At 46.3% G+C, this 72,089-nt stretch overlaps 1 long non-coding RNA gene and 1 pseudogene across 1 annotated transcript in view; one reads left to right on the top strand and one right to left on the bottom strand.

The window, feature by feature from the left end:
- The window catches only part of LOC123411825, a 4,047-nt gene extending 1,235 nt beyond the window's left edge, over nt 1-2,812 (bottom strand). The window contains exons 1-2 of the long non-coding RNA XR_006613335.1: nt 2,584-2,812; nt 2,308-2,410 (exon numbers count right to left, since the gene is read on the bottom strand). This is a non-coding gene — a long non-coding RNA (uncharacterized LOC123411825). The remainder of the gene's footprint in view (nt 1-2,307; nt 2,411-2,583) is intronic.
- A 56,224-nt stretch (nt 2,813-59,036) lies between these two features.
- LOC123409507 lies at nt 59,037-61,685 on the top strand (annotated as a pseudogene).
- The last annotated feature ends 10,404 nt before the right edge of the window (nt 61,686-72,089 follow it).

Genomic DNA, 72,089 nt, shown 5'->3' with positions numbered 1-72,089 from the left:
CAGCCGAAATGATTTGTTCTGGTCAATGGACGGCGGACGACAGCCCGCTCCAGCTCGCGTGTCAATGCATAACAAATTCAAGGAAGGGATATCTGCCATGCTCCAAATTATTGCACAAAGGTTCTTACATCCTAGCAGAAATAATTGCTTCAGCATTGGGACTTCTAGCACCATAGTGCTGAAATCAAGTGTCTTAATTGCAGTTCCAGAGAGGTCAAGTTCGACGAGGTTGGGCAACCCACGCACAAACATATTTTCCAATTGTGTGCAGCCTTTGAGGGAAATACTAGACACACTAGCACCCTCCTTAGTAGTTGGGGTCGACGGGCGTTCTTGTTTGGCAGGCAGCTCAACAGTTGACGCCCGGTGGAAAGCTGGCCCATATCCGTCAAAGCTAAAGGACTTCAGCGAGTGAGGTAGCCCATCAGGGACAAGGACATTTTTAAGATCATTGCAATCATCCAGAATGAGCACCTGGAGACTACTTGCTTTAGATATGCCGTTTGGTAGAATTTTCGTCTCACTGTTGCCAGACAGGTCAAGTATTTCTAGCTTTTCCTTGTGCATGAATGAGTTGCCTAGGTATGCTGAAATATCTGGTCTACAAGCAGGCTTGATAACCCGAAACCATCTTAGGTTTGGTAGCTGCCCTTGTAAGCGAGTTGTGTATTGCCAACACCAGACTCCCTCTATGCTTAGCTCCATGAGGTTATCCATGAGGCCCATCTTTTCTGGTGATAAGATTTCATTCCAAGCAGTGTAGCGTAGGTCTAACACCCACAAGCTATCCAAGCAATCCCACTCAGTATGATCCTCTCCTTCACCGGTTCTGTCATCTGTACAGTGGTCCAGTCCAAGGAATCTTATGCTATGACATTTTAGAAAAGGGGGTGATGCAAAATTGAAGGCACAACAACAGAGAATTAGCACACCAAGGTTTCTGGAATGTTGAAATAAACTATTTGGCAATGCTGTTGGTTGACCAGATATTTGAAACTCCAAGAAGAATGATGATGTCTCTGCTGGTAAATTATTCATACCCAGTATTTCCCTATCCCTCAATGTGATTGAAATCCAACGGGATGAATCTTCTTCATATACACCATCTTCTTGAACTACAAGGAAAGGAAGCTTGAGATGTTTCTTGAACTTTGTGAGCACATCATCGTCCCACTCCCACCTTATCTCTCTATGCAATGCATCATTTATCTCCAATGTTACATCCTTTTGCAATATCCCATCACATATCCAATAACTGGACACAAGATCACCCCATGCAGAATTGGTCTTGTCAAAACTACATTGCAAGAATAGTTTGTACAAACAACAATCGACAACCATCATTGGATTGACTCCCTGGATCGGGATGCATGGATTGCCAGCAATTATGATAGCAGCCTCCTTACACAGTAGTGCATACCAGCCTCCAGTAAGTAAATTCTCTATCATACCATGAAGCAAAAGATGTGTGTACCTCAGTCCTTTCACTAGTTCATGTTTTCTGTAATTTTGTATGGTCAATATTCTCCTTCTATAGCACCATATCATCAGATTGTCACCAAAACTTGTAATTGGAGGAACACCAAAGTTGGTTAGGTCAACAAATTCGTTTTCACTGCCATTATGAAAAATCAATGCAAATTTGTTGTATTTCAGGATTTCATAGATTTCTCTTGACACAATTGTTATCTCATTCCTAGATCTTTCATCAACTCGTTCAAAATCATCCTCTTCATCCTCCTCATCCAGAATAGCCATTATTGAGCTTTGAAGCTCCAATTCCTCTGCGATTGCCCTCTGCAACCCTCTTCTATTTTTCCAATATGAGCAATCTATATGAATTATTTTATCAAAGCATAGTTTGGGAGTGGTTGTCCTATATGGGAGCACTTCCGCTATGGATCTAAGCACATCAGACGCCCCAAGTCGGTCCCAACCATGATAATAGATAACCCTATAATTTCTGAGAGACTAGCATGTTTCTTTCCCTTGTGTATTTACCGACCCGTACTTATAGAGCATTCTAGCTAACCACATAAATAGTTGCTTTTTCACATTTATAACTATGTCCGTCCCAGACGCCTGGTCCGTCCTCGGGTCACTGACATTGAAGTATGTATACATCGCATGCATGACTACAGGTTGGGTTGATGTATAAACACGCATGGGACATGAAAATCTAAACATAATTAGATGAAAGAAAACGATTAATTAGTAAGTTCATAAACATAATTTGCACAAGAGCATTACCCATGCTATGAATAGATGATACGCATACTCATGCATATTCGAGAAAAAGAGCATTACCCATGAAGTAACCATGATGAAGTTCTCTATCAAGACCAACAAACAAAAGCAGCAGCAGATGAATCAATCTAACCCATCTCTGGTGAAGGTGCGTCACCACTGCCTACATGCACAGCAACGACAACATGTTACATTTGAGCCTCAGCACACCAATATTAATTATCCAGTAACACGCCGGGCAATTTTATCTAGAATACGTTACAAGGACAAGGTTGAAGTCTCAAACCGAGCTAACAGAATGTCACTATTTTAGTATTTTCAGAAGTATGTGTGTACCTTGATAGTAGACAGGAGGAGCACAGCCTGAGAAACAGAGACTCGGACCAAGGCTCCGCGATTTTTAACTACAGCTCCGCCTGCTCCGGGCGCGGAGTTGTGGAGCGGAGGACCTCAATTTCAAGTATTTGACTTGAGAACAGAGCAAGGTTTGGCCTATGGAATATGGAAATCAGCCCTTCCTTCTGTAAACTAAGAAAGGCACAATTCCTTGCGTGTTATCCCTATACTGGAAGTGTCCCTTTTTCTTTTCTCCAGAGCATGCAATGATGATGGTGCCTGGTAGTGTACACTAGAATTCTCTACAATCTGGTACTGCTAGTGATGTAAAGCAGCAGCAGCAAAGTAACACACGTCTTTTTTTTTAAGTACAGTAACACACGCCTTTGCTCAAAGCAGACTCATAAACAGGCTCGGCGGACAATCTGGGGCACTTGGTGGAATGATACAATAAAATCAAAATGCACGTAAATACTTGCCACTGGGACTCAAAGTGCAGATGAATAGTTTCGGATATGAGGCCCTGAATAGTGTCGGCCACATAACGATGCTATGCATTATAAATTTCAGTTATGATATGCGACTCACAGATCCATGAAAAACACTTTGGGATAAGGCCGCTCTGGTGAGAGATGTGTGAGTGCTCTCGCAGCTCGCCTGATGACGCGCTCGGCGACTCCGCCGCGCCGCCGGGCCCCGCCGGGGCATCTGATGCCGCTGCATATTCTCTCCCCGCTGTTATCGACCACCCCCCCTCCCCCCCACCGTCGATGTGGATGCCTGCTCCCCTTTGAGGTAACCCTTGTTTGTTTTCTTATGGTAGTGCGATCTGTGCTCATTCACGTGACGTTGTTCCGCGTCCAGGCTCGGCCTTTCGCGAGAGTGTGCTACCGTCCTTTCTCTCCTCCGTGTCCCATGATCCTGAGTCCTTCCCTGACCTGGGCACGCCCGGCGTGCTCTACCTCGCCGCGTCATTCCCGGCGGCATGTTTCTCATGGTAGTGCGACCCGTGCTCGTTCACGTGACGTTGTTCCGTGTCCAGGCTCGGCCTTTCGCGAGCGTGTGCTGGTGTCCTTTCTCTCCTCCGTGTCCCATGATCATGGGTCCTTCCCTGACATGGGCGTGCTCTAGCTCATCGCGCCCTTCCCGACGGTGTGTTTCTCATGGTAGTGCAACCCATGCTCGTTCACGTGACGTTGTTCCGCGTCGAGGCTCGGCCTTTCGCGAGCATGTGCTGGCATCCTTTCTCTCCTCCGTGTCCCATGATCCTGGGTTCTTCCCTGACCTGGGCACGCCCGGCGTGGTCTAGCTCGTCGCGCCCTCCTCGGCGGCATGTTTCTCGATCGAAGGGGTCGCTGGACTCCTTTCCTACTTCTTCTGTGCCTCGGACGAGTGTCTCAAGGTCGTCCGTGTCGGTGAGCTCTTCTTCTCTGTCGAGGTCGCTAGTCCGGCGATTGTCGTGTTCCTCGTCGCCGTTGGCCCTGGCATCATGCCTGCCATTAACCTCTCCCTCTTTCCATTGCGTGGCGGCGCTCACGTGGCAGTGACCAGGGCACTGGCCCGAGCGAGGCGAATTGCTGCCCGTTGCCACCCACCGGGTGTTACTGCGTCCTCTAGCCGCGCTCGCCTCAGTAGCCTTTTAGGCATTTGGTGACCTGTCCCCTCCGAAGTTAATAGCCTCGGTTTGCTTTCCCTGCCTTCGGACACCGTTTCGGCTGCTGATTCGCCCAAAACCCACTGCGAATTCATTGCCCATCCTGCTCCCGATCTCCCTACGGGATTGTTCGTGCCTCCCAGCGACAACGCGGGCGTCGCTAGCGGTTGTCCGTTGCGCATTGACTGCCTGGAGGTTGACAGCTTCGCGGCGGTGGACCCGGTAGCATTTACATCCCCGTCTCCCGCATGGAAAAGGTCATACAAGGCTGCGACTGCTCTGTCAGCCACGCGTCAACCTACCCCCCCCCCCCCCCCCCCGCGCAGGCGCTTCCCCCCTCCTCTATCCTGGGCTGGTTGTTTTCACCGCCACTCCTCCCACCATCTCGTCCGCGACTGCCGCGAGCCCATTCGCTGTCGCCGCTGGTGGGTGTCTTGGCACCACGCAGGCTCGCCTCGCTGTGCCATGGCCTCCCTCTGCTGGCTTTCATCCCCCGCCGCGGCCTCCTCCTCCCTCGTGCAGCCAGCATGCACCTCCTCCTCTGCCTCCCCCCGCTCGGCGTCCGCCCAGTCCATTCCCGATGGTGCGCGCCCGCTACTCCAAACACCTTGCAAGCCTGGCCCTGCTTTGGTGGTTCAAGTTGGGAGAGGCCACCTCCCCTGCCCCTGACGTGGAGCCGATGGACGAGGCGCCGGTGGAGCGGAGTTTCCATGACATATCCACATCGGAAGTTGTCTCCTCGCCTCCTCCCTCCCCGATCCCTTCGTCATCGGTGTCCAAACACTCGGAGACGGTCGCGTCGGTGCTACGCGCCCCAGACCACGGTGAGGCTGCGGTCTTCCCTGCTTGGGCTTGGTGGGGGTGCCGCTGGCTCGGGCGACGCCCTATCCTCTCCCGTGGGCTCGCCTGCCACATCGGAGTAGTCCAGGTCCTCTGAGCGATCCATTGATGTGGAGTCAATGTGCCCGAACTCGGTTGAGGATTTCATGCCTCAGGATGACTACACCGCGACCATGAGGCTGGCGGTTGTCACCATCGAGCCGCCGAACGAGTTCCATAACGACACGGCGGCGGTTCAAGTGGGTGTTCTTCGCTCCATCAGCCACCTCCTCCTGGAGACGATTCCGTCGTCGATCGGCACCATGTACCTCTGGTTTGCCTCGGTGGAGGATCGCAAGGAGGCCATGGGCCACCAGCCATTCATGCATGAAGGGGTCCGCATCGAACTCCACCGCGAGGAAGTGTATGGGCGGGTTGTAACGCCCAAGATGCGATCTTATCCTTATTTTGGCAGGAGGGCCTCGACAGGGATAGAAGCACATCTCATCGTTTTGTAAGAATGGATATCGTTATAAGTACATGTACATAATAGATGAGTATATGGAATTAGCTTACACTCGCCACAAGCTACATAAATGATCACATCAATACATCAACATATTGAAACACCAGGTAGAAGAGCAGGGTGCGACTATGGACAAAAACAAACGATAAAAGAACTACGTCCATCCTTGCTATCCCAGGATGTCGCCCTGGAACCCATCCTAGATCGATGATCAAGAAGAAGAAGTAACTGCAAATAGAACAATCATCGCGCTCACGTCAACATATCACTTTACCTATACCTGCAATCGTTGTTGTAGCAATCTGTAAGCCACAGGGACTCAACAATCTCATTTCCAAAGGTATCAAGACTATCAAACATTAATGGATGAGTTATGGTCATTGTAGTTTAACATTATGAAGGTGTTATGTCGCAAAAAAATGAAGGTGTTTATTTTACGGAACTCCTAACTGCCGCTCGCACAGGGCGTGACTCAGCTCGGCCGGCCCATTTCGCGAAGTGGCAAAACGCCAAAAATTAAAACTCTAGCTAAAGATGGGATGTGCACCAAAAATATCCAACGTAACACCTAGGAATTTGTAACTCAACTAGCAGCCTGGTCCATAAGAACTATATTCAAGTTTTTGAAATTTATGAACAATTTTCCAAAATTTCTAACATTATTTTAAACAGAACCATTTTTGAAAAACAGGAATTTTTTTTAAAACGTGAATATTTTATGAAATTTCTCAAAGATTTTTTCAATCTGTGATTTTTTATGAAACAAGAATATTTTTCAAATTTGAACAAATTTTGAAATATGGAAAATTAAAAATTCATTAAAACAATTATAAACTTGTCATATTTTCCTGTTGTGAACATATTTTGAAACCGCGATTTTTTTTCGAATTGTGAGCAATTTTCAAATTCGTGAAGAAATTTTAAAATCATATATTTTAAATTAATAACAAATTTGAAAACCATGAACATTATTAGAATTGTGAAAAGACCTTACATAATTAAACAAAATCAACCAATTTTGAAACTATGAACATTTGTTAAAAAATAAACTTGACGAAAAGTAAAGATATAAAACTAAAAAGAAAAAAACAAAGAAAAAAGAATATCAAACAGGAGAGAAACAGTACGATGGAAATCAACAATTTGCTTGACTAGGAGGGAACACCAGACGAATTTGGATTGGAGTGACAATATAACGAAGTATTGACACTATGATCGAAGAGCTGACGTTGAGGGGCTCAAAGTAGCCACTCCAACCGATAAACTTTTGGTGAAAGTATACAACCTGGCTTTAAAATAAACCAACAAAAACGATAAAATCTGTATGTTCACAAAGATCCCCAAAAAAATCCACCGTATCACCTAGGAATTTGTAACTCAACTGGCAGCCTGGTCCATAAGAACTATATTCGAGTTTTTGGAATTTATGAACAATTATCCAAATTTTCTAACATTATTTTAAATGGATTCATTTTCGAAAAACAGGAAAAAAATAAATATTTTATGAAATTCCTCAAAGATTTTTTCAATCTGCAATTTCTTTTGAAACACGAATATTATTCAAATTTGAACAAATTTCGAAACATGGAAAATTACAAATTCGTTAAAACAATTATTAAATTATGATTTTATTGAATTTTTAACATATTTTGAAACCACAAACATTTTTCCAGTTGTGAAATATTTTTGAAAATAAATTTCAAATTTGTGAACAAAATTATAAAATAATGAATGTTTTTGATTTGTGAACAAATTTAGAAACTATAAATTTCAAATTCATGAACAAAATTAAAAAATTGTGAACATGGAAAATTTTCAAATTCTTGAAAAAATATTTTTATTTTACAAAGAACAAATTTTGAACCTTGAACATTTTCCGAATTGTGAACAAATTTTAAAATCATATTTTTTATATTCATTAAAAAGTTGAAAACCATTGACATTTTTGAAAATTGTGAAAAAAACCTTAAATATTTAAACAAAACCAACAAATTTAGAAACTATGAACATTTGTTAAAAAAATAAACTTGACAAAATAAAATATATAAAAAGAAAAAGAAAAAACAAAGAAAAAAATAATATAAAACAGGAGAGAAAAAGGAAGGAAAATAAACAGAAAACAACAAAAGAAAACCGATTCAGGAAACCTTCTAGAAGTTTTCGAAAACCAGAAAAAACCAACTAGAAACCACTAGGAGGTTCTCAAAACCGGAGGCGTTGGAACGATTAAACCGGCCGGCCGGTTGCGTCCCTGCTCGGTAGCTCGCCTGTGCAAAGCGCCGGTAGTTTGATGCAGCGAGCGGTAAATAGAGTATTCCTTTATTTTACACTTGAATCTTACTGGTTGTTTAGTAATTTTGGGCCGGAGAGAAATCGATGAGCTGAGACGTGTATTTCTTGAGGTGTATTTATAAGAGCACGATAATCCAAACTTGACCTTAGTAATTTATAGCGTCTTTAAATCTTAGGTATCCGAAAACTTTTTTGGTAAGGCTAATTCTTTGTTAGAAATAATGCATTGAGACTTGTAATATGTATATTTTAGGGTATATTTAACAAGGATCCCTAAAATGGACACCGGATCTGTCCACGGACCATCCAGAATAATGATACGAGAACTGACCATTCAAAGATAGGCTATTTTAACCTAATAATTTGTGCGTAAAACCTAATAATTTTCATATAAACTGGAAAACGTATGTTACATTTTTTACATATTTTAACTAAACTATTACAGAATAGGCTATTCTAACCTAGTCTAAAAGATCGTCGGCAGCAATAACGTTCATTTCCCACGACATGTCTTTTCCATGTCTAACAACAAGCCCATTGAATGGCCGTGAGCCTCAAAAAATGAAACTTCAACAAAAAAGGGAAGAGTAGCATGTGCCTTCACGAAGCGGGCAATCTCATCAACCGGTGATGAGCCCACCAAATTTAGTTTTAACAGGAGGGGATGCATAATGGCCTTCACCTCCGTGAAGCGGAAGCGGGCAAGCTCACTGGTTGTGAGGTCCGACAAGACGTTGGCGGTGGCTTTCTTGAGACCGGTGGCAGCTTCCCATATCTCTTCCTCATTATCGGTTGCGACCACCTTCCTAAGAGGGCAATGCGCCTAGCGTATGAGCGCGCCCGTGTTGTGCCACTGCCGCCACCAGCACTGCCCGTGCCGGCACATCCCGTCCCCGTGCCGGCGCAGCCCGACCTCACCGCCGACGACGAGGACGTCTAGGCTTTTTTCAATTATAATGTAATGGGGACGCGTGGACTCTCGTCGGCCTCCGTGGACGGCTTTTAATGTTTAATTAATGCTTGCTTATTATTTTTGAAAATGTATTTTTTTGATGCGCCGACAAAAAATGGGTCGGACCAGTGTTGGGCGCATGTGTCGACCCAAACGCCGAAACGGACCTTGGTGTCCGCCGGGCCAACACAAATGAATGAAAAGTGAACAAAATCGCCGTTCGATTGGGCCGGCCTCTTGGAATTGCTCTTAGCAGACAAATTTGTGGACAAAAAGATGGAACACATGATGCTCACCTGTCTAAATAAGTAAATATACGGATGAACTACAGGGCATCTCCACACAGAAAGAGTAGTCAGACAATATTCTGATTTTTCTCCAATCTTGTATAATTGGTCAGTATATCTGAATCTGGTAGCAAATCAATGAACACAGACTCGCCAAATTCAGAGCACAAATAACCGAATGATGGCAAGAAGCTATGAGCCACACTAACAAACGGTTAGAGCCATACAAACTACGACAAATGGCACACATCAGTTAAGAAATTCAGTGAGATTTCGTCAGAAATTCTACAGCGTCACATGGCATATCACAAAACTGACGCGACGTACATATACCATGTTTTTTTAGAAAAGGAGGTACAAACGCCCAACCTCTGCATCAATCGATGCATACGGCTGATACGTCTTCATCGTATCTACTTTTCCAAACTCTTTTGTCCTTGTTTTGGACTCTAATTTGCATGATTTGAATGGAACTAACCTGGCCTGACGTTGTTTTCAGCAGAATTGCCTTGATGTTGTTTTTGTGCAGAAATCAAAATTCTCCAAACGTCCTGAAAATTTACGGAGAGCATTTTTGGAAAATATGAAAAATACCTATGCCAAGATCCACCTGAGGGGGTGGGCCAGTGGGCCACAAGCCCTGCCTCCGCCACCCCCCGGTGGCGGTGGGCAAGCTTGTGGGGCCCACACCGCTCTGCCGGCCCCAACCTAAGCTCTATAAGTTCACTTTCGTCCCAGAAAAAATAAAAAGACGTTTGCGATACGGAGGCGCCGCCACAACCTGTTCTTCATCTGGAGGGCAGATCTGGAGTTCGTTTTGGGCTCCGAAGAGGGGAAATCGTCCCCATTGTCATCATCAACCTTCTTCCCTCTCCAATTCCATGAAGCTCTTCTTCGTTCGTAAGTAATCTATTCGTAGGCTCGCTGGGCGGTGATGAGTAGGATAAGATCTATCATGTAATCGAGTTAGTTTTGACGGGGATTGATCCCTACAATCAACTATGTTCTGAGATTGATGTTGCTACTACTTTGCCATGCTCAATGCTTGTCACTAGGGCCCGAGTGCCATGATTTCAGATCTGAAATTATTATGTTGTCACCAATATATGTGTGTTTTAGATCCGATCTCGCAAGTTGTAGTTATCTACTATGTGTTATGATCCGGCAACCCCGGAGTGACAATAACCGGAACCACTCCCGGTGATGACCATAGTTTGAGGAGTTCATTTGTTCACCAAGTGCTAATGCATTGGTGCGGTTCTTTATTAAAAGGAGAACCTTAATATCCCGTAGTTTCCTTTTGGACCCCGCTGCCACGGGAGGGATGGACAATAGATGTCATGCAAGTTCTTTTCCCTAAGCACGTATGACGACACACGGAATGCATGCCTACATCACATTGACGAACGGGAGCTAGCCACATATCTCTTCGTGTTATAACTGTTGCATGATGAATATCATCCAAACAAATCACCGACCCATTGCCTACGAGTTTGTCCTACTGCTGATGTTACTACTGTTGCTGCCGCTGTTACTTGTCTTGCTTTGCTGCTGTTACTTGTCTTGCTCTGTTACTACTGTTGCTACTATTGTCGCTTGCTACTGTTGCTACTTGCTACTACTGTCACTACTGCTGTTTCTTGCCACTGCTATTACTCGTTACACTGTGCTACCTGCTATAATCTTGATCGCTGGTCGTTGACGGGAACTAACAATTTCCGTCAATGAGACAACTTGGCGCCATTGATACAATCGTTAGAAATAGTCTGCCGTGTGAACAGATCGTTTCTGACACCGTTGTTATCATACTACTTTGCTGTTACTACTTTGTTTGCAGATACTAATCTTTCAGGTGTGGTTGAATCTGACAAATTCAACTGCTAATACTTGAGAGTATTCTCTCACCTCCCGTCGTGCGAACCAACAAATTTGGGTTGAATACTCTATCCTCGAAAACTGCTCCGAACCCACGCGCTGGTGGGCCGTCAACAACATTCTTCTAGTTTCATTGCTGGGGAGTGCTAGTAGCATTCTTCTGGTGCCGTTGCAAGGGAAGGTTTGTTGTCACAGAATCAGCATTCGTCTAGTTATTGCCAGAGAGTGCCAGTCAGCATTTTTCTGGCGCCGTTGCCGCGGAGGTATTGCTATATTCTCTGAGTCACTTGGGATTTATATCTGATGATCACTATGAAGAATCTGAAGGATCCAAAAACCAAAGTCTTGCCCTCAACTACGAAGGGAGGTAAGGAATTGACATCTAGCTCTGCACTTGATGCACCTTCAATTATGATTAAGTTTACGACATCACCTCCTGCTAGAAATCTTGATATGTCGCATGTGCTTGATGATGCTTATGATGCTACTGCTAGAGATGCTATGCTTGATACTATGCCTGATACTGCTTTGCCTGATATTGCTAGAGATGCTATTTTTCCTGATGTTCCACTAGGGGTATTACTTGATGCTCATATTGCTAGAGTTACTGCCAATGCTCGTGATGCTTCTGAAACTGTCGATAGTATTGAGATAGAACCTGCTTTTGCTCCTGTTAGATCTAGCTCTCCTAGATATGAATTGCCTGATATACCTGAGGGTTACGTTATGGAGGGAGAGATAGCTGAGGATTTTCTTGCGTGTAAGGATGCCTATGACGCTGAGAAATTACTTCTCAAGTGGAAGGAAAAATCTCTGAAAGCTAGGATGAAATACGACCCGATGTTTGCTACTTCACCTATCTTTATCACCGATAAGGATTATGAATTCTCTGTCGACCCTGAGATAATCTCTCTAGTCGAATCTGATCCTTTCCACGGTTATGAGTCTGAGACGGTCATAGCCCATCTTGCCAAACTACACGATATATACACCCTTTTCACTAATGAGGAGAAGATCCGCCACTACTATATCCTTAAGCTGTTTCCTTTCTCTCTAAAGGATGACGCTAAAGCCTGGTTCACCGCTCTTGCTCCTGGATGTGTGAGTAGTCTCCAGGATATGGTCTATTACTTCTGTGAGAAATATTTCCCTGCCCATAAGAAGCAAGCTGCCTTGCAGGAAATATACAACTTTGCTGAACTCCAAGAAGAGAGTCTCCCACAAGCTTGGGGGAGGCTCGTCCAGCTACAAAATGCTTTGCCTGATCACCCTCTTAAGAAGAACGAGATACTTGATATCCTCTATAACAGACTTAACGATGCCTCTAGAGACCACCTAGATAGTTGTGCCGGTTGTGTTTTTAGGGAACGAACTGTAGAACAAGCTGAGACCCTACTGAATAACATCTTGATCAACGATAATGCTTGGACTATTCCCGAACCACCTCCTAATCCAACTTCTAAGAAAAGAGGTATTCTATTCCTCAGTCCCGAAGATATGCAAGAAGCCAAGAAATATATGCAAGAGAAAGACATTAGATCTCAAGATGTCAAAAATCTACCACCTATCGAAGAGATCCATGGTCTCGATAACCCGATACAAGTAGTAGAAGTGAATTTTCTGCGTAGGTTTGATGAGAGTGATATTCCTTTTGACGAACCTGCTAGCCTATGCTTTGATGAATTTGACAACTTTGTTGCCAAACAACAGAGTTTCAATGATTATGTTAGCAGACATTTGGAACAAAGTACTTGTATGCTTAGCCATTTAAGTGCTTGTGTAGACAGAAATGTCAATGACCTGAAGCTTCTGAGTAAACATGCCTCTATCATTACTACTCAGGTAGAACAAGTACTTAAAGCTCAGAATGACTTTCTCAATGAATTAAATGACAACTCTGTCAGAGTCATTACTAGAGGAGGCAAAATGACTCAGGAACCTTTGTATCCTGAAGGTCATCCTAAGAGAATTGATCAAGATTCTCAAGTAATCAATGCTGATACACCCAGTCATCCTAAGGAGAAGAAGAAGGATGATAGAAACCTACATGCCAGTTCACCAAATACTGTCACACCTGAAGAACCTAATGATATTTCTGCGTCTGATGCAGAAACACAATCTGGTGATGAACATGAACCTGGTGACAATATGGACAGTGATGTTCATAATAATGCTCAACCTAGCAATGATGAGGATGTGGAGATTGAACCTTCGTTTAATCCTAATAACCCACAACCTAAGAGATACGATAAGAATCACTTTACTGCTAGGAAGCATGGTAAAGAAAGGGAGCCATGGGTTCAGAGATCTATGCCCTTTCCTCCTAAGCCATCCAAGAAAAAGGATGATGAGGATTTTGAGCGCTTCGTTGAGATGATAAGACCCATCTTTCTGCAGATGCGGTTAACTGATATGCTCAAGATGTCTTCGTATGCCAAGTACATGAAAGATATCGTGACTAATAAACGAAAGATACCAGATCTTGAGATCTCCACCATGCTTGCCAACTACATTTTCAAAGGTGGAACTCCTAAGAAACTTGGTGATCCCGGAGTGCCCACTATACCTTGCTCCATTAAAGGAAACTACGTAAGAACTGCCTTATGTGACCTTGGATCCGGTGTTAGTGTTATGTCGCTCTCTCTTTATCGTAGACTTCAGTTGGATAAGTTGACACCCACTGAAATTTCTCAGCAAATGGCCGACAAATCAACTGCTTTCCCTATCAGCATTTGCGAGGATGTGTCTGTCGTGGTTGCTAACACCACTATCTTAACACACTTTGTTATCTTAGACATTCCCGAGGACGATGCCATGGCTGTCATCCTCGGAAGACCCTTTTTAAACACTGCAGGGGCTATTATAGATTGCAACAAAGGCAATGTCACTTTCCATGTCAACGGTAATGAGCACAAAGTGCACTTTCCGAAGAAACGATAACAAGTACATTGCATCAATGCTATCGAAAAGACTTCATCGATTCTTATTGGGAGATTTGAATGCCCTATTCTTCGTGTCAAGATGAAGTATGATTTGCTTGTTGGGGAGATACATATCCCCATTGAGGTGACTTAGTGGCTATTCAAAAATTCTCCGTTCTCTCTTGCGATTCGAGAAGGTTTTGTCATGAGGACTTGATCAACCCCATTGACGGATTTCTTTCGATGACCATGAAATGGATGAATCAAAGAGTCACATACCTCTGTTTTGAGCTTTCATTTTCTGTTGCTTAGAAGAAAAATGATGGAACTAGTTTAGTTTTTCCTATTTTCTGTTTTAGCGTCCTAGAGAAAAATACCTCGAAAATAAAAGTTCTCTGGTGGTCCTGAAAATTTAGTATGATTTTTCCTGAGAGCTGGCCTGGGGGCCAGACCAGTGGGCCACAAGCCCTGCCACCGCCACTCCCTGGTGGCGGAGAGCAAGCTTCTGGGGCCCATAGGGACCCCCTCCACTCATTCCAGCTCCCAGCCTCTTCTTCCACCTCCAGAAAAAATTGTTTCACAGCTCAAACCCGTGTTCTTGCTCATTTGGCTGTGATTTTCGATCTCCTTGCTCAAAGCATCATTCTCCGAACTGTTTTGGGGAAATTACTCCTTGGTAAGTGACTCCTCCATTGGTCCAATTAGTTTTTTCTCTAGTGCTTTATCCTTCGCGTATTCTTGCTACCTTGGTGACCCTGTTCTTGAGCTAGAAAGGTTTATTTTAGCTGGTCCCAAGTAGTTTTAGCGTGTGATACAATCTCTAGGCACTAGTAGGAGTAGTTGCTACAAGTTGGGTTAATCTTTATTCACTTTTATTTCGAATTCTCTAAAAATTTCAGAATTTTTCAGAGCTAGAAAAAGGAAAAGATGAGGAGGTTCTTGAGAGGCTCTTCAAGCCGTAACCCCAAGGAGGATGAGAAGAACCACCCCAAGTACGTAGTCCCTCGAGTCACAGAAGTTCGAGCGTGCGAGTGGCCAAGTGATGAATTTCTGCGCGCCGCCGGACTTTATGAAGACTTTTATTACTTGGTGGAGAACGCAGGTCTTACTGCGTTCGTTGAAGATAAGTGCTCACAATACCTCCTCCTCACCAATATTTTCGTTCAAAGTTTCAACTTTTATCCGAGGAAGAATCCTCCCATGGTTGAGTTCATGATATACGACATCCCCGAGTGCATGACACTACAGGATTTTTGCAATGTATGCAAATTACCTTATGTTGGGGATATCCGTGACCCTCGTCCATGGGACTTGGAGGATTTCATTGGTTCTATTGCTGTTGGAGAGGAGAGAGGAGTGTCTCGCGCTAGAATTGCTAGCATACATTTTCCTGTGCTTCGATACTTCTCATTATTTGTGGGAGAATGTTTGATTGGCCGTGGGGAGGCTGGATCACTTAGTTCTCCAGACCTTGCGGTTTTGCGTGAAGGCCTTTATAACGATAAGACTTACAGCCTAGGTGCTATAGTGGCCCAGCGGTTGAACATCAACCGTTCCAAGGGTGTCGTCTATGGAGGTATCTATGCTACCCGTCTTGCCAAACACTTTGAGATACCCATTAGACTAGGAGAGGAAGGAGAAATGCTTCTCCCCGAAAAATATCTGGATTATGACAGCATGGTTCGCCATGATTTTCTGGATAGAGATGCTTGTAGACGGATGATTTATAACCTGGTATTTAGTCAGGGTACGCGAGAGACTATTACTTTGCCTGCTCCTTCTTTGTTCGATCTTCATGCAGGCAGGTACACTATTATGCCCTCGCACATATATGAATATTGGGGCTTGGCCCAACCACATGCGCCCGTGCCCGAGCCGCCAGTCGAGTACCAGACGCCAATTTATCAGTGGGAGCCAGAGGAGCTCACACAACAGTGGCATCCACAGTCTGCTCCGGAGTATCCTGGAGCTGGTAATTTCCCACCATGGGAGTAGACCAAGCTAGGCCAAAAGCCTAAGCTTGGGGGAGTACGTGTTCTCACCAACTTTACATTCATGCTTATGCTTTCACTTTGTTAGCCGGTGTTCACACTTTGCCACTATATTATCCATGCTAGTTTATTTTCGTTTTCTTGTTTTCTTGTTTTGTGTCCTTCTGAGAAAACCCAAAAATATTTTTCTTTCTTCTTTTGCTTGTTGCGAGCTTTCCCGTGTAAATAGTTTCCTTTTTCTTTGGGTCAAGGTAGAAGATATTGGTTACAATGTTTAGTGGCTCTTGCATGCATACCTGTTTAGCTTTCAAAGAGCCATATTACTTTGTCTTCTCCTTTGTGTTTGCGTGCAGATTCAGCTTAGTCCAATGCACGAGCACTCTTATTATTGTTCACAATGTTCGGTCGTGCAAATGAAAGGCAATAATGATGATATATGATGAAGTGACTGAGACTGAAAAGCTGGTATGAACTCTATCTATTTTGTTTTTGTAAATATGACTAGCTTGTCGACCTAGATTCAGCTTTGTTGTGAGAGAACCATGTTTGAAATGACAACTTAGAGATCATAGTTTCTGATGCCATGCTTATTTAGGTGAGAGTTTATAATGGTTTGTCTTGAATGCCAACATAGATATTGAGATGCCTATGATGTAGTATGATAGGACGGTATTCTCCTTTGAATGTCTTAAGTGGCTTGACTTGGCGCATGTTCATGCATGTAGTTGAAACAAAATCAACATAGCCTCTATGATGTTCATGTTCATGGTGATTTATGTCCTGTTCATGTTTGCATTCAATGTTAGTCAAACTCATTGCATCTTGATGACTGTTGTCGCTCTCTAGTTGGTCACTTCCCAGTCTTTTGCTAGCCTTCACTTGTACTAAGAGGAATACTGCTTGTGCATCCACTTCCATAAACCCAAAAGTTTTTCCTTGAGAGTCCACCATACCTACCTATTTGCGGTATCTACCTGCCGTTCTAAGTAAATTTGCATGTGCCATTCTCTAAATCTTCAAGAAATAATCTGTTTTGCATGCCCGAACCGCTCATGTGGTGACAGAGGGCTATTGGTATCTTCCATGCAAGGAGGGTTATCCTCGACATGTGTTTATTCACTATCATTCACGAGAAAGGGGCCGGTAATTGGAATGCCCAGTTCCACGCTTAAATCGAAAACATAACTGTAAAACAAGACTCCCCCCGGATTGATGTTAGTATGGACGGTACCCGAGGATTCGGCTAGCCATGGAGTGTGATTGATTGGTGGTGGGGGAGTTAAAACTTTACTTTTCTGTTCGGGAACCGCACATAGCATGAGTAGCATGGAAGATATTGAGAACTCTTGGTCATTGCGTTGACAATGAAAGCATGCCACCCAAAATTATTATCTTTGTTTTCAAAGCTTGAGCTCTGGCACCTCTGCAAATCAATGATTCCCTCTGCGAAGGGCCTGTCTATTTATTTTCCTGTTGAGTCATCCTCTTCTTTCACAAGCACCAATTAGAGAGCACCTCTGTCATTTTTATGCTTTCATTTTGATTGATATTGAGTATGACTATGACTGGATCTTCGTTGCTATGAATTACAATGTTTAGTCAGCCCTTGATCTTTGAAAGTGCTATGCATTTATGTTTTGCGGTCTCAGAAAGAGCTAGCGAGATACCACCTATTCATATTGCTTCATGCTTGTTTTGATTGAAGTGTTGGTATTTGAAACTCATTATTATTTGCTCGTTAGCTGATTATGCCATTGTGTAGTGCCCCAAGTGTAAACCTTCCCTATTTTGAACCTATTGCAAGTGGATCCACCTTGTCAGGGATATGATGATATCATTTGTGCCATGACTTCATGTGATGTCCCTTATTACTTCCTTCCCTTGCATGCATGCATAACATATTATTTCATGCCCATGTCTTGTGTTGTTGCAATTTGGTCATAGCATTTCATGTGGTGGTTGTGATCTTGTGGATTATGTACCTTGTGATTCCATGTGATCTTTTGTGGTGATGTGAGATATGATCTTGTGTGAAGTATGCCTTGTGCTAGTGTAGGTTTTAAAACCTTTCCTTTCTCTTTTATTCATAGCTCCAGAAAACTCTTCTTCCTTTTCTGTTTTAAAAATGCCTATGTATTAGGTTGATTTGAGTTGGGTGTAGTGAAGTGAAGTCTCTGTTTTAACTTAGCTTTGACAGGTGCAAGATAATTACAAAACAGCCCACTTATTGCTGTTTTGTAAAATATTCGATTGCCCTAATATTCATTCTTACATTTTATTCAAATAGGTTAGATTTTTCCAAGCTCAGGGTCATTTTTGTTCTATTTTTATCCCCAGTAGATTTTCCTGAGCATTTATTTCTTCCAAGTATTTGTTCTGTAAATAGAGAGTCCACGGAGTGTTTTGTTTTCCCTTTTGAATGGCGCCACCTGTGGCTCCCTCCCACAGGCCGGCCCATCTCCACTCCCTCTCGTGAGTGCAGGAGCCCACGCGTGACACCTTTCTTCTTCTTCTAACGCCATTTCCTCCCCGCACATGCTGACCGTCAGGAAGCAGAGATAGTGCGCATTGCCGCCATGAGGGCACCAATGTCGAGGGCCCCCCCTTATAACCTGGGCGTCTGTGCCTCCCCTCGCCTAGGGTTCCTCTTCCCCTCAGACCTCGCCGCCACCTCTCCCCATCCCCATCTCCATCTCTTCTTTTCTTCCCTGGTAAGATCTATAGGCTAGCAGCAGAGAGAGAGAGAGGGAGGAGCTCGCCTTGTCTACCCCGCCTACTTTGCCGTCCAGCGAGTCCGCCATGTCCGGGAGCTCGGGGTGGTTTCCCGCGATCCATTCCCGGCGCTAGGAGCCCCGGGGATCGACCACACCGACGGCCCCGAGCTCGTCAAGGGCGCGCCCATAGTGTTCCTGCTCCTTCCCCTGCTTCAGTTCTGCAGATCCCTCGTCGTCGTTCTTATTCCCCTCCGGCGCTTCTTCCTCCACAAATCGGCCTCCTACTTCCTTCTCTAGGTGAGGACGTCGTCCCCCTTCCTTCTTCCTCCCTGGTTCTCCCTAGATCCGAGGTAGAGCCATCGTGTTCCTCTCGGGTGCTGTTCGTCAGAGCCCAGCAAGTTTGTGTGCGTGCATCTTCTCGGTCAGGGTGGTGTGTAGTGATCTAGCAGTAGCAGGGGAGCTCTCCCCTTCGTGTTGCAACGTCGTGGTGCAGGGGTGTCACACCCAAGATGCGACCCTATCCTCAATTTGGCACGAGGGCCTCGTCAGGGATAGAAGCGCATCTCGTTTGTCACAAGAATGGATATCGTTACAAGTACATGTACTGAAAAGAAGAGATATATATATAGAATTGGCTTACACTCGCCACAAGCTACATCAGAGTTACATCAGTACATTACATAATCATCAAGAGTAAGAGCAGGGTCCGACTACGGACGAAAACAAACAAAAAAATAAGAACGACGCCCATCCTTGCTATCCCAGGCTGCCGGCCTGGAACCCATCCTAGATCTATGAAGAAGAAGAAGAAGCAACTCCAAATGAACAATCAACGTGCTCGCGTCAAGTAACCTTTACCTGCACCTCAACTCGTGTTGTAGTAATCTGTGAGCCACAGGGGACTCAGCAATCTCATTTCCAAAGTTATCAAGACTAGCAAAGCTTAATGGGTGAGGCATGGTTAAGTGGTGAGGTTGCAGCAGCGGCTAAGCATATATTTGGTGGCTAAACTTACGAGTACAAGGAATAAGAGGGGGAAGATCTACGCATAGCGGACGTGAACTACTGATGATCAAATGAATGATCCTGAACACCTACCTACGTCAGACATAACCCCACTGTGTCCTCGATCGGAGAAGGAACTCACGAAAGAGACAGTCATGGTTACGCACTCAGTTGGCATATTTTAATTAATTAACTTCAAGTTATCTAGAACCAGTGTTAAACAAAGCTTCGACGTTGCCACATAACCGCGGGCACGGCTTTCCGAAAGATTTAACCCTGCACGGGTGCTCCAACTAGTCCATCACAAATTACCACAAGCCGCATAGAAATCCTCAATCACGAAGCTCGCGATCTCGTCGGATTCCCTAGTGGAAAACCTCAACTCTGAGATTACCCAAAGCATCACTGGAATCCCGATGCACAAGATATTCCGTCAAAGGTAAAACTAATCCAGCAAGATCCCGAGAGGAGTCGCGTACCTCGTTCTCAGGACACAGCGGATGAGCTAGACGTCGGGATCGCTAAACCTCCGGGTGACCAGAGGGGCGCCGGACATCGCTCAGGTGGGGCCAACACTCATGAGGAGCACTGGCCCGGGGGTTGATTAAATTTCCTCGTGTTAATTACTCCCTATGCAGTTCATTAGTTATTAGGCAAATGTAGTACCAAAGTTGGGCCTTGCCAGACCAGCTTTAAACTAAAACGAATTATCAAGGGGGTCCCCATAACAACCCCGATCGTGTTAGGAGCGCTCATTTATGGAACATAACACCGGTAGCCGAAACTAAGGGGGCAAAAGTGGAACAAAACACCAGGCTAGAAAGGCCGAGCCTTCCACCTTTTACCAAGTATATAGGCGCATTAAATTAAATAGCATTTAAATATGGTGATATGACAAGGAACCCATGTTATCACATGGAAGCATCTGCACCTGCAACTAGCAACGCTAACAACATGGATAAGCAAGCGGTAATATAGCCAATCAGTGGTTTGCTAGGTCGAACAGGTTGAAGGTTATCATGGCATTGTTGAGAGGCTAATATTTAACATGTGGTAGGCAACGAGACATAAACGATAGAAGCGATAAAACTAGCATGGCAATGATAGTAATGGTATTTGGGGAAATGGTCATCTTGCCTGAGATCCCGCTTGGAAGAAGAACGACTCCGTGAAGTTGGCGAACCAACGTAGTCGAACGGTCCTCACATCCGACACGCTTGCAGAACTCTATCGAGACGGAGGAAACTGGAAACAAGCATCAACACACGATATACACCACATGATGCAAGACACCCATGATGCATGAACGGTCTAATGCAAGGCATGACAATCACAACAATCAAACACTACACATTAAGTGAAACTCGATATGCAATGGGTTGCATATCGACGAAACTCCACATTTAATTGTTTAGTTCACTCCCGTTAATTTACACGACAATATTTAAAATGCTGTTAACATGGCAAGGGGTGAAGCACAAATTAAACTACCTATCTAGGCATTTTAAATGAGACCGGAAACGACATATAACATCTCCGAAATGACCCCACGCGTTAAGTTCTAATTCTATCGAGATTTGTCCTAATCACATTTTTTATGTTTGTTAAACGGCAAAACAAAGTTGTTCACGTGTTTCTACTCATCATTCTGGTCCATTTACATATATGGCTCATCTCCAACGGAGCTACGGTTAAAACATACGTGCGACACAAGATATTATGCCATGAATGGAACATGCATGCAATCATGAAAACGCTGGCAAGAAGGATATGAAGCAGGTGTCGCCATGGCGAACGGAAGAGAACCATGGCGGCAAAGCGGAAACAATGCCACGGCAACGTTTCGGTCCCGATAACTCAATGAGGTATCGATGCCAACGAATTGAGAGCGTGTGCGTGTCATGCCAAGAATGATGGGGTGATCTCGGTTACCGAGTTCCCATGTGTCAGGCACGGGAAAAAAGGGACAATGTGCAACTATCATGGCATCTAAGAGAAGAACAACTCACAAGACATACAACAAAGCATGCCTCGAAAAAAAATCACAACAGGGAAAAAATGACATGAAAATGCATGGGCTGAGTTGCAACATAGTGAAGCGCCTAGAATTAAATCAAACCCGAGGGGTTGAGTGTGTGTATGTGCCTAACAAAAGGAAAACAACAAAATGACACGCAAATTGGGTATAGCCTAGGAATCAAACCCACAACCTCTAGGTGGTAAGCAAGCAAACAGACCAGTTGGGCTACCACATGTGTTACTGACAATATAAATCAGTCAGTTTACAAGAACTAGCTAAGAGACGTAGTGCAGATGTGAAAGCAAAATAAAAAGACAACAGTGAAACAAAATGTGTTGTGCACGTGTGATTTGAACTAGAGACCTAGCTCACTCGGTTAACCAACTGGGCTAGGTGGGGCGCTGGTGATACAACTAGGTTCCTTTGCTATACACACACGCTGAACCTGAAACGGGGATAGACATGGCTGTGCAAAAATTAGTAAAGGGAATTCTGTGATTCGAACCTGAGAGTGTAGATGTGAAAGCAAAATAAAAAGACAACAGTGAAACAAAATGTGTTGTGCACGTGTGATTCGAACCAGAGACCTAGCTCACTCGGTTAACCAACTGGGCTAGGTGGGGCGCTGGTGATACAACTAGGTTCCTTCGCTATACACACACACTGAACCTGAAACGGGGCTAGACATGGTTGTGCAAAAATTAGTAAAGGGAATTCTGTGATTCGAACCCGAGAGTGTAGATGTGAAAGCAAAATAAAAAGACAACAGTGAAACAAAATGTGTTGTGCACGTGTGATTAGAACCAGAGACCTAGCTCACTCGGTTAACCAACGGGGCTAGGTGGGGTGCTGGTGATACAACTAGGTTCCTTCGCTTTACACACACGCTGAACCTGAAACGGGGCTAGACATGGCTGTGCAAAAATTAGTAAAGGGAATTCTGTGATTCGAACCCGAGACCCCTTGGATGCAAACCAGAGGCGCTAGCCACCATGCTACAAAGGTGTTTGTGTCCTACTTAGGATGTTGTACAGTTGAACTAATACAAGGTCGAGGCTTAGTCTCGCACAAAAGCACAGGGATCTTACCATGAGAGGCAGCAGACAGACATGGCGACGAGGATCACACCGAAGATCCGAGCCGCGGGAACGATGGGGAACGACGCTAGGGTCCGAATCCGGTGAAGAACGACGGCGAGCTGCGGTCGGACCTCCCGATCCAAGGCACTAGAGGGCCGGCCATGGCAGGTCCTCTGCGGCTGCAAGCTCTGTTGTTCCTGACAGAGAATGGAAAAAAACAAAAGAGAGAGAGAAAGGTATTCAGACAGTTGTAAGGAGAGGGAAGGAGCAGAAGGAAGGTAATGGAAGATGGGGAGGGAGGACGACGTGCTAGGCACTGGTGACACGGGGCTCCGGCGAAGACACGGCCTGGCCTGGCCATGCCCCGTTGCACTCCTGTAGCTACAAAAAATCAGAGAGAGAGAGAGAGAGCTCTGAGAGGGGACAACAGGGGGAGAGGGAATCAAGGTGAAGGGGACCGGAGGTACCCGGGGTCCTGGCCAGCTGGTTCGGTTGCCGGCGGCTGCCGGTCCTATACTAGGAGAGCGAGAGGGCTCGAGCGTGAGGCCTCGGCTGCCGTTGCCACGGCATGGAGGAGCTCCGGCAAGGTTCGCCGTGCTGGCCGGACAGCGACGAGGAAGACCAGGGAGCCAAGCTTCACGACAGATGGCTGCGTGCGCTCGGGCACAAGCGATGGGATGGATCAGGAGGTCTCTCTTCGTTGGGTTGTGGATCTGGTAGGGGATTGGGCAGGGGATCCGGGAGGATCCCGAGGGAGGTAGACAACGGGTGGCGACGGCGAGGGGATGGATGGACAAGGTCCTCGATTTTAGGGTTGGGTGCTATATATATATATATATATCACGTGGGAGAGGTTAGGGGTGGACCCTCCGATCTCGATTGGACGATCGAGAATACTATGTTAGGGGGTCCAATGGACAAACCGATGACAGTTTGCGGTAAAACGGGGTTGACCCGGATCCAACGGTCACGACCTCCCGCTCGGTTCCGGGGGGAGTTTCGGGCTAGGCTGCGTGTAGGGTCGGTGCACTGTGCAGAGGGGCTAGGCGGAGACGAGAGGGAAAACGGGCTACCCGGCATCATGTTATAAAACACCGAAAACGCTTGCGATTAGACCGGCTATATTGCCGCTATATATTTAATGGTACGGGTACCAAACGAACTCTGATTGCGACGAAATTTGACAGGCGGCCTAGCTATATTAAAATAAGACCGCACGTCAAATCTCAACCCGATCAGAGAAAGTTTTACGCACACTTTTGAAAACAAGGTTTGACGATGCCACGGGCGCGTGCGAGTACGGTCGGGCTCAGAACGGACAACGACGAGAACCGGCAACTAACAACGGATGCAAGTTTGAAAACTGGCGGCAACAGAGATGCCGATGCAATGCAGATGATGCGAATGATGCCATGATGATGCGACAAAAGAAAATAGACACACGACGAAAACGGAATAAAGGGGGAATCTTCTGGAACGTCTGTCTCGGGCTGTCACAAGGGGCTCTCCTCCGGTAGCGCAGCGCAGCAGCAACCCTGGTGAAACACCCCAGCGATCTCCCTGTCGCTGGTGTTTCTGTGTAGGCAGAGAGGGTTTCCTGCTAGCTTACCCGTTTCAGTCCCCTGATCTGTCAATTATTATATCGTAGAGCAGTGGTGCAGCAGGTGTTTGTCTTCGAGAGGGTGTGGGTTCGTATCCCAGCTTGCCCCCCTTTTTTTAATTCCTGTTTCTCGACATAGTAGCATGCAATAGCTGCAGTTGCTCTATAACCTGTTCTTTTCCCTTGTTGCTGTCGACCTAGAGGCTGCAGTAGAGTGGTGATGTTGTTGGGTGTGATTGCAGGGTGTTGGGGATATTACCTATTGATAACCCGCCCTGGTTGGGCTGGGTCACCAAATCAGACGATTCATCTAAGCGTGGTTCAGGCCTTGGCCTGGCAAGACCAAAGGTTGTATGGCGGTTTACAACTTCCGGAAGGTTTCCAAGCTTTGGAAGATGGCGACTTAGAGATCGTAAGGGTCACGGTTTGTAGAAAGGAAAGTACCCTTGTGAACCCTAGGGACTCGACCTGTATATAAAGGCGAGTCCCACGGAAGAAGAGGGCAGGTTAGAAATCATCGATTGCTAGGTCTGGCGAGTTACACCCTCCTTGTAATCGAAACTCCATCAATACAACTCAAAGCAGGACGTAGGCCTTTACCTCCTCACGAAGGGCCAAACCTGGGTAAATCGCCGTCTCTCTACCGTTCAACCCCTTTGAGTCACCACCAAAGTGCGATGGCTCTAGTACTAAGTCCTTTCACGAGGACATCTGCCGTGAGAAAACCACGACAGTTGGCGCCCACCATGGGGCCTGCGCACGGTGGAGTTGAGTTCTCAATGGGAGCCCTACCAGGGTTTGGGAGCTACGCGACGGGGCTCATGACCCAGAGCCGCCGTGGGAAGTTCTACATCAACAACCTGCAATGGGGGCCCGAGGCGGATTCGATCGAATCTGGTTACAGGGTCCCCTTCGGCAAGATCAACATCTTCGTCGGCATGATTGGATCATCCGTGCCTGAGCTGGACATCTCCACCGACATCGTCGAGCCGGCCAGGTACGTGCGCCCGCTAACGACATTAAATCTAACTCGCCCGATCTTTGTTGGATTCACGCAAGGATCTGAGGAGCCAGAACACTCAGCGACCCAGGAAACCACACCCGTCAACACTGATGACGAATCATCCATGGGCGATTCAGATTCAATCCGGTCTCTACATGGGGATTGTCTCGGGGGCTTGTCGTCGGCCATGGACCCCGAGGTACTTGACCAAACCCGCCGCCAGATCGCTATTTACATGGCTGGGGCGACTCAACCCTTGCCAAACCTGGCAGGCGGGGATGGGCCTGGCGAGACATCTAGAAGCCCGGCCGCTGTCTTGGTGGAATTAGCAGCAGAAATTACAAGGCTTATGGCGACTCCCATCACACCGGAAAACTAGGAGGCAGTAAACACGGAATTGGTGAAGCTGAGAGAAGCAGTGGCAAAAGCTCATCGGGATGCCGAGGTGGAGTCTGCCAGAATCGAGACCCGACAGGCTCAAATTACCGTCGAGAGAATTCGCCTAAATACTGACAACCGACAGCTCGAAAGACACCAGCACGCACCTGACGACTTCCATCAGCGGAGGCACCAGGGTCGCCTACCCCCTGATCTCAACACGACCCGCCTGTTCGATACTCCGCGAACTCCCGGGGCGGGAGCCGCCCCAGGGGGAGGACCGGGACAACCACCTAACCCGCCAGTTCAACCAATTGAGGATCACGTTCCCCGATTCCGGACACCTCAGGGTCACTTTTCCAACCCAGTGGACAACGTCCTTGCCGCAACTCGCCATTTGGAATCTCTTCCGATTCACGGCAATATTCCTACCGAGATAGAAGCAAGGAACGCCATTGAGATGTTGAAGACGGCGGTGGTTCAAAACGCCCAGTTCTCACATAGCCTAGATAGGCTGCATTCCACTCCTCAGGCGAGTCACACCAGGAGTCGGCCAGAGGACCAGCCCGCTGTACACAGTGGACGACGACTCATCCCCCAGGACAACCCGCGTGACCATCAAAACCCGCCGGGCCGGGATCTCCCGAACATCCAAGTCGCCCCAGTCCCTCTCGTCGGGAGCGGTGGACGAGTGGGAGTGCCGTGCTTGGCCCCCGCCCTCCATGACGAACGAATGCAAAAGGATTTTAAAGGACCAAGAAAGGTGCCTAATTACACCTCGGACCTTGAGCCGGCATCGTGGGTCGAGAGTTATGAAATCGCCATGGACATGCTCGACGTAAACGAAGCAGTTTGCGCTAGATACTTCACGATGATGCTCGAAAGATCAGCACGTACTTGGTTAAAAAACTTACCCCCCAACTCCATCCAGACCTGGGCTGAATTGAAAGAGCGCTTCATCAAAAACTTCCGAGGAATCTGCAAACGTCCAATGACGATTGTCGATCTGCAGCACTGCGTTCATCGCCCCGATGAGTCGGCCCACCATTGGTCACGGCGGGTCGCGGAAATTATCCATTCATCAGACGGTATTACAGCGGCTCAGGCTGTGTTGATCCTCGAGCAGAATTGCCACTATGAACCCCTGGTGCAGAAGTTGGGGCGACTCAAGCGAAATGTCCAAGACATGGGGGAGCTAATGGATACTCTCACTAGATACGCTGAAGCGGACGACACCAAAGATCCCGGTGAGGACGGTAAAGCTAACTCGCCAAAGAAGGGCGAGTCATCCAAAAATCATACCCGGTTCCAGGGACGTAACCGCCACAATCAGGGAGCCAATGGCAAAAAAAAGGCAGCAAGAGGAATCTTCGGATTTAGTCGCCAATACCAACACCAACAATGGCAACCAACGCTAGAAGAAAAACAGGGGTTATAGTGGTAAGAAGCCACGTAACTATGAAGAGTTACTCAAGGGCCCTTGCCCGCACCATTCGATGGCAGACGGACCGGCGAATCATTCCTGGGAGAACTGTTTCGTGATGCGGGAGTTTCGAGCGGAGGCGATCAAGAAAAGCCAAAATGGTGAACCGGACCAACGGCAGGAGCAGTTTGCTGCACCCAACCAACGTCAGAACCCCTTTGGCGGTTTTCCCGAGCCGGGGGCTCAAGGGGCCCGCAGCCAAGCAGCGGCCCGTACCTAGTGCATCACCAGCAGCGGTATAACCCGCCCGGAGCTTTTCAGCAACCACCCCCATAGGGAGCTTCGCAGGGTCAGGATGACAACGGCGGCTTTCGCAACAACCCCAAACAGTTAAGCAATGGGCAATACCACGTTTTCACCACCAATGTTTGCAGGCGTGATAAGAAGGTGAGTCACCGGGCGTGCAGTGTGTCTAAGCCGGCACTTCCCAGGTACCTCCACTGGTCCGAGCAGACCATATCATGGAGTAGGGAGGACCACCCGCCAAGAATTGACAATCCTGGTGACTTGGCGTTGGTCGTAGCTCCCCAAGTTGGGGGGTACACCCTCTCGAAGGTACTAATGGACGGAGGTAACATCATTAATATCTTATATTTTGACACTTTCCAAAGGATGAATCTATTGGAGAAGGATTTGATGCCTTCAACCACGGTATTCCACGGAATCGTCCTGGGCAAGTCGGCGTACCCCATAGGCCGAGTCAGGCTCACAGTCGCATTTGGAACAGCATATAACTACAGGAGTGAATCGCTGATGTTTGAGGTGGTCAAATTGAAAAGCCCCTACCATGCGCTATTTGGGCGGCCCGCTTATGCCCGGTTCATGGCTCGCCCATGCTATGTTTACCTTAAACTCAAGATGCCTGGTCCTAAGGGACCCATCACGGTGGACGGTGATAGAAGAATTGCAAAGGAGTGTGAAGAGGGGGACGCAGCTTATGCAGAAGTCGCCTGCGCTGCAGAAGAGCTCAATTATCATCGGGCTAATGTTGATCCTTCTGACATGTCACCCTTAAAGAAGCCAATGACAGATGCTGAGCCGCCCCTCAAGTTCAAACCAACGGATGACACTAAAACGGTTGATTTCGTTCCTGGCAATTCATCCAAGCAGTTCACCATTGGGACGGGTTTGGATCCCAAATAGGAAAGTGCGCTCATCGAATTCATCCGTGAGAATCGGGACATCTTCGCATGGAAACCTTCTGACATGCCTGGTGTGCCGAGAGAATTCGCCGAGCACCATCTCAATGTTGACCCAAAAGCAAAACCTATCCAGCAGAATCTTCGCAGGTTTAACGAGGAACGGCGCAAGGCAATCGGGGAAGAGGTTGCCCATCTCTTAGCCGCCGGATTCATCGTGGATGTTTTCCACCCCAAGTGGTTGGCTAACCCGGTCTTGGTACTAAAAAAGAATGGTACTTTCCGTATGTGCATTGATTACACGAACCTTAACAGAGCTTGTCCCAAAGATCCTTTCGCTCTTCCCCGCATCGACCAGATTATTGACTCGGTGGCGGGATGCGAACGTTTGTGCTTTTTGGACGCCTACTCTGGATATCACCAAATCAAGATGGCCGTGGAGGATCAAGAGAAAACAGCTTTTATAACCCCCTTTGGGGGTTTTTGCTATGTATCCATGCCGTTTGGGCTCAAGAGTGCAGGGGCGACTTATCAACGCTGCATCCAGAATTGCCTCCGCAGCCAAATCGGACGCAATGTCCACGCCTATGTCGATGACATTGTGATTAGGACCCGTCAGGGGAGATGCTACTGGAGGATCTCAAGGAAAATTTCGATAATCTGCGGGTGTATTAGATGAAGCTAAATCCCACCAAGTGTGTTTTTGGTGTTCCTGTAGGGAAATTGTTGGGCTTCCTGGTGTCTGAGCGTGGCATTGAATCTAACCCGGACAAAATCGAAGCAGTCACGTCCCTTGGGAGACTGGCAAATGTTAACCAAGTCCAACGGATGGCGGGTCGCATCGCGGCTTTAAGTCGCTTCGTAAGCCGCCTGGGAGAAAAGGCGATTCCCCTTTATCAATTACTAAAGAAATCTGACCATTTTGTTTGGACAAATGAGGCAGATGAGGCTTTCAAAGCCTTAAAATGACAACTGGTCAACCCGCCAGTCTTGGCCGCCCCGACTGAGAAAGAACCCATGCTTTTGTATATTGCGGCAAACTCTAAAGCAGTAAGTGTGGCAGTGGTCGTTGAAAGGAAGGAGGAAGGGAAGGAATACCCGGTGCATCGCCCGGTGTATTTTGTCAGCGAAGTGCTAACTCTATCAAAGCAATGGTACCCACATTGGCAGAAGTTAGTGTATGGGGTGTTTATGGAGAGTTGGAAGCTTAAGCATTATTTTCAAGAGCACCCCATCACGGTGGTTAGTTCCGCCCCCCTCGGGGACATCATCCAGAATCGGGGAGCGACAGGGCGGATTGCCAAGTGGGTGATTGAACTTGGGCCGCATCACGTGCAATATACCCCTCGCACAGCCATTAAATCTCAAGCTTTAGTTGATTTCGTCAATGATTGGACGGAGTTGCAGGCCCCGAAAGACAGGCCTGATCTTACATACTGGACTATTTATTTTGATGGATCCAGACAGCTGGAAGGCTCGGGGGCTGGTGTGGTACTGGTGTCCCCTCAAGGAGATAAATTCTGTTATGTCCTCCGACTCATGTTTCCGTGCACTAACAATGCTGCGGAATACGAAGCTTTGCTTCACGGCTTGCGACTCGCCAAGGAGATGGGATTCTCGAGACCCCGTGATGGCGGCTTACATGCGGGTCATTTCCATGGCTATCAGGTTGATCACATTGACCAGCGCCTTAATGAGGCAGCTGACGCCCTTTCACGTCTTGGTTCCCAACGAAAGCCGGTTCCCCCCAACGTTTTTCTGGATATTTTGCATAATCCCTCCGTAAGTGTGCCGTCAGAGGAGGAGTTGGCGATACCAGATCCTAAGTCTCAGTTCGTGGCGGCTCTCCATGTCACGCCGGATTGGGTTCTTCCTTATCTGGCCTATCTCACCTGGGGCGAGTTACCAACAGACGAAGTTTTGGCCCGCCAAATTGTTCGGCGAAGCAAATCCATGGTGATCATAAATGGCGAATTATATAAGCAGATTGCCTCTGGGGTTTTTCAACGATGTGTTTCCTCCGAAGAAGGATGCATAATCCTAAATGACATTCATTCCGGTGATTGTGGTCATCACGCCGGGTCACGCTCTTTGGTTTCAAAGGCATTCCGTCATGGTTTCTTTTGGTTGATGGCTCATGCAGATGCAGAAGAGATAGTTCGTAGATGTGAGGGATGCCAGCGCTATGGACGACAGGCTCATGTGCCGGCTCAAGAACTACGAATGATTCCCATCACTTGGCCTTTTGCGGTCTCGGGGTTAGACATGGTTGGCCCCTTTAAGATGTCATCCAACAAGAAAACCCATTTGCTGGTGGCGGTTGATAAGTTCACCGAGTGGGTCGAGGCAGAGCCTGTTGGAGCTTGCGATGCGGAGACGACGGTCAAATTCTTGAAAAAGTTGATCTTCCGGTTCGGATATCCACACAGTATCATTACTGATAATGGCACTAATTTATCTCAAGGGGCGATGCAGGAGTTTTGCCGTCGAGAGCATATCCGGCTTGACGTGTCTGCGGTCGCTCACCCGCAGTCTAATGGGTGTTGGAAATATGCCCTAGAGGCAATAATAAAATGGTTATTATCATATTTCCTTGTTCATGATAATCGTCTATTGTTCATGCTATAATTGTATTAACAGGAAACAGTAATACATGTGTGAATAAATAGATCACAATGTGTCCCTAGCAAGCCTCTAGTTGGCTAGCTCGTTAGTCAATAGATGATTATGGTTTCCTGATCATGGGCATTAGATGTCATTGATAACGGGATCACATCATTGGGAGAATGATGTAATGGACAAGACCCAATCCTAAGCCTAGCACTAGATCGTATTGTTTGTATGCTAATGCTTTTCTAATGTCAAGTATCTTTTCCTTCGACCGTGAGATTGTGCAACTCCCGGATACTGTAGGAGTGCTTTGGGTGTATCAAACGTCACAACGTAACTGGGTGACTATAAAGGTGCACTACGGGTACCTCCGAAAGTGTCTGTTGGGTTGGTACAAATCGAGATCGGGATTTCTCACTCTGTGTGACGGAGTGGTATCTCTAGGCCCACTCGGTAGAACATCATCATGAGCTCAATGTGACTAAGGAGTTAGTCACACGATGACGTGCTACGGAACGAGTAAAGAGACTTACCGGTAACGAGATTGAACAAGGTATAGGTATACCGACGATCGAATCTCGGGCAAGTTCTATACCGACAGACAAAGGGAATCGTATACGAGATTGATTGAATCCTTGACATCGTGGTTCATCCGATAAGATCATCGTGGAGCAAGTGGGAGCCACCATGGGTATCCAGATACTGCTGATGGTTATTGGCGAGAGAGGTGTCTCGGTCATGTCTGCCTGTCTCCCGAACCCGTAGGGTCTACACACTTAAGGTTCGATGACGCTAGGGTTATACGGAATTGTTATACGAGGTTACCGAAAGTTGTTCGGAGTCCCGGATGAGATCCTGGACGTCACGAGGAGCTCCGGCATGGTCCGGAAGTAAAGATTGATATATAGGATGGGTGGTTTCGGATACCGGAAGTGTTTCGGGCATCACCGGTAACGTATCGGGACCACCAGGACCACCGGAGGTGGCCCCGGGGGACCACCGAAGGGGGGCAACGACCCCGGGAGGTAAGGTGGGCCAAGTGGGGGTGGGAACCAGCCCCTAGGTGGGCTGGTGCGCCTCCCCACTCAGCCCATTGCGCAAGGGAGAGAAAAGGGGGGGCAAACCCTAAGCCAGGTGGGCCTAAGGCCCACCAGTAGGTGCGCCACCCCCTCCTCCCCCCTCTGGCCGCCGCACCTCCCATCTGGGAGGGCTGCCGCACCCCCTAGGGTGGGAACCCTAGGGGTGGCACCCCCTCTCTCCTTCCCCTATATATAGTGGGCATTTTGGCCATTGGGAATCAGACTTTTCCATCTCCCTCGGCGCAGCCCTGCTCTTCTTCCTCCTCCTCTCTGCCGGTGCTTGGCGAAGCCCTGCCGGGAGACCTCGTCTCTGCATCGACAGCATGCCGTCGTGCTGTTGGAGTTCTTTCCCAACCTCTCCCTCCTCCTTGCTGGATCAAGGCGCGGGAGACGTCACCGGGTTGCACGTGTGTGGAACGCGGAGGTGCGGTGGTTCGGCACTAGATCGGAATCGCTGCGAGTACGACTCCATCAACCGCGTTCTAGCAACGCTTCGGCTTAGCGATCTTCAAAGTATGAACATGCTCTCACCCCTGTCTCGTTGCTGGTCTCTTCATAGGAAGATCTGAATATGCGTAGGAAAATTTTGAATTTATGCTACGTTACCCAATAATGGGCAGGCGGAACGGGCGAATCAGGAAGTTTTACGGGGAATCAAGCCCCGGCTCATGGTTCCTTTGGAAAAAACCCCGGGATGTTGGGTTGAGGAGTTGCCTTCAGTGTTATGGAGCATCCGGACCACCCCGAACCGGTCCACGAGTTTTACCCCTTTCTTTCTGGTCTATGGAGCAGAAGCTGTTCTTCCCATTGACATGAGGCATGACTCACCCAGAGTCGCCGCTTACGTGGAACAGGACAACGAACTGGCGCGTCAAGACTCTTTGGACGCCTTAGAGGAGGCGGGTGACTTGGCTGCGGCCCGATCGGCCATTTATCAGCAGGATGTACGGCGTTATCACAACCGCCGGGTCAAGAGCCGAACCTTTCAGGAAGGCGACTTAGTGCTTCGGCTGATACAGGATCGTGCTGGCATGCATAAGTTATCACCACCATGGGAAGGACCGTTCGTCGTTAGCAAAAATCTTCACAACGGCTCTTACTATCTGGTGGTTCTCCGGCCTGACCGGCCAACCATGGAGGCTGAGTCGACTCGCCCCTGGAATATTGCCCACTTGCGGCCTTACTACACTTGAGCTTTTAAGCTCTGCATTTTGTAAGTTTTTTAGTCCTTATTATAAAGCAATAAAATTAAAACGCCTCCCGACTTGGGGGCTTCCTCTTATTGAGATCAGCTTTATTACCATTTTGGTCTATGAAATTATTATGTTGGGTGGCGCTTGAGCTTTCTGACTCGCCCTATCCTGTCGCGACCTTATGAGCCGACGAAATCATTATCTTGGGCGGCGCTTGAGCTTTCTGACTCGCCCGATCTTGTCGCGACCTTATGAGCCAACGAAATCATTATCTTGGGCGGCGCTTGAGCTTTCTGACTCGCCCGATCCTATCGCGACCTTATGAGCCGACGAAATCATTATCTTGGGTGGTGCTTGAGCTTTCTGACTCGCCCTATCCTGTCGCGACCTTATGAGCCGACGAAACTGCTATCTTGGGGGGTGATTGAGCTTTTTGACTCTCCCTATCCTGTCGCGACCTTATGAGCCGACGAAACTGCTACCTTGGGTGGCGCTTGAGTTTTTTTGACTCGCCCTATCCTGTCGCGGCCTTATGAGCCGACGAAAGTACTATTTTTTACCTTCCTGGCACTACCACAAGGTTTTTCGGACTTTTTTTTTTCTGATTCGCCTCAAAATATTTTGGGGCGACTGCTATTTGTTATCACTTATTATTCAGTGAGATGGTTTCACATATGTTTTTCAATGCTCAGAACAGGTTGATGATCGAGATCACTCTATCCATGGCGGATTAAGCATCATAAAAAGGCCTCAAACGGCGGATCAAGTATTTCAAATCGCCTTAAGGGCGACATAAGGATTTTTTAAAGGTATCACAAAGGCAATATCGATTCCTAAAGGAGAACTATTACATGGCTCTCATGACCAGTTCAATGAAAATTTATTCTGCTGACGCCCTTGGATCAGCCTATTGCGAGCTTTGGCCAACCTCAATCTGCAAGTCGCCCAGTACCCAGTTACACTTGGACAGAGCGGCAAATCATCTTCATCAGTCAGGATTGATGAAAGATCCGCGTCCAAGTCAAAAGGATTCTTGGGTCGCCGCGGAGTTAAGCTGGTCGTCACAAAGGTTGGCGGGTTGACCTTCTTGTTCTTTCTATCATAGGCGGCCTGGTACTTTGATAAGTCCAGGCTTCCAGCAAGCTGAGTCGCCGCCAGACGGGAGTCCTTGACAACACGCTGGTGGTCCTCTTCGGCGAATTCTGACCCATCATCCTTGAGTTGAGGAAAGTCCGCCGCTACCTCTTCTGGGTTGATTTCTGGAGCATATGCTAAGCAGCAACTCAGTGTAGTCACCACTCCCTTCTGGGCGGCTGACCGAGTTAACTCGCCAATCTGGGGAGGAAGCGTGGATAGGCAGCCAAGCATCTTCTTTATGGAGGTTATAGGCTCCTTGGCGCCCATCACTGCTTTCACAGTCAGTACACTGCCGGTATATAGCTGCTCTGTCAGCGTGTAAATCGCCTTCAGCGTCAGAACGAAATCATCCTGAAGGTTGGCGGCTCTCGGACCTGTACAGGGGGTAATGATAATCAGCAACTCAAATAAGAGTTATTTGTTTAAAAAGGTCAAGAGTTAGTATTTCACCAAAGACGGCTTGCGCCATGTTTGAGATATGACGGTTTGAACCGAACAACTCTTGTTGCACAGTAGCCAGCCTGGCTTCAGCCTTCTCTGCTCGCTTTGTTGAAGCATCTTGGTCAGCTTGAGCCCTTTTTAAATCGGCTTTTAGTTTTTCCATCTCCGCTAAGACTAGTTGATACTTCTCCTCCGATTTGGCTCGGGTATCCTGCTGATCAGATAAGCTTTTATTCAAGTCGCCAAGTGTTGATTCAGTCTGGATAAGAGATTCATGTTGAAGCATATGATTAAGGGGCAAGTCTCAGAACTATTGCAAGCAATATCCCTGACACTTGGGGGCTAATGTATAATTTTTCAGACAAAATTATACAGCATCAAGACCCGGCTCATCTTTTTTACTGATGACCCGGCCCTTGGGGGTTACTAGCCGAAAGTTTTTCTAGTCATCAAGACCCGGCTCATCTTTTTACTGATGACCCGGCCCTTGGGGGTTACTGGTCGAAAGTTTTTCTAGTCATCAAGACTCGGCTCATCTTTTTACTGATGACCCGGCCCTTGGGGGTTACTGGTCGAAAGTTTTTCTAGTCATCAAGACCCGGCTCATCTTTTTACTTATGACCCGGCCCTTGGGGGTTAATGAAGATAATATGGTATACAACAAAACTTACCTCATGTTTGTTTTTCACCATCCGAAGTAGGCTTTTCTCCATCTCATAACTCGCCTCTAGGCGACTTGCAAAACCAGAGCAAAGTTCTTTGAACTGCAAATGTTCATATTGGGAGAGCTTAGCCTTAGAGAGTTCATATTCAGGAACAGTTTGAGATGATGATGACACATGCTTCGATAAAACCGTTGTGGCCGGTTTAGAGAAGCTGGTACCAGTGATAATTACAGCGTCCGGGTCTTCTGCTGTTGTCAATGGACTTGGCGGCTTGGGGGCATCCATTGTTTCCTTGGGAGAACTAGGGAGATCCACTTTATCCTCAGGTTTGTCTTGGTCCGGGTTATCTTGGATCGGCGCCGGCTCTTTGATAGGCTCTAAGATTATGATGGGAGTTGACCCGCCAGTTTTCCTTTTCTTCGCCTGTGCCCTGAAAGAGGAAAGAGGCGCGTTTAAGGACTGAGAATTTATCACCATCAGATTCAAAGTAAAAATTATCAAAAGACTTACCCAGGGACACGGTTCATTGGCGGAAGTGCCGACATTACTGAGTCGCCAGATGTAGGAGGAGAATTCTGCAAGAGTTGCACGTCGAAGATATAAGCGCGTTACAAATGCGATCCAAAGAGACATGAAGAAGTGTTGTTAAAGGATACCTCATTTGGCCTTTTCTTGCTCCCTGTGGGTAACCTGGACACCAGATCACCGAAATGACTTCGGGTCTTCCGATTCGAAGTGTATTGTGCTTTCTTCACAAGAAAATTTGGGTCCAAACAAGCATTTGGATGTGAGAAGGGAACTTTCCCACAAATTCGCGTGACCGGCTTAGGTGGAGAAGGAGATGAATCGGAGGAAACAGAAATTACCTCTACAGAATCCTCCTGGCTTTCGTTGTCTTCATTCTATTCCAGAGATGCAGAGGTATAAATACAAAGTTAACAATAATGGATGGCGAGTTAAGAGAAGATAGGTTTTTACCTCCGAAGGTGCGTCGCCGATTTGGGATTCATCGGCCTCGGATGGTTCAGTCACAGCAGCTTTGCCCTTGCCCTTGGTTTTCTTCTTTGGCGGCAGCCTAGCTTGCTTCATGGCTGGCTTTTTGGGCTTCTTGGACCAAAAATTATCACCTTTCTGAAATGGCATATGTTATAAGAGGCCATAATTCGAATGAGACATAAGAAGTAAAAGACAAAAGGCGGGTTAAAGTTGCTTACCTTGGGTGCCGGGTTAATCTTGCAGAAGGGTTTGAGACCTACTTGGCTGCATTTTCCCGCAGGCTCGGCGGTCAGCTTCTTGTTGATGGTGACAATATCGCTTTCTGTTAGAGCCGTGCGGAAGTAACATTGAGGATGGTCTAGACTGCCGTCAAATTCACAATTAACCCGTCCCGGCGACTTAGAGGGAGGATGCGCCATTCGACCCAGCAGCGGATCAAGTCAACCCCAGTAAGGCCGTTGTTTGTCAAAGATCTTAACTCGGACAAAACTGGGATAAAATCTGATTCTTCTTCTTCGGTGAGCTTTTCCGGGACCTTGAAATTCGTTGGGAGGCGATCTTCCCTATAACCCAAAAGCTTGTTTTCACCTACAGGCGAGGTCTCTTGACAATAGAACCAAGATTCGCCCCAGCCTTTGGGGTGGCTTGGCATGGCGAGTGACGGAAATGGGCTATCCCTGCGGCGCTGAACATTTACACCGCCGAGCTCAAGGCTGGGACCGTTGTGAAATTTTGTTTGGCGATTTAAGTGTGGAAGAAATACCAGAATAAGGGAACTGAGGGTTCCATCCGCAGGTAAGCCTCACAAAACACGTGGAACTGGCATAGGTTGCTTATCGAATTGGGCCCTAGATCCTGGAGGCGGACATTCATGAAAGCCATGGCATCTCTAAGGAACTCCGATCCGGGCGGCTTAAAACCCCGCTCAAGGTGTTCAACGAAAACAACTATTTCCCCTTCTTTGGGATTGGGGATTTCCTCTCTGAACCCGGTACGCCAACCGATAACATCCCGAGGGTCCAAATTTCCCGTTTTCACATAATCCTCTAGTATGGCATCATTGACCTTGGTAGGGAGCCAGTCACATTTGAAAACGGCGCCCATGCTACAAAGGAATAAAGTGCGGGTGAATTGACACGCCAAAACATCTACTGTAAGAGGTGAAACAATTTCATTTGACTCGCCAAGTAATTTGTCCGCGGGCTAAGGAAAAATCTTGATCCGCCGAACGAAGTCCCGAGTCAGGTTGCTATGGCGAGTTACGAAGTTTGGCTACTTAAAGGAGTTGTGTCTCAAGGTGTCAGAGGCATTTATCCAAAAATGGTGAAGTATGAAGACAACAAACAGTTTTCACATAACGAGCGGTAGATTATGGATCTACTGGTGTGACAGCCCGATGCCGACGTTCCAGAAGCTTCCCCTTTTCTTTCCGTTTTCGTCATGTGTCTATTTCCTTCTGTCGCATCATCATCGCATCATGCGCATCATCAGCATTGCATCGGCATCTCCGTTGCCGCCAGTTTTAAAAACTTGCATCCGTTGTTAGTTGCCGGTTCGCGTCGTCGTCCGTTCTAAGCCCGACCGCACTCGCACGCGCCCGCGGCATCGTCGAAACCCTGTTTTAAAAGTGCGTTTAGAACTTTCTCTGATCGAGGTGAAACTTGGCACGCGGTCGTGATTCGTTATAGCTAGGCCGCGTGTCGATTTTCGTCGCGATCGGAGTTCGTCTGGTACCCGAATGGTCGTCCGTAGCGGCACCGTCTTCGGTCTACCGTCGGACGTCTGTCGATGTTTTTAAATTATTGCCGCGCCGCCCGTTCTCCCTCTCGCTCCGGATATCCCCTCTACACGGCCGCGTACCCATTCCCTCGTGCGGAATCGTCCGAATCCGACCCCGCGGTTGGATCCGGATCGCAATTCCGGTTAACCGAGCCCCTCGTTTGTCTATATATAGCCCCCATGCCAATAATTAGACAACCTCTCCCTAATTCCTCCTCGTTTTCCGCGCCACCCCACCAAACCCTAGCCTCCCTGTCTCCCTCCTCCAGCCGCCGGGACCATCGAGCCCGCAACCGGCTCACCGAGCCCGTCGCGCCGCCGCCTCTCTCTGCCCGAGCAGCCGCCGCGCCCTCTCCCCGAGCTAACTCCCGAGAGCCCGCAGCTCGCGAGCTGCCCCGCGCGTGCCCCACTCCTCCCCTCGGTCGTCTGAGCCTCCGACGCCGGGAACCGCCACCGGAGCCCCGCCTCTGCCGGCCGGAGTCGTCGCCCTCGCGCCGTTCCCCGCAGGTCGCCGCGCCATGGCCTGAGTTCGTCGAAGCTTCCCCAAGGCCGGCCGCCGTCGGGGATGGGACCCCTACGACCAGATCCGGTTAGCTCTCGCCGCTCGTCGGCCTCCGCCAGATCTCGCCCCCCCCCCCCCCCCCGCGCCGGTGTGGCGCCCCAGGCCGCCTACAGAGCCAGCGCCGTCGCCCCGTAGCGCTCGGGATCGAGCAGGCAACGGAAGGCCGTCCTGGGCCTTCCCCAGCGAGGCGGCCCACCTCAGCCTCTACAGCTCCCCCGCAGCGGGCCCAGCAGCAGCTCCCCCTTCGGCCCAGGCGCCTAGGCCGCCTCCTCCCCTTCAGCCGGCCTTTCGGCCCAAGGTGAGAATTCCCCCAGCCCCTCTAAATAACGCCTAGGCGTTTCTTAATTATTTAGCGCTGCCCAAGATTCAGCCCATTTAGATTCCGGGGTTCTTTTATAAGTTTCTGTGATTTTAGAATTTCAGGAATTTATTAGGTATTGTAACCTCCGTAGATTTCAAACCGTAAATCGGATGGAGGCGTATTATATATGGTTTTGGGGTAGTTTTGCGAGTAGAACACGTTTATGCAACTTGCATTTTTATTTGACGTCGTTTAGCGTGTTGTTTGCCTAGATAACCATGCTGTCCTAATAGGTTTCGACCCGTATTTATTTTTCGTGCAAGACCGGGTTGCCCGTGTGCCTTAGATAAAATGCCTATGTTTTAGGGACCATTTTTCCATGTATTTTAGAGCGGTCACTCGTATTTTTGCGTGTAGGGTTTGCCTCTAGTTTATTTTCCCGTATATAGGTTATTTTCCCGCATTAATGTGTGGCATTATTTAGTGTTGCAAACCCCACGTATTTTATATGTTTCCGGGGTAGAAAAATCCCAAGGATTTTTCTGTGCAATTAGTTTTAGCTTTCGAGTAAGTTAGTTTGTGAGATTTTTTGCTAAGTTGCCCTTTTGTTTAATTCGTAGGATTTATTCCGTGCCTCGTTAGAATTAGTTGTCAACTAGAGAGTTGATGTTGGATGTTTTGTTTAGCCCCTGGTATTTTTGGTTGCAATAGAAATGCATGTTTATGTGTTGTTTGCTTGCCCTCAAGTTGCTAGAAATAGTGCTGTTTTAGACGTGCTGAAATATTTCTAAGTCTGGAATCTGTTATATTTTGTTGTTGTCTTTTCTTGCTCCTATCTTTGGATCTGTAGCTCTTTTAAGGTTGGTCCAATGGAGTTAGTTTTACCCCTTGGGTTTCTTTAGCATGCTGTAAAGTTTCATGCCATTTGGAGTCCTGAAGCTATAGGTTTTGCTGCTGTCAATATTGCTTCAGATCGAAAACTGCACTTTCATGAGGTGTAATTTTCACTAAGTCTGAAATAGTGTGTGAGATGCCATTTTGTGTCTTGTTTTCCTAGTGCTCCTTGCGGCCATGCTAGTTGTTGTTAGCTGTTCGTAGTTGTGCTTCTTGCCCTCTTCCGTGCCATGCCTTGCTTGAGCTTATCGGAGTTGTGTAGCCGAAGTTGTGAGGCGTATAAACTGCCATGTGGCTGTTTTTGGCAGATTGTGAAGATTTCTTGTTTTGCTCGTAGTTGTTGAACCGTAGCTCCGATTTGATCGTGTCCTACATGAAACTTGCTTAGCATATCGCGTAGTTACATTTTCTCTTGCTGGTTGAATATTTTGAAGTGCTCGTGACCGCCGTTGCACACATTTTGCTTTCATGCCATCATATCTTGCGGTGCTTGTATCTTTTGATCCGTAGCTCCGTTGGAGATGTTCTCTATGTGTAGATTGCTTGTCGTGACGCGTAGAATCACGTGAACCTACTTGTTTTTCTGTATAACAACCAATTAAATGTGTTAATTCAGATCTGGACAGAATTGTAAATTAACATGTGAGGTCGTTTCGGAGATGCTATATGTCATTTCCGACCTCATTTAAAATGTCTAGATAGGTAGTTTAATTTCCGCTTCACCTCTTGCATGTTAACAACATTAATATTGCCGGGTAACTAACCGGGAGTGAACTAAATAATTAACGTGGAGTTTCGTCAATATGCAACTCGTTGCATATTGAACTTCACTTAATGTGTAGTGTTTGATTGTGTGATTTGTCATGCCGTGACTTGCATGTATTCAGCTGTTCATGCATCATTTGTGTTGTGCATCGTGTGGTGAATTCCGTGTGTTGATTTGTGTTTCCGGTTTGCTTCGTCTCGATAGAGTTCCGCAAGCGTGTCGGATGTGAGGACCCGTTCGACTACATCGGTTCGTCTGCTTCCCGGACTCGTTCTTCTTCCAAGCGGGATCTCAGGAAAGATGATCATTTCCCCAGATACCATTACTATCATTGCCATGCTAGTTTTACCGTTTCTATCATTATGTCTCATTGCCTACCACATGTTAAATATCAGCCTCTCAACAATGCCATGAAACCTTCAATCCGTTCGACCTAGCAAACCATTGATTTGCTATGTTACTGCTTGCTTAACCCTGTTGTTAGCGTTGCTAGTTGCAGGTGCATTGCTTCCATGTGGAAACATGGGTTCCTTGTAATATCACCATATTTAACTGCTATTTAATTTAATGCACCTATATACTTGGTAAAAGGTGGAAGGCTCGGCCTTTCTAGCCTGGTGTTTTGTTCCACCTTTGCCCCCTTAGTTTCCGGCTACCGGTGTTATGTTCCATAAATGAGCGCTCCTAACACGATCGGGGTTGTTATGGGGACCCCCTTGATAATTCGTTTTAGATAAAAGCTGGTCTGGCAAGGCCCAACTTTGGTACTACATTTGCCTAATCACCTAATAAAATTGCATAGGGACTTCCCGGGCCCCGAGGATAATTTAATCAACCCCCGGGCCAGTGCTCCTCATGAGTGTTCGTCCAAAACATAGCACTCTGCGGGGCCACCGCGAGGAAACTCAAGGATTGGCACTTGTACGCGTCGCTTATCCGTCGTGTCCTGAGAATGAGGTACGCGACTCCTATCGGGATCGTCGACACGTCGGGCGGCCTTGCTGAATTAGTTTTACCTTTGACGAGATATCTTGTGCATCGGGATTCCGGTGATGCTTTGGGTAATCTCGGAGTTGAGGTTTTCCACTAGGGAATCCGACGAGATCGTGAGCTTCGTGATTGAGGATTTCTATGCGGCTTGTGGTAATTTGTGATGGACTAGTTGGAGCACCCCTGCAGGGTTAAATCTTTTCGGAAAGCCGTGCCCGCGGTTATGTGGCAACGTGAAAACTTTCTTTAACACTGGTTCTAGATAACTTGAAGTTAACTTAATTAAAATATGCCAACTGTGTGCGTAACCGTGACTGTCTCTTTCGTGAGTTCCTTCTCCGATCGAGGACACGGTGGGGTTATGTCTGATGTAGGTAGGTGTTCAGGATCATTCTTTTGATCATCTGTAGTTCACGTCTGCTATGCATAGATCTTCCCCCTATTATTTCTGGTACTCGTAAGTTTAGCCACCAAATATATGCTTAGCCGCTGCTGCAACCTCACCACTTAACCATACCTCACCCATTAAGCTTTGCTAGTCTTGATACCTTTGGAAATGAGATTGCTGAGTCCCCTGTGGCTCACAGATTACTACAACACCAGTTGCAGGTACAGGTAAAGGTTACGTGACGCGAGTGCGTTGATTGTTCATTTGGAGTTGCTTCTTCTTCTTCTTCTTCTTCATCGATCTAGGAGGGGTTCCAGGCCGGCAGCCTGGGATAGCAAGGATGGACGTCGTTCTTGTTTTGTCGTTTGTTTTCGTCCGTAGACGGACCCTGCTCTTACTCTTGATGATTATGTAATGTACTGATGTGACTCTGATGTAGCTTGTGGCGAATGTAAGCCAACTCTTCATATATCTCTTCTTTTCAGTACATGTACTTGTAACGATATCCATTCTTGCGACACGACGAGATGCGCTTCTATCCATGACGAGGCCCTCGTGCCAAATTGAGGATAGGGTCGCATCTTGGGCGTGACAAGTTGGTATCAGAGCAAGGACCGACCTAGGAGCCCCCTTGATTGATCGAACTTGGCCGAGTCGAGTCTAGTGAAAAAAATACTTTGAGTCTAGTTATATATCGGAGAGTAGGATTCTTTTTTCTCCTCTTCTATGCTCTAGTGAGGAATCTTGACGTAATAATTTAATTCTACTCCTCTCCTCACTCAAATTTTTTTTAGGATCACGCGGATATTTTTGAGATCTATATGATGCCGATGTGACGGAGTTCTGTCTTGGTGCCTCCTATCTGCTCTAAGTCTCAGGGGAGTTGAGCTCCAGGGGATTCTTGAGCACATCGTTATCATTCAGATTTCTTAGTATCTCAGAATGAAGGATGTTCGTAATTGCTTCAATACTAGTAGTTGCAAGATAACCCCGATGTCCCCAATACTGGTGCAGATTGTTCGGGAGTACTGCCATACTTTGTATCGTTGTGATCACGAGGGTGTGTTGTAGATGAAGGTCCGAGATTCTGGTCGTGTGTTGACGGATGTGATACAAGTGACGGGTTAGTATAGGAGTTGTGTGATAATTACTCCTTGTATCCGTGTACCAGATTGCATGACCAGATATTTCGGGAATTCATAGGTGGGAATTCAAGTAGTTGCTTATAGGACAATCTTCCAACAAATGCATGATGTTAGGTTGGGGTTCGACATCTAGTGGATTCGTTTGTTCACGGTCGACTTACAGCGGTACACGTTGTGTCTTAAAGAATCCTTGTAGCTTGCTACAGCTCAGGGACACTTCGTATGTCAGGTGCACTGCCTTGCACTTGATGGCTACTGTAAAATCGAGCCCGTGCGATCCTGTCCACGAAAATATCGGACGAAATCTTTCTCATGAGTTTGTTCTGGCTAATTGCAAGCCGCATCCTTGTTTTGTTGAATATGGTAATTCAAGTTGCTTCGATGTCAAGTGATGATTTCAGATCTTTCCTAATCTGTGTTCTCATATTTTTATGGGAATGCAAATTCTTTGCTCAATCAGATCGTCGTATCAATTCCATTCAATCGGTGTGTTTCTCTCCAAGTGGATTCAATCCTCCCCAATTCTTGCAGATCAGTCTCTCATTTCATCCGGAGTTCGTCTCTTCTGTCCCAAGTCGTCTTTGTTTTTCCCCGCCCTCCCGCCATTTTTCTTCGGTGATTGGATTTCATCCAAGCAAATTCATTTCGTTGTGCTTCCGCTATCTCTTCTTCCTTTCGTAGCCGGTGATTCATTGTGCAGATTCTCAGGAGCTTCGTGTTCCTCTTTGTTCATTCTTGTCATCCTTGCCGGTGAATTCAATTCAATTGTCCGTGTTCATCATATCCTTTTCATCCTTGTAATTATTTCCTATGTTGGAAATTTCTATGAGTCTTTTTTCTTGTTGTTATTTCTCTCTATTCTATCCGAAGCGTTGAAGTTATCTCAGAATTCTTGTTCTCAATTCTTTAATTATTTCGAGGTGCTAACCTCATCTAGTTCTCTTCATACCGGTGCAATATCAATCTTTCTAGCAATCTTTTCTAACGGTGGTTTCTTTGAGTGGGCCCATAACCCACAGGTCCTTTCCTAGGATCTTTCCTGACTCTTTTAATCCTTGCCCGGAGATCATTAATTCTTTTCAACTATGACGTAAGTATGAATTTCATCAGTCATATTCTTTCTTCAATATCTATTTGAATTAATTCTCATATTGGTTCAACCTTTCATTCTTCTTTATTCCGGAGTGTCTCATTAATTCTGGGTGGTGTTCTTCTCGTCATTTTCAGCTTAGAAGACCGAAGGAGTGTTTCTCTCAAATCTTGCTCCATTCTTGTGAAGATTGTCATCTCAGCTTCGTTTTTTTCCCTCTCAATTGTTTCTGTCATGAGTATCCCTTTCTTCCTATCCGGTGCATTTCTGAGTTGTTTTCATTCTCGATCCTCCGAAGGCCATCATTTCAGAAGATTCTTCGTTGTCAGCTTTCAACTTTCATCCTCAAATCTTCTCAATTGTTGCCTCTTCGTTCGTCTCTTGATTATTACGGTGCCTTATTCAAGTTTTCTCTCAGGTGGTTTATGATCTCGTCATTCTCATGTATCTCCATTAATTAGTGGTGTTCCCATTCAATTGTGAATTCTTACCGGTGCTTTCTTCAATTATGCTTCAAGTCGTGCTTATCTCTCTCTCTTCAAGATTCTTTCAAGAGGAATAAGCTGTATGCTAAATCCATTGCTTGTCATCAGTTTAACTTCATGAAGGATGAGCATAACATAATTCTTATTCTTGTTCTTCCTTCTTCAAATGATTTAAATTCTTCTTCCGGAGTGGCTCATGATGTGATTCATTCTCTAGTGTTCTTCATCATTCATGTTGGAGTACCTCAAGCATTCTTTCCCTTGCATTTCAGTGCAATTGTTCTTCCTTATCCTTTGAGGTGGTATTATAGCATTCTTGTTAGTGTAGGAGCCTCGAAGAGTTTTCCTCTCAAGAATGAGATAATTAAACCCACCAATTCTATGGTCATGAGATATTTCAACCCATGATTTCTTCATTGACCTATCTTGGTTTGGATTTCACCTAAAGCTTTTCCTATGGATTGTTCCTATCATGGTGCTTGTCATTAATCCAAGTTCTCAATGTATCCTCTGGTGTAAGAGTGCTCATTTCTTGTTGCTCCCAAGCTATCCTTGTTTCTCTTAGTGGTTGGTTGTCACCTCATAGTTGTTGAGATGATTTTCATAAGCCCACTACTATCTTGTTCTTTTCGTGTTGGTTTTTCCAGTTGCTATGTCAATTCTCTGTCCGGAGGCTCTTCAATTCTATTGTGATGATAGTTGTCATTCTTTCTTCATTCTCTTCTTCCATATGAGCTAGTTCATATTCTATTGTTCTGGAGGCATTGTGATATTGCTGTTTTGGGTCAATCTTGTTGTTCTATCAAGATCATGGTGTTCCCTTGCTCTATTTACTTGTTTGTTGTGAATATTTTCTATTTCTTCCACCTTTCGATTTTTTTGTGTCCCATTTTTCTACCGAAGTGCTGCCGAAATTTTCCGTGAATTCTTGATTGTTTCTCATATCATTCCTCATCGCCTTGCAACCTTTAAGGATCATTGGTTTCACTCGTTTGTCAAAAAAGCGACTAAGTTTTACCTCTTGCTTTCTCATCCTCTCCCCCTTACATTCTTGGATCTCGGGGCGAGATCCTCTTGTAGTGTAGGAGAGTTGTGACAGCCCGATGCCGACGTTCCAGAAGCTTCCCCTTTTCTTTCCGTTTTCGTCGTGTGTCTATTTTCTTCTGTCGCATCATCATCGCATCATGCGCATCATCAGCATTGCATCGGCATCTCCGTTGCCGCCAGTTTTAAAAACTGGCATCCGTTGTTAGTTGCCGGTTCGCGTCGTCATCCGTTCTGAGTCCGACCGCACTCGCACGCGCCCGCGGCACCGTCGAAACCCTGTTTTAAAAGTGCATTTAAAACTTTCTCTGATCGAGGTGAAACTTGGCACGCGGTCGTGATTAGTTATAGCTAGGTCGCATGTCGATTTCCGTCGCGATCGGAGTTCGTCTGGTACCCGAATGGTCGTCCGTAGCGTTACCGTCTTCGGTCTACCGTCGGACGTCTGTCGATGTTTTTAAATCATTGCCGCGCCGCCCGTTCTCCCTCTCGTCTCCGGATATCCCCTCTAGACGGCCGCGTACCCATTCCCTCGTGCGGAATCGTCCGAATCCGACAGCGCGGTTGGATCCGGATCGCGATTCCGGTTAACCGATCCCCCCGTTTGTCTATATATAGCCCCAATGCCATTAATTAGACAACCTCTCCCTAATTCCTCCTCGTTTTCCGCGCCACCCCACCAAACCCTAGCGTCCCTGTCTCCCTCCTCCAGCCGCCGGGCCCGCCGAGCCCGTCGCGCCGCCGCCTCTCTCTCTCTGCCCGAGCAGCCGCCGCGCCCTCTCCCCGAGCTAGCTCCCGGGAGCCCGCAGCTCGCGAGCTGCCCCGCGCGTGCCCCGCTCCTCCCCTCGGTTGTCGGAGCCTCCGACGCCGGGAACAGCCACCGGAGCCCCGCCTTTGCCTGCCGGAGTCGTCGCCCTCGCGCCGTTCCCCGCAGGTCGCCGCGCCATGGCCTGAGTTCGTCGAAGCTTCCCCAAGGCCGGCCGCTGCCGGGGATGGGATCCCTACGACCAGATCCGGTCAGCTCTCGCCGCTCGCCGGCCTCCGTCGCCAGATCTCGCCCCCCCCCCCCGCCCGCGCCAGTGTGGCGCCCCAGACCGCCTACAGAGCCAGCGTGGTCGCCGTCGTAGCGCTCGGGATCGAGCAGGCAAAACGAGGACGACGAGGGCCTCGCTCCAGGCCGCAGTGCCGTCCTGGGCCTTCCCCAGCGACGCGGCTCACCTCAGCCTCCACAGCTCCCCCGTAGCGGGCCCAGCAGCAGCTCCCCCTTCGGCCCAGGCGCCCAGGCCGCTTCCTCCCCTTCAGCCGGCCTTTCGGCCCAAGGTGAGAATTCCCCCAGCCACTCTAAATAACGCCTAGGCGGGTCTTAATTATTTAGCGCTGCCCCAGATTCAGCCCATTTAGATTCCAGGGTTCTTTTATTAGGTATTGTAACCTCCGTAGATTTCAAACCGTAAATCGGATGGAGGCGTATTATATATGGTTTTGGGGTAGTTTTGCGAGTAGAACACATTTTCGCAACTTGCATTTTTATTTGACGTCGTTTAGCGTGCTGTTTGCCTAGATAAGCGTGCTTTCCTAATAGGTTTCGACCCGTATTTATTTTTCGTGCAAGACCGTGTTGCCCGTGTGCCTTAGATAAAATGCCTATGTTTTAGGGACCATTTTTCCATGTATTTTAGAGCGGTCACTCGTATTTTTGCGTGTAGGGTTTGCCTCTAGTTTATTTTCCCGCATTAATGTGTGGCATTATTTTGTGTTGCAAACCCCACATATTTTATATGTTTCCGGGGTAGAAAAATCCCATGGATTTTTCTGTGCAATTAGTTTTAGCTTTCGAGTAAGTTAGTTCGCGATATTTTTTGCTAAGTTGCCCTTTTGTTTAATTCGTAGGATTTATTCCGTGCCTCGTTAGAATTAGTTGTCAACTAGAGAGTTGATGTTGGATGTTTTGTTTAGCCCCTGGTATTTTTGGTTGCAATAGAAATGCATGTTTAGGTGTTGTTTGCTTGCCCTCAAGTTGCTAGAAATAGTGCTGTTTTAGACGTGCTGAAATATTTCTAAGTCTGGAATCTGTTATATTTTGTTGCTGTCTTTTCTTGCTTCTATCTTTGGATCTGTAGCTCTTTTGAGGTTGGTCCAATGGAGTTAGTTGTACCCCTTGGGTTTCTTTAGCATGCTGTAAAGTTTCATGCCATTTGGAGTCCTGTAGCTATAGGTTTTTCTGCTGTCAATCTTGCTTCAGATCGAAAACTGCACTTTCATGAGGTGTAATTTTCACTAAGTCTGAAATAGTGTGTGAGATGCCATTTTGTGTCTTGTTTTCCTAGTGCTCCTTGCGGCCATGCTAGTTTTTGTTAGCTGTTAGTTGTAGTGCTTCTTGCCCTCTTCCGTGTCATGCCTTGCTCGAGCTTATCGGAGTTGTGTAGCCGAAGTTGTGAGGCGTATAAAATGCCATGTGGCTGTTATTGGCAGATTGTGAAGATTTCTTGTTTTGCTCGTAGTTGTTGAACCGTAGCTACGATTTGATCGTGTCCTACATGAAACTTGCTTAGAATCTCGCTTAGTTACATTTTCTCTTGCTGGTTGAATATTTTGAAGTGCTCGTGACCGCCGTTGCACACATTTTGCATTCATGCCATCATATCTTGCGGTGCTTGTATCTTTTGATCCGTAGCTCCGTTGGAGATGTTCTCTATGTGTAGATTGCTTGTCTTGACGCGTAGAATCATGTGAACCTATTTGTTTTTATGTATAAAAACCAATTAAATGTGTTAATTCAGATCTGGACAGAATTGTAAATTAACATGTGAGGTCGTTTCGGAGATGCTATATGTCATTTCCGACCTCATTTAAAATGTCTAGATAGGTAGTTTAATTTTCGCTTCACCTCTTGCATGTTAACAACATTAATATTGCCGGGTAACTAACCGGGAGTGAACTAAATAATTAACGTGGAGTTTCGTCAATATGCAACTCGTTGCATATTGAACTTCACTTAATGTGTAGTGTTTGATTGTGTGATTTGTCATGCCGTGACTTGCATGTATTCAGATGTTCATGCATCATTTGTGTTGTGCATCGTGTGGTGAATTCCGTGTTGCTTCGTCTCGATAGAGTTCCGCAAGCGTGTCGGATGTGAGGACCCGTTCGACTACATCGGTTCGTCTGCTTCCCGGAGTCGTTCTTCTTCCAAGCGGGATCTCAGGCAAGATGATCATTTCTCCAGATACCATTACTATCATTGCCATGCTAGTTTTACTGTTTATATCGTTATGTCTCCATGTGGAAACATGGGTTCCTTGTAATATCACCATATTTAATTGCTATTTAATTTAATGCACCTATATACTTGGTAAAAGGTGGAAGGCTCGGCCTTTCTAGCCTGGTGTTTTGTTCCACCTTTGCCCCTTAGTTTCTGGCTACCGGTGTTATGTTCCATAAATGAGCGCTCCTAACACGATGTTAGTTTTACCTTTGACGAGATATCTTGTGCATTGGGATTCCGGTGATGCTTTGGGTAATCTCGGAGTTGAGGTTTTCCACTAGGGAATCCGACGAGATCGCGAGCTTCGTGATTGAGGATTTCTATGCGGCTTGTGGTAATTTGTGATGGAGTAGTTGGAGCACCCCTGCAGGGTTAAATCTTTTCGGAAAGCCGTGCCCGCGGTTATGTGGCAACGTGGAAACTTTGTTTAACACTGGTTCTAGATAACTTGAAGTTAACTTAATTAAAATATGCCAACTATGTGCGTAACCGTGACTGTCTCTTTCGTGAGTTCCTTCTACGATCGAGGACACAGTGGGGTTATGTCTGATGTAGGTAGGTGTTCAGGATCATTCTTTTGATCATCTATAGTTCACGTCCGCTATGCGTAGATCTTCCCCCCATTATTTCTGGTACTCGTAAGTTTAGCCACCAAATATATGCTTAGCCGGTGCTGCAACCTCACCACTTAACCATACCTCACCCATTAAGCTTTGCTAGTCTTGATACCTTTGGAAATGAGATTGCTGAGTCCCCTGTGGCTCACAGATTACTACAACACCAGTTGCAGATACAGGTAAAGGTTACGTGACGCGAGCGCGTTGATTGTTCATTTGGAGTTGCTTCTTCTTCTTCTTCTTCTTCATCGATCTAGGAGGGGTTCCAGGCCGGCAGCCTGGGATAGCAAGGATGGACGTCGTTCTTGTTTTGTCGTTTGTTTTCGTCCGTAGACGGACCCTGCTCTTACTCTTGATGATTATGTAATGTACTGATGTGACTCTGATGTAGCTTGTGGCGAATGTAATCCAACTCTTTATATATCTCTTCTTTTCAGTACATGTACTTGTAACGATATCCATTCTTGCGACACGACGAGATGCGCTTCTATCCCTGACGAGGCCCTCGTGCCAAATTGAGGATAGGGTCGCATCTTGGGCGTGACAACTGGACAACTGGAAATAAATGCGGCAAATGACCGGATGCGGCAACCTACGACCAAGATGGGACAATGCTGTTGGTTTGGTGAAATCCTACTCTAAATGTGCAAATCAAGGGTGGACAAATAAAGGTATTAGAGACATTGGTTTTCTCGTCTTCATCGATATAAACAAATCAAGAACAAGTAACAACTATTCGGGGAGGCATCAATAACATGCAGTGATGAACATCGAAAGAGAATAGGGATCTGCTCTTGAGTAAACGGAGACCTAACCTGGTGGGTTCGGCCGGAGATGGTCGACGGCGACGAAGGCTTCTGGAGGGGCACGGAAACGTCGGACAGGCGCGGAAACCTCGGGCGGCGTCGAAGTATTCGGCGGCGACGAAGTGTTCGGCGACGACGGGGTGTTCAACGACGACGAGACGGACGGTGATGGCGAACTGTTCGGCCGCGGCGAAGTGCTTGACGGCGACAAGGTCCTTGGGCGGCACCAAAGCTTTCGGGCGACGGTAGGAACTACGGTTGGTGGCGGAGCTCGCGGAAGACAATGAGGGTTTTCTTCGCTGCAGCAATGGGGAGAAAAGGCGATAAGACTGGTGGGTGGAATGCGCCCAGTCTTGTCCCCCCACCTATTTAACAGGGTAGGCGCTGGAATCGAGGCGCCACGAGCGGGAACTGCCAAAGGATAAAGATTCGCCATGATGGCGCTCCGAAAATCTTGGGATAACGATACCAAGGGATCCGTTGGGATTACGTCATTATCTTTTCCGGAATTCAAGGGATAAGAAGATACCAACAAGAAATGGTTTGGCGATTTAAGTTTTTCCACAACAGATGGCGGGTCAAGTTCATGGCGTATGGAGGAGGATGAAAAATGAATCGCCCTTAACTGAGCAAAAATATTGGCGTGAAGAGAATTCAAGTCAATCTGGGGCCTAATGTTGGGGATATTACCTATTGATAACCCGCCCTGGTTGGGCCGGGTCACCAAATCAGGCGATTCATCTAAGCGTGGTTCGGGCCTTGGCCTGGCAAGACCATAGGTTGTATGGCGGTTTACAACTTCCGGAAGGTTTCCAAGCTTTGGAAGATGGCGACTTAGAGATCGTAAGGGTCACGGTTTGTAGAAAGGAAAATACCCTTGTGAACCCTAGGGACTCGACCTGTATATAAAGGCGAGTCCCAGGGAAGAAGAGGGCAGGTTAGAAATCATCGATTGCTACGTCTGGCGAGTTACGCCGGCCCTCCTTGTAATCGAAACTCCATCAATACAACTCAAAGCAGGACGTAGGCCTTTACCTCCTCACGAGGGACTGAACCTGGGTAAATTGTCGTCTCTCTCCCGTTCAACCCCTTTGAGTCGCCACCAAAGTGCGATGGCTCCAGTACTAAGTCCTTTCACGAGGACATCTGCCGTGAGAAAACCATGACACAGGGGATCCAGGGTTCGAATCCCTCCCCTTTCCTTTTTATTTTTGTTGCAATTCAGATCTGTTTGCTATGTTTGGCTTGCAAAGTTGCTGCACATGCTTAGTCTCTTGTGGGTATTTTTATTCACTCACTTCAGCTTGTGTAGCCTAGTATATTTGGGTGATGGTCATATATGTAGTGTGTGTGTGGTGCTTCCCTTGTAGAGAAGTATGTGTAGGTGGCTTGATATATACTTGCTTATGAGGCTAGATGTATGGCAGATTGTGTGTGTGTGTGTGGCACACCATGTGGTGGTGCTAGTGTATGTATGAATATGTGTGTAAGTGTCATTTGCATGTGTTAGCATTCTTTTGTGTTCCTAGCATGTGTAGGTGGTGTGGTTTCTACTAGATGACATGCATATGAGTACATGTGAGTGTGTGGCAAACAGCCCTATTTGCAACTTGTGCACCTCCTCCTGTTTAATATGAGAGAGGGCATGATGTTTGTGTGCGTGGGTGACATAGTGAGAGAAGTATTTGTGTTGATGTTGTGCTTGACACCAACATGGGGTCCAAACCCTCATGTCCATATTGTCTTTGTGCACATGAGCATAAATATGTGATATTTGGACTAGTGGGAGTTGCATGAAATGTTGCACTATTCAGTATGTATGATTTCTTGTAGTTTCTTCCTTCCTAGTTTGTGGTCACTTGCTCCAAGCAAATGCATATGTTATATTTATATTTTTGGGGTAGAAAGATCCCAGGAATCCATTGGTGAAATCATTTTTACCATTGGAAAATTTTCTGGAAAAGTCATATTTGCATTTTCTTCTAAGTTTAGAGCTTGGTTCCATGAATTGTGATGTGCTCTTGTATTTGTTTCTTGGTAGTGGTAGTAGAGGGTGAACCCCTCAACCACATGTTTGTTTCAACTCATGATTTGGAATCCATGTGAGCAACTAGTGGTCACACCATTCCGATAAAGAGGCGACTTGGGAACGCGAGGATCACCTCCGTTCCGAATTTCCCGATTTCTTTCAATCTTAGATCTCGAGGGCGAGATCTTCTTTGTAGTGTGGGAGAGTTTGTAGTGCCCCAAGTGTAAACCTTCCCTATTTGGAACCTATTGCAAGTGGGTCCACCTTGTTAGGGATATGATGATACCATTTGTGCCATGACTTCATGTGATATCCCTTATTACTTCCTTCCCTTGCATGCATGCATAACATATTATTTCATGCCCATGTCTTGTGTTGTTGCAATTTGGTGATAGCATTTCATGTGGTGGTTGTGATCTTGTGGATTATGTACCTTGTGATTTCATGTGATCTTTTGTGGTGATGTGAGATATGATCTTGTGTGAAGTATGCCTTGTGCTAGTAAGAGCAACCTTGGGATGGCATAGGTTTTAAAACCTTTCCTTTCTCTTTTATTCATAGCTCCAGAAAACTCTTCTTCCTTTTCTGTTTTAAAAATGCCTATGTATTAGGTTGATTTCAGTTGGGTGTGGTGAAGTGAAGTCTTTGTTTTAACTTAGCTTTGACAGGTGCAAGATAATTACAAAACAGCCCACTTATTGCTGTTTTGTAAAATATTCAATTGCCCTAATATTCATTCTTACATTTTATTCAAATAGGTTAGATTTTTCCAAGCTCTGGGTCATTTTTGTTCTATTTTTCTCCCCAATAGATTTTCCTGAGCATTTATTTCTTCCAAGTATTTATTCTGTAAATAGAGAGTCCGTGGAGTGTTTTGTTTTCCCTTTTGAATGGCGCCACCTGTGGGCTCACTCCCACATGTCGGCCCATCTCCACTCCCTCTCGTGAGTGCAGGAGCCCACGCGCGGCACCTTTCTTCTTCTTCTAACACCGTTTCCTCCCCGTTCGTGCCGACCGTCAGGAAGCAGAGATAGTGCGCGTTGCCGCTGTGAGGGCACCAACGTCGAGGCCCCCCCCCCTTATAACCTGGGCGTCCGTACCTCCCCTCGCCTAGGGTTCCTCTTCCCCTCAGCCGCCTCTCCCACCTCTCCCCATCCCCATCTCCATCTCTTCTTTTCTTCCCTGGTAAGATCTGTAGGCTAGCAGCAGAGAGAGAGAGGGAGGAGCTCGCCGCGTCTACCCCGCCTACTTCACCGTCCAGCGAGTCCGCCATGTCCGGGAGCTCGGGGTGGTTTCCCGCGATCCATTCCCGGCGCTAGGAGCCCCGGGGATCGACCACACCGACGGCCCCGAGCTCGTCAAGGGTGCGCCCGCGGTGTTCCTGCTCCTTCCCCTGCTTCGGTTCTGTAGATCCCTCGTCGTCGTTCTTCTTCCATTCTGGCGCTTCTTCCTCCATAGACCGGCCTCCTACTTCCTTCTCTGGGTGAGGACGTTGTCCCCCTTCTTTCTTCCTCCCTGGTTCGCCCTAGATCCGAGGTAGAGTCATCGTGGTCCACTCGGGTGCTGTTCGTCAGAGCCCAGCAAGTTTGTGTGCGTGCATCTTGTCAGTCAGGGTGGTATGTAGTGATGTAGCAGTAGCAGGGGAGCTCTCCCCTTCGTGTTGCAACGTCATAGTGCAGGGGCTCTCCTCCGGTAGTGCAGCGCATCAACAACCCCGGCGAAACACCCCAGCGATCTCCCTGTCGCTGGTGTTTCTTCGTAGGCAGAGAGGGTTTCCTGCTAGCTTCCCTGTTTCAGTCCCCTGATCTATCAATTATATCGTAGCGCAGTGGTACAACAGGTGTTTGTCTTCGAGAGGGTGTGGGTTCGAATCCCAGCTTGCCCCTTTTTTTAATTCCTGTTTCTCGGCATAGTACCATGCAATAGCTGCACTTGCTTTATAACCTGTTCTTTTCCCTTGTTGCTGTCGACCAAGAGGCTGCAGTAGAGTGGTGATGCTATTGGGTGTGATTGCAGGGGATCCAGGGTTCGAATCACTCCATTGTCCTTTTTATTTTTGTTGCAATTCAGATCTGTTTGCTATGTTTGGCTTGCAAAGTTGCTGCACATGCTTGGTCTCTTGTGGGTATTTTTATTCACTCACTTCAGCTTGTATAGCCTAGTATATTTTGGTGATGATCATATATGTAGTGTGTGTGTGGTGCTTCCCTTGTAGAGAAGTATGTGTAGGTGGCTCAATATATACTTGCTTATGAGGCTAGATGTATGGCATATTGTGTGTGTGTGTGTGTGTGTTGCACACCATGTGGTGGTGCTAGTGTATGTATGCATGTGTGTGTAAGTGTCATTTGCATGTGTTCGCATTCTTTTGTGTTGCTAGCATGTGTAGGCGGTGTGGTTTCTACTAGATGACATGCATATGAGTAGATGTGAGTGTGTAGGAAACAGCCCCATTTGCAACTTGTGCACCTCCTCATGTTTAATATGAGAGAGGGCATGATGTTTGTGTGCGTGGGTGACATAGTGAGACAAGTATTTGTGTTGATGATGTGCTTGACACCAACATGGGGTCCAAACCCTCATGTTCATATTGTCTTTGTGCACATGAGCATAGATATGTGATATTTGGACTAGCGGGAGTTGCATGAAATGTTGCACTATTCACTATGTATGATTTTTGTAGTTTCTTCCTTCCTAGTTTGTGGTCACTTGCTCCAAGAAAATGCATATGTTTTATATATGTTTTTGGGGTAGAAAGATCCCAGGAATCCATTGGTGAAATCATTTTTGCCATTGGAACATTTTCTGGAAAAGTCATATTTGCATTTTCTTCTAAGTTTAGAGCTTGGTTCCATGAATTGTGATGTGCTCTTGTATTTGTTTCTTGGTAATGGTAGTAGAGGGTGACCCCCTCTACCACATGTTGGTTTCAATTCATGATTTGGAATCCATGTATGCAAGTTGTGCCCATCCATAGTTGGCTAGTGGCTGAAATTCCAGATTAGTAAAAATCTGAGATTTTCACTAAGTCTGAGAATCTGGTTATATTTTCTTCTCCCGTAGATGAGGTTGTGCTGGTCATTGTGTTGTGATCTAGCCCTAGATTTCAACTAGAAAGTTAGACATGATATGTTTGTATAGCTCCCTATAAAATTTCATGTCATTTGGAGCCCTGTAGGTATTGTTTTGGCTGCTGTCAAAAAGCTTCAGAGCAATGACAGAAAGTTAGGTGCAGGAATTTTCACTAAGTCCCTGTGATCTGTTGGTTTTGGGAAAGTTTGCAGCCTTGTATCTTCTTGTGTTTAATTCCTTTTTGTGTGATTCTTGCTTGTTCCGGTAGTATTCTTGGCTAGCTACAGCCACATATATTATTTGTCATAGTTGGGTGGCTGTAGGTGCTTTGCATGTAGCTCACAAAGTGCTATGATGCAGTTTATGGCAGATTATGTAGTTTTGTCATTTTTGAAGTTTGTGAGTGCTTAATTGATGTTGTGGTGTTCTTCTTGGCTCCACCCCATACATGATGGGTTATTTTATGTCTTGGCAACCTGGGAATACCATATTTGTGCCATTTGAGGGTGTGGTGATGATTTTGACACGTAGGGCTTCATATCTTGTTTCGTTGATTCCCCTTGATCTGTAGCTCCGATTGTAATGTTCTTTATATGGTTTTGCATCGTTTTCACGAGACGCATCTGATCATGTCATTCTCATGCATGTAAAAATAGGTTAGCATGTAGTACTGTCCAGGAACTTGTTTTAGCTCCTTAAGCTTGTGTTAGTGATAGAAATAGTGATGCATGCTCATTCTTCATCTCATGCATCATGTGATTGTTCCATCTTGAGGTGCTGTTGTGCATTGGATGTTATTCTTATGTCGGGTAGCACCGTGATCGTAGAACGAGTACGTGGATTCGGGAGAGTACGTGCAGGACGATCAAGAACCATTCCAAGCTGAGGATATCACACGCAAGATGAAATGACCTTGATTCCATCTCTAGACTTGTTATGCTAGCTTGCATTTCCATGTCATATTGCTCGCTGCCTACCACTGAATTAAATTTCCTCCTGACATGCCATGAAACCAAACACCATCCCTACCTAGCAAAACTTGAATGGCTAAGTAGGCTTTGCTCAGCTACTAATGTTAGCGTTGCTAGATGCAGGTGCTTTGTCTCATGTGACAACATGAGCTTGATATCATTATCTAAATTCTGTTATTTAATTAATCCACCTATATACTTGGTAAATAACGGAAGGCCTAGCCTTTGGCCGGGTGCTTTGTTCCGTTATTGCCGCCATAGTTACCGGCTACCGGTGTTTGATTCCATAATGATCGCTCCTAACACGTTCGGGGTTGTTATGGGGACCCCCTTGATAAATCGCGTAGTGCTAAGGCTTGTCCGGCAGGACCCAACATTGGTGTTAATTTGCTAATCACTTAATAATAATCTACATAGGGAATAGCTACCCCAAGGAATTTAATCAACAACCCGGGCCAGTGCTCCTCATGAGTGTTGGCCCCACCTGAGCGATGTCCGAGGCCCCACTGGTCACCCAGAGGTTTAGCCATCCCGACGTCTAGCTCATCCGTCGTGTCCTGAGACTGAGATACGCGGCTCTTATTAGGGTCGTTGACACGACGGGGGGTCCTGCTAGCCTTGCCTTACCTTAGCGATATATCTTGTGTATAGGAATCCCAGTGAAGCTTTGGTTTCCCCCAGAGTTGAGGTTTTCCTCTAAGGAATCCGACGAGGTTACGAGATTCGTGATAGAGGATTACTTTGCAGCCTGTGTACGTTTGTGATGGACTAGTTGGAGCACCCCTGCAGGGTTTAATCTTTCGGAAAGCCGTGCCCGCGGTTATGTGGCAACTTGGAATATTTTGTTAACATCCGGTATTAGATAACTTAAACAAAAGCTAATAAAATTTCCAACTGTATGCGTAACCGTGACTGTCCCCTCGAAGATCTCTCTTCGATCGGGAACACGGTGGGGTTATGAATGACGTAGGTAGGTGTTCAGGATCACTTAGTGATCAAGTATTCACGACCGCTAGTATAGACCACCTTCCTAAATGTTCTACGTAAGTTAGCCACCAAATCAAGCTTAGGATGCTGCAACCTTAACTACTTTACCTTATCCTACCTAATAACTTGACTAGTTCTGGCACCAAGGTCTTAGATTGCTGAGTCCCCGTGGCTCACGGATTCCTCCACAATACCAACAGGTTAAGGTACCCCAGAGACAGGTGATCCCGATGGCACGCAGCTGGCGTGGGAGTATGATGAGGAGACAGACCACCTGTACGTGAACTATCCAGAAGATTGAGGCGTGGTTGTGATCGTGGGCCCGCAGGCAGGGTAGCATAGCCTTTCTATGTTTTGTAGTCCGTAGCGGAACTACTTTGGTTGTATGCGTGGTGTACTCTGATATATTTATGAGAAGGCAATTGAACCCCTGATTGTCTATCTTTATTATTATGTATGTGCTGTGTTACCTGTTTGCGAGACGCTTAGATGCGCTCCTTTCCAATTCGGGGCCTCTATCCCCAGATCGGAAAGGACCGCATCTTGGTCGTTACACATTGATATTAGTTTACCGTAAGACCTTTGTGTCACTTGCTTATGTGGTTAACTTGTGTTCTTTGCTGAAATTCTGGTTATAAGTTAGGCATAGTTGCAACAACAAGATCAAACAGAGTTTGTCAAAGTTTTTCTTTCTCTCTCAGTTTGTCAACTGAGTTGCTTGAGGACAAGCAAGGTTTTAAGCTTGGGAGTTGATATGTCACTACTAGGAAAAGGGCTATAGATGATATAAATACTAATGGCGCACCAGACAAGTAGTGCGCCACTACTATATAGCAGTGGCGCACCATGTGTAGGTGTGCCATTAGTGTGATGGACACTAATGGCGCACCACACACTCGGTGCGCCACTACTATATTATTTTTTTGCAAAAGTACTAATGGCGCACCGGAGCAGAGTGCGCCATTACTAGTTTAACTAGTAATGTCGCACCACTCACCCAGTGCGCCACTACTATATATTTGTTTTTTGCAAAACTACTAATGGCGCACCACCAGCTGATGCGCCATTAGTAACCAGGGTTACTAATGGCGCACCCCCTGGGGATGCGCCATTGCTATCACCCCCGCTAAAATCACATGCGAGTCCCCGCGCTCTGTGGAGAGGACCTGGCCACCACTCTCCTCTTCCTGCAGCCTCGTCTCCCTCCAAACCCTAGCCTTGCACGCCGCCGGCCGCGCTGCTCCGCCTCCTCCTGTCCTCCACTTCTCTCCTCCCTTCCTCCCACGATCCGTTTCCTCTCCTTGCCCGCGCCGCCTCCTCCCCCATGGATAAGACCCGTCTGTCCCCCCATCCCACCCCGCCCACTGCCGCCCGGTCCGTCATTAGGGTTTCGTTGGCCAGCCAGCCATGGCGATCCTCGGGGAGCTCGGGACGGAGATCCTCATCCCTGTCTGCGGGGTCATCGGCATCGTCTTCGCCGTCGCGCAGTGGTTCATCGTCTCCAAGGTCAAGGTCACCCCCAGCACCGCCTCCGCCGCCGCCGGCGCCAAGAACGGCTACGGCGACTACCTCATCAAGGAGGAGGAGGGCCTCAACGACCACAACATCGTCATCAAGTGCGCCGAGATCCAGACCGCCATCTTTGAAGGTGAGCTCACCCGTCCCCTTCGCTGACAACGGTGGTGGTCCCCCCCTCTCCCTCTCACCCGCTCCCTCCCCCAGATCTGGTTCTCAGCCTCTCAGGCTCGGAAGCTTTGGTCCCCATGATAGCGGGCATCGTTTGGCTTGTGTGGAGAACCAGAGTACTCTGGTCTTTCTTGCAGAGACCCTTCGCCCGGTTGTCACTGTCGGCATTCTGCTCAATGCAAAACAGATTCCTTGTAATATAATTTCGTCTCGTTTTGATAGAACTTCTAGAAAAACTACTACATTTTTGTATGTCTGGTTTACTGCTAATATAGGGCCTAGCTAGCAAGGCGAAAAATGATGTCACAAACCAGGCACTAAATACTTTTTCGTTGAACATGCCTAAAGTGGACACGAATTCCATTTGAAAGCTAACGATCTTTTGCTATTTTTTGGACAAAACACACTGAATTATTTTACATTTTGTTGTATCCACCAGGGAATGGAGCATACATGCGATGGATCATTTGATCAGACTATATAATGAGTGGGAAATGCAGCTACTCGTGCTCCTTAGCTTCACACTGCAGTTGTTCCTCTTCTTTGCTTGCAGGCTCCGGCGGTGTAGCGGCAACAGGCTCCTACGGATCTCCCTTTGGGCTGCTTACTTGCGGGCAGGCCTGGCAGCAGTTTATGCACTCGGCTACCTGTCACGGCATCGGGATAACAACATTGAAAGGCTAAGAAGAACCGAACAGCTGGCTTTCTTCTGGGCAGCATTTCTCCTCATCCATCTTGGTGGGCAGGACACCATTACTGCTTTCGCCATGGAGGATAACGACTTGTGGTTGAGGCATCTCTTGAATCTGTTGACCCAAATTGCACTAGCTTTATATGTATTCCGAAAGTCCATTGGAAGACACAGCCCTCAAATCTGCTTCGACGATGACATCTCTGTCGTGCCCTGCTACTGCTGCAGGAAGAGGTCAAGCTATTGGGGACGTGGCTGCAGGGCGACCGTGCCCTCACCTTCTGCCACATCCTCGCCCGCAACGCCGTCAGGGCCAAGCCAGCCCAACTCGCCTTCGGTACACCGTCAGGGCCAAGCCAGCCCAACTCGCCTTCAGGTTATGGTCTTGGTGGGTCTTCCATGGCTCTATTCGGAAGAGTTGGTGGAGGTATCTACACTAAGGCTGCTGACGTGGGTGCTGACCTTGTTGGCAAAGTTGAGAGGAACATTCCTGAAGATGACCCAAGGAACCCAGCTGTAAGTTCTCTTCTCACTTCTCAGCTTTTGGCTACTAGTTTTAGGCAAATTAGCAGACATTGCTTACAATTTATATTGTGACTATTTTGCTTCATGACATATCCTTTGCTGAACTTGGAACTCTTGTTTGCAGGTGATTGCTGATAACGTCGGTGACAATGTTGGTGATATTGCTGGAATGGGATCAGATCTCTTTGGTTCATATGCAAAGTCTTCCTGCGCTGCTCTTGTTGTTGCTTCCATCTCATCTTTTGGATCAACCATGATTTCACTGTGATGTGCTACCCACTGCTCGTGAGCTCTGCAGGCATCATTGTTTGCTTGCTCACCACACTCTTTGCAACTGATTTCTTTGAGATTAAGGCTGCAAACGAAATTGAGCCTGCTCTGAAGAAGCAGCTCATCATCTCCACTGCTCTAATGACTGTTGGTGTTGCGGTCATCAGCTGGTTGGCTCTTCCAGCTAAGTTCACCATCTTCAACTTCGGTGCTCAGAAGGAAGTGTCCAATTGGTAATTTCGTGGGTCAATATTTGTTCAATTCTGCAATGTTGTACTTCCTTCTGATTATGCTTTCTTGATTTTTCACAGGGGCCTTTTCTTCTGCGTGGCAGTTGGTCTATGGGCTGGTCTGATTATTGGATTTGTGACTGAATACTACACTAGCAACGCCTACAGGTAACTAAAACATTAGTTTCTAGTTATATTATTGTTCATATTTTATGTTATTGTGCCTTATCCCCGAGCTGTTTCCTTGTGGCTGCCCTGTGCAAGATGTTGCCGATTCCTGCAGAACTGGTGCTGCCACCAACGTCATCTTCGGTCTTGCTCTGGGGTACAAGTGTGTTATCATCCCAATTTTCGCTATTGCTGTCAGCATCTACGTCAGCTTCTCCATTGCTGCAATGTACGACATTGCAATGGCTTCTCTTGGCATGCTAAGCACAATGGCAACTGGTCTTGCCATTGATGCTTATGGTCCCATTAGTGACAATGCTGGTGGAATTGCTGAGATGGCTGGCATGAGCCACAGAATCCATGAGAGGACTGATGCTCTTGATGCTGCTGGCGCCACATCTGCCCGGTGGATGGCTGTGGAAAGAAATTCTTCACGCACAAGCACCTGCTGCAGCACTGCGAGGTTCACACCTAAACGATGAAGCAGTTGAAGAAGGCTACAGGAGAGGAGAGGACTCCAAGAGATCATCCGATGCGCGTCGAAGGGTACACTTGTGGCATCGAGGGCTGCTGGATGAGCTTCGACACGAAAAGGGAACTGTCCCTGCATGAGCGTGACTTGTGTGTGTAAGTGCATCTAGTGCCCCTTAGTGATTTTGGTGGTTTGAAGACTTATAGGTTAAGTATCTAATGTGTTTATAAGTGTACACATGATCTATAAGTCATTGAGGAGTTTGCGATATTTGAAGAATATCGACCCCTAAAAATATATGTCTTCAGTTGAAGAAATTGGTTTGAAGCTGAAGAAATGAATCACGAGGAATCTGCGATGAAATTGATATTCCTCATGAAGATATTGATATTGAGAAGATCGGTGGTTCCTGAAGAACATCATTTTGAAGAAATTGAAGCGTGAAGATTTACGTTTTCTGTTTTAGTTTCTTCGAAGTTGATGAATAGGAACACCGTACTGTTAAAGGGGGTCAAAGTAACACTATGGAATGGACTTCCTCATGATGCTCAACCCAAGCCAAATCCTACCAAAAGCCTCAAGTGAGGAATATGAGTGACATGAGGACTCTCACAGTTGAGGGTCCCGATAGTTTCGATAGCCACGCCAAGTCACTGGTCTTATCCGCTCCAACGGTCATATTATTTAAGGGCATTAATGTCAAATCATGTCGGGATGCTCCCAGGCTATAAATAGCCTCCCCCCACAACCACTAGCTGGTTGGCTGCTCCGTTAAAAACTGACACTTGTCATAAGAGCAACCCAAATTCCTCAGAGCCTACGAGAGTAAATCATCAGTGAGGAAATACACCACCCACCGAAACCAAAAACCAAACCTAGTGACTGAGCATCACTGAAGAAGTTGTTCCTGTGTGGGACTGAAGCCTTTTACCTTTGAGGACTGTGCATCCTCCAGACGGTTAGGCGTCATGGTCTAGAGCAATCCAGCAGTCAATTGTGGATCGCCGGGTGACCAAGTTTGTGAGGGTTTGGAAGTCTGGCCTGAAGACTTACCACAAGTGTTGGGCGAGGACTGTGTGTCCTTAGCTCAAGGAGAATACGGTAGGGACTGTGTGTCCCGGGACTGGGTGTCCTTTGGTTTCAATACCAAGCCGCTCCAAACCAGATGTACAACTGTCACAGCAGTTGGAACTGGATCATCAACAACAGTCTTCACCAAGAATCGGGTTCTAATTCCTCAACTCTTTACTTTCTCTGTATTATGTGTTGATGACTTTCACTGTGACTGTTTGAAGAATTTTCTGAAGACTTTCTCCGAATTTCCTCAACCCCAAATTCTTCACAATAGTTAATCATCATCTGTATTCTGCGTGCCTGCTTACTGTGCAATCTGTTTTCATAATCTTCACTCGGTAATACTGCTGTTGCGAACGATTGCACGACTGATCCTTAACTGTTTCCGCTGTAAGTTAGTCATCAGTGAGGAATTTCCTCAAAAGGAATTTCCTCAGTGATGAGATTCTAAAAATCTCCTATTCACCCCCCCCTCTAGTCGATATAACGCACTTTCAATTGGTATCAGAGCAAGGTACTCCCTTGTTCTGTGTGATTTTGGTTTAACCACCTAGAGTTTTAGTTATGTCGACTGCAGGCATGTTTAAGGTGACTGCAGCATGTCCTACCTACGAGGGAAAGAATTTTCCCTTCTGGAAGAACAAAATGCAAATGCATCTACAAGCTATAGACAATGATCTCTGGTATATTGTGGAAAATCGTGTCCCCTTCATTTCTGCTAGTGTCACTGCAGCTGATGTGAAGAAATTCAAGAAACTCGATTCTCAAGCGAAGAACATCATCTCTGGTCATCTGAGCCCTGGCCAGTTTGGAAGAGTAAGTGCCTTAGGCTCTGCAACACTGATCTGGGAGAGACTGTGCAAGGTAAATGAAGGAGTATCAACCCAACGCGACTCTCGTGTTGATATTCTTCGCAATCTCTTCAATCGCTTCAAGAGACATGACAATGAAAGCTGCCAAGACACCTTTGATCGCCTCACTGACATATCAAATGAACTGCAATCACTGGGAGCTCGAGACATCACTGATCACGAAGTTGTGAAGAAACTGCTGAGATCTTTGGATTCTTCATTTGACACTTTAGTTCTGATGATTCAAGAAAGACCAGACTACAAGATGCTAGATCCTGCTGATATCCTCGAAAGGCTAAATACTCATGAATTCCAGCTAGAAGAAAAGAGAGATCTATATGGACAAAGCTATTCCAGACCACGTGCACTGAAGGCAAGAGCAATTTCCTCATCTGAAGAAGAAGACACAGATGACAGCAGTTGTGACCCTGAAGAATTTGGTCAGGAACTTGCAATGCTTGTGAGGAAATTCCAGAGATTTACACGACGAGGCCAGTTCGGTAAATCATCAAGAAGAGACATGAGGAAATCAGAATCTGCATGTGAGGACTAAAAGAAACGAACCTGTCACAAGTGCAAGAAATCAGGTCATTACATTGCTGATTGTCCTCGCTGGGGAAAGGAATCAAAGAAGAAGAAATACAAGGATGACAGTTCTGATGACTCAAAGAAGAAGAAGAAATCTTCAAAATCCTCATCTTCAAAGTCCTCCTCACACAAGAAGACTAGCTTCAGAAAGGCTCGGGCACTTATTGGCAAGGAAATGGATTCCGAGGCAGAATCAGAGGAATGTGATGAAGAAGAAGGCTCTGGAGAAGACTCAGAATCCGGACAGGCTAGTCTTGCACTAGCAACCACTTTCGTCAGCAAGTCAATCTTCAATCTTGAAGAAAATGATTGCACCATCCATACTGATGAATATGCTGATGACTTCGCTCCAACCTATTGCTTCATGGCGAAAGGTTCAAAGGTATCAAATAATGCCTCCTCCTCTGATTCAAGTGACTGTGAACATGATGATTACAAAAAACCCAGTTACAGTACACTTGCCATCATTGCCACTAAACAACAAACCGCTCTGGAAAAGCTTCAAAAACTGCTAGACAAAAGTGATGATCTGTTGAATGATGAAATGAATCTTAATCAAATCCTCGCTGATGACATGAAAAATCTTCAGTCTAGATTTGATATTCTTCAGGATCGTTATGATACACTCCTCACTGATCATGAGAAGCTTTCCTACGAATTTATTCAAAGGAAGCTTGATCTTGAGAAGCTGAGGATGTCTTATGATGATTTTCGTATGGAAAATGATTCATTACTAGCTCAATAGATTAGCGCTAGTCAAGCTGAATTTATTCCTCCATGTCTTAAATGCATTGAACGTGAAACTGCAAATTCCTCACCAGAATCATCAAATGCTACAAATTCTTCAACTGCACCTGATGTGTCTATTTCCTCACTTGAGGAAAACACAAATGTCACTGATGAAAATGCAGGGTTGAAGGAATTGTATGTGACAGGCATGTACAAAAGCCTCAAAGGACATCAAATCCTTTGTGATGTGCTCAAAAAGTAGATCTTGAACAGGAACCCGAGGAAAGAAGGAATTGCCTTTGAGAGGAAATTGAATGCTAATGGATCTTATTGGAAACCTAAGCAGTATCCCAAAACCTCATGGGTTGCTGCTACTGGGCCTCCTTTTGATCCATCTAATCTAACTGGCTTCTCATGTGAATTATCCTATTCCTCGGATGAGTCATTTGATTCCAACTATAAACTGTTCAAAAATCAATCTGGTGAAGTATTTGCTCGATATGTTGGAACTAACTGCAGGAATGGCCCTCCTCTGAGGAAAATCTGGGTTCCCAAAAGTTGTCTTGAAAATCTTCAAGTGAATGTCCTCATGACATTACCTCTGAAGAATCTGAACCCCAGATCAAATTCCTCAGGAGGACCAAAGTCTTCAAGAGGATCAAAATCCTCAACTGGTCAAAACTATGCTCGTACCCGTGCTTATGCATCTAACATGCAGGGAAACTACAAGGAATATGATTATGAGCGCTACTCCTCAAATCATTTTGTTCATAAATCATCAAACCAGTTCTCTGCATACTCATATGAGTACTTTAACCCCCCTACTGTCAAGAGAAGTGCATTAGCTTCAATGCCACCTTTCTCATATGGTGCTCGCAGGATGATGAACGCTTTGCCACCCCTTCGGATGTGGGTGGTGAAGAAATCAAACTAATCACTTCTGCAGGACAGGTCTCCAGATGAAAATCATCATTTGAAGAATTTGCTGGAGACCTGAGGAAATGCTTGATAGGACGCAAGCTAACGATTGATGAAATAGAAATATTTCACACGTCCTTATATTTCTGTTATGATGAAATCACTGAACTTATGAAATTAGTATCATATTCTTCAAATCTGAAGCATATGAGATGGTAAGCTGTACTAATTCATCTACAGGATGACGAACCCAAAAATACTGAGTGGGTTCTCGATAGTGGCTGCACACATCACATGACTGGTGATAAAAGCCTACTGATGAATATGCCACTAACTCCGTCACCTCTGAAGCAAATCACATATGCTGATAAAGGTAAAAGCAAGGTATTGGGACTTGGCAAAGTAACTATTTCCAAGGATAGGCATATGGACAAAGTGATGCTTGTTGAATCCCTTGGTTTTAACCTCATGTCAGTCTCGATGCTTTGTGATCTTGATATGATTGTTATCTTTGGTAGATATAGATGTGTAGTCATCTTGGAATCTGACAGATCCAAAGTCTTTGAAGGTGTAAGAAGAGGGGATTTGTACATTGTTGACTTCTCTACAGGTCCTCAACCAGCCACTTGCTTACTAGCAAAAACCTCAGAAGGATGGTTGTGGCACCGAAGACTAGGTCATGCAGGCATGAGGAATTTGCACACACTTGAAAGAAGAAGGATGTCATTGGCATCGAATCAGTCAAATTCCTCAAGGATCATCTCTGCGGTGCTTGTGAATCTGGGAAAATGACCAGATCCAAGCATCCCTCCAAAACCATCATGACCACTACACGTCCATTTGAATTGCTTCATATGGATTTATTTGGACCTACTCACTATGCAACACTAACCAATGCAGCATCTCTATATGGCTTTGTCATAGTTGATGATTATTCCAGATACACTTGGGTGCATATTATAGTGTATAAAACTGAAGTGCAGGAAATCTTCAAACGATTTTCTTCAAGGGCCTCGACGAACTTCGGCATCAAGATCAAACATATCAGGAGTGATAATGGAACCGAGTTCAAAAACACTGGTCTTGATGATTATCTTGATGAACTTGGTATTACTCACGAATTGTCTGCTCCTTATACTCCTCAGCAGAATGGTGTCGTCGAAAGAAAGAACAAGACTCTGGTTGAAATGGCAAGAACTATGCTTGAAGAATATCAGACTCCTCGTCGCTTCTGGCCTGAAGCAATCAACATTGCATGCCATATCATCAACAGGGTATATCTTCACAAATTCCTCAAGAAAACCTCATATGAACTCCTCACTGACAAGAAACCCAATGTAAGTTATTTCAAAGTCTTTGGTGCAAAATGCTGGATTAGAGATCCTCATCATAGCTCAAAATTTGCACCTAAGGCACATGAAGGTTTTATGCTCGGTTATGGAAAGGACTCGCACACCTACAGAGTCTTCAACAACTATCACAACAAAGTTGTTGAGACTGTAGATGTGCGGTTCGATGAAACTAATGGCTCGCAAAGAGAGCAATTGCCTTCTGATCCAGATAAGTGTCTCCTGAGGAAGCAATAAAGCTTAAGCCTACGGAAGACATTGTCCCCATTGAGGAAATTGGTGAAGAAACGATCCCCATCGCTGATGAAAGCCAAGAAGATGCTCCTGAGGAAATTGCAACAGCACCACTTCCTCAGCCCAGACAAAATCCTCGACCAGCTCATCCGAGGATTGCAAATGAAGTAGAACTTGACAAAATCCTCAACGACATCAACGCGCCAAGTCCTCTCACTCGCTCAAAAGCTTCACACTTAGTTAACTTTTGTGGGCATTTTTCTTTTGTATCCATCTCAGAACCCTCAAAGGTAGCTGAGGCTTTTCTGGAACCAGAGTGGATCCAAGCCATGCAAGACGAACTTCTTCAATTCAAGCTGAATGACGTATGGGAGCTCGTCAACGACCAGATCCTCGCAAGCATAACATCATCGGCACCAAGTGGATTTTCCGAAACAAGCAAGATGAGGACGGTCAAGTGGTGAGGAACAAGGCACGACTTGTAGCCCAAGGCTACACCCAGGTTGAAGGAATAGATTTCGATGAAACTTTTGCACCTGTTGCTAGACTTGAAGCTATTCGAATTCTACTTGCTTATGCTAATCATCATAACATCATCTTATATCAAATGGATGTGAAAAGTGCATTCCTCAATGGTAAGCTTGAGGAAGAAGTATATGTTGCTCAGCCCCCAGGTTTTGAGGATCCAAAGAATCCAGACAAAGTCTTCAGACTCAAAAAGGCTCTGTATGGCCTCAAGCAAGCCCCTCGGGCATGGTATGATACATTGAAGGAATTCCTCATGAAGAAAGGCTTCAAACCTGGTTCACTCGATCCAACTCTTTTGACAAAATCTTATGATAATGAGCTATTTGTATGTCAAATATATGTTGATGACATCATATTTGGTTGTACTGACAAAAGATACAGTGATGAATTTGCCTATATGATGAGTGAAGAATATCAGATGTCCATGATGGGGGAGCTGAAATTCTTCTTAGGTCTTCAAATTCGTCAACAAAACAATGGAATCTTCATATCACAGGAGAAATACCTCAAGGATGTTCTGAGGAAATTTGACATGCATGAATGCAAAGGTGCCAAGACTCCAATGCCTACCAACGGTCACCTCGGCACTGATGAAAATGGTAAAGATTTCGATCAGTAGGTATACCGTTCTATGATTGGCTCTTTATTGTATCTATGTGCATCTAGGCCAGATATAATGCTTAGTGTTTGCATGTGTGCACGTTTTCAAGCAAAACCGAAGGAATCACACCATAAGGCTGTGAAACATATTCTTCGATACTTAGCTCACACACCAACACTAGGATTGTGGTATCCCAAGGGCTCCAATCTTCATCTGGTAGGGTATTCTGATTCAGACTATGCTGGTGACCGTGTGGATCGCAAGTCAACATCTGGCACATGCCATTTCCTCGGAAGATCACTAGTTTGCTGGTCCTCAAAGAAGAAGAACTGCGTATCACTCTCCACTGCCGAAGCTGAGTACATTGCTGCTGGTTCTTGTTGTGCTCAATTACTATGGATGAAGCAAACCCTTAAGGAGTACGGCATCAACATGAAGAATGTGCCTCTCTACTGTGACAATGAGAGTGCTATCAAGATTGCATATAACCCAGTACAGCACTCGAAGACCAAGCACATCCAGATTCGTCATCATTTTCTTCGGGACCATGTCCTCAAGGGCAATATCCTCATCGACCATGTGAAGACTGATGATCAACTGGCTGATATCTTCACTAAGCCCTTGGATGAGAAAAGGTTTTGCAAGTTGCCGTGTGAGCTAAATATCTTAGAGTCTTCAAATGTTTTGTAAAAACATGCACACATCCTAACACTTATGCAAAGTTGATGACTTAGATGTGCAACACATGATGAAACGATTTTCTTCAACCAATGAAGAAAGTCACTCTGAATGTGAAGAAATTAACGAAGAAATTGATTCTCAGGGCCCTACGACAATTGTACGCGGCGTCTGTAATCAACATTGTTATATGGTGGGTAACGCCACCGCCCAATGTGAAATTCCTCAAGTTGATTTTCTTCAAATGATCAATTTCCTCACAATGCATTTTTCTTCAAAACAGTTGTTCTTCATTGTGACGATCTATTGCAAAATCTTCAAAAACACTTGATGACTTTCATTTGCCTAGGTAGACTGTGATTTCTAGTCCTCAACGGCATTCACTTATTGCTATTTCTTCAAGTTGATGTTTCTGCTAAGTGAATGTGATCGGACCCTACTTTCCCTCTACGCTATACTTACCCAGTCTATTCAATTCTTCATATGCGTTCTACTTGAAACTTTGTTCAAAATCCTCACTGCATCCTTGTCAGCTGATGATTTGGTAACAAAAATCCTCAAATCCTCAAAAATTGTTTTCTTCAAAGGAACAGTAACTGAACCCCCACTTCCCACGATCGGATAACCACGATCTCCACTATCTCCACCGCATCGTACGGGAGCTACACGTGTCCTGCGGAGACGTAGAGGCAAGGGCTATTCGGTCCGAAACTTTCGCGCCAAACAGTAACTTTCGGGCTATAAATATGTCCTTAACCCCTTCAGTATCTTCTTCGCCTCATCGCTCTCCTGCCATCACACTCTCCATCGAACCCTAGCGCCACCGCTGGTTGTCTTGTCGCCGGCAAGGAAGAGCTTCACTGCCTCAACCTTTTCGCCGCCAGGATCACGCTGGAGTCGGAACATCTATGTCCGCCGCCGCCGTAGACGTCCTCTGCTGCCAAGTTAGGGTGCATTGGACACTTGACCGAAGAGCCTCTCCAACACCACCTTTTGTGTTCTTCGTTCGCACCTTCCAGGGTAAATATATCCCATTTTTACAGCAGATTAGATCTGAAATTTTACCTCTCCCATGTGAAATCTGTTTTTCCTCAAGATACGATCCGCACATGATTCCTCAAACACTATTCATCACCACAATCATTGATGAACTAGCTAAGCATCTAAGATTTTCACGAGATTCCTCAATTCTGCGAATTTTAGGATCTGTACAACTCTGGAACCCAAGAACAGTATGCTTAAGCAAATTCCTCAACCACTGGTTATATTCCTCAAACTGTCAAACTTTTTCATTTTCTTCAAATCTAAGAACGCATATGACCTCTCCAAATTCCTCGTAACTATACTCTGTTCACAGGTACACACATGTCAGCTGATGAATCTCTCGGCTCTCATCACATTAACTCATTTGCAGCGTTTTTGGAAGAAACTCTTCAAGGCTCATCAGAATCCTCAAGAGTTCAAAATCATCAGCAAATTCCTCATCTGAAGAAAATGGAGGAAGAGAGGAAACAGAAGGGAGGAAAGAAACTGGAGCAGAACACAGATGTTGATATTCCTGATGACATATACATGGACTATTGCACGCCTGATGAAGAACCTGATACAATGGCTAAAATAAAGATTAGGCTGCAGAAAATTGAACGCAGATGGGCACAGGAGTGGAAGGAGTACAGGTTTGTGACCCCAAAATATGCGAACAAATTCGCTTTGAAGCCTCCTGGCAGAAGGGCTCCACTTGAGGATCATCAAGTAGCTCATCCCTCAAGTCTTATGAAAAAGAAAGGCATCTGGACAAGCTCAAGAAGCAAGCCGAAACGGCATTGAAGAAATTTAATGAATCCTCAGCTCCTGCCTCCGGTGCTGCTCATTCCTCAGCAGCAGAAACTTCAGGCCCAGAGATTCCTCAAAAGCAGTCTGCGCCATCAAAACCAAAAGCTCCAAAGCCTCAAGAGAAGTCTGGACAGGCTTCTGTCACAAAACCATCAACGCCAAAACCCTCAGCTCCAAAACCCTCAGCTCCAAAACCCTCGGTTCCAAAACAGTCAACACCAAAACCATCAGCGCCAAAACCCTCAGCACCCATCTCATCTACACCAAAGTCCTTAGCTCCACCTCCAAAACCAGTACAGAAGAAAGTCGTGAAGCCTACGACTGCCAGCTCCATCTCCTCACTCCCAGCTGCAACTAGCTCGGAGACAAAGTCTTCAACACCCCTTGTGAAGACTTTGGCAACTACTGAACCTGCACCTCTGCCCAGCCCCAGCAAAATCATCGCAGTCCCGTCTGCATCAGAGGGAAGTGATCATTATGATGATGAATCCCTGGAAGCCATCATCAGGAACAAGCAAGAAAGGGTAGCACAAGCATCATGCAGTGCTATTCCTCTAGCCATGGACCCCAAGGTCCTCCTCGACTTCATCAATGTATGGTATGAAGACCCAAACACACCCATTGATGATTTGAAACTTCCTCCTGGCGTCAGCCACATGGTGGCCACCTTCATAAACGAAGCCAAGTGGAAGGAACAGAAGGCCAAGCAGGCAAAGATTGCAAAGGCCAGAAAGGAGAAATTCCTCAGGCAAAATCTCATCAAGAAGACGCCTGAAGCATTGGTGTCAACCCAGGCAGAGCTGCAAGTCTTGACAGACAAGTGTGAGAAACTGTCAGACCGCAAAAGCATCAAACGCAATTTCATCAAGCTAGGCACTAGTGTTGTTGATGACTACAACAAACGTCACCCACCACCAGCACCAACTCCTCAGCCCCTGGTTGAACAGCCAGAAGATGCATCTCCTGATGAGGAGGAAATTCCTCAAGATGAGGAACAACACCAAGAGAGACGTGTTGATGAGCCGGTCATT

The sequence above is a fragment of the Hordeum vulgare genome, chromosome 7H (genome assembly GCF_904849725.1).
Source record: "Hordeum vulgare subsp. vulgare chromosome 7H, MorexV3_pseudomolecules_assembly, whole genome shotgun sequence".
NCBI lineage: Eukaryota > Viridiplantae > Streptophyta > Magnoliopsida > Poales > Poaceae > Hordeum > Hordeum vulgare.
Note: the sequence above shows the minus strand (reverse complement) of the source record. Positions and strands in the feature narration are given on the sequence as shown.